Source organism: Eumetopias jubatus, unplaced genomic scaffold (genome assembly GCF_037043125.1).
Source record: "Eumetopias jubatus isolate StellerSeaLion01/CBP00866 unplaced genomic scaffold, mEumJub1_p1.0 scaffold_5, whole genome shotgun sequence".
Classification (NCBI taxonomy): domain Eukaryota; kingdom Metazoa; phylum Chordata; class Mammalia; order Carnivora; family Otariidae; genus Eumetopias; species Eumetopias jubatus.
In genome coordinates this window covers 3,633,588-3,694,535 of record NW_028274811.1, presented here as the reverse complement: position 1 = coordinate 3,694,535, position 60,948 = coordinate 3,633,588, and the positions used below count along the sequence as shown (strand labels likewise).

The following is a 60,948-nucleotide window of genomic DNA, read 5'->3' as shown; positions in this document are numbered from 1 at the left end:
ATGAGCACAACATTACCATTATACTAAAATCAGACAGGGATGTCAAGAAAGAAGAAAATTAGAGGCCAATATCCTTGATGAATACATAGATGTAAAAACCCTCAAAAATTGTCAAAATAAATTGAACAATACCTAAAGATGATTATACATCATGATCAAGTTGGGTTTATTTCAGGGATTCAATGATGGCTCAACATAGACAAATCAAACAAGGTAATACCCCATGTTAATAAATTAATGATAACAATCATATGAAAATCTTATTGGGTGAAAAAAAACATATTTGGCAAAATTCAGCATTCTTTCATGATAGAAAATCTCAATAAAGCATGTATAGAGGAAATGTACCTGAACATCATAAAGTCCATTTATGAAAACTCCACAGCTAACATTATATTTAAGTGTGAAAAGCTACAAAATTTTCCTCTAAGATAAGAAAATGAGCATATTGCCCACTCATGCTACTTTTATTCAACATTTTATTAGAATGTTTTATTCAAAGAACTGAGCATGAAAAAGAAAGAAAAAAAGGCATCCATATTAGAAAAGATAATGAAAAACTGTTCACTATTTGCAGATGACATGGTATTATATATAAAATCCTTCAAGATGTCACCAAGAAGCTATTAGAACTAATGCATAAACAGTAAATTTTCAGGATACAAAATTTTCTGCATAATGCTGGTGTGTTTTTAATAATGATAATGAGCCCTCAGAAGAAAAACAAACAAACAAAGAACAATTGCATTTACAATTGCTTCAAAAAAGTAAAACACCTAGGGGTAAATTTAACAAAGAAGGTAAAAGACCTGTACTTCAGGTGTTACAAAATGATAAATGGAATTGAACACACAAATGAAGGGAAAAGTATACCATGCTCATGGATTAGAACAATTAACATTTTTAAAATATCCATACTACTGAAAGCAATCTACAGAGTCAATGCAATCTTTATCAAAATTTCAGTGGTATTTTTCCCAGATATAGGAAAAAAGAATCCTAAAATTTGTATGGAACCACAAAATACTCTGAATAACCAAAATCATCACAATAAAAAAAAAAGCTGAGATATTATCTTTCCCAATTTCCAATTTATTACAAAGCTATATTAATTTTAAAAGCTTGATATTGGCTTGTAAACAGGTACAAAGTCAATGGAATAGGAGACAGAGCCCAGATATAAACCCATGCATATATAGTGAAGACTTTTTTTTTAAAGATTTCATTTATTTATTTGACAGAGAGAGAACACAAGCAGAGAGAGAGGCAGGCAGAGGGAGAGGGAGAAGCAGGCCTCCTGCTGAGCAGGGAGCCCAACTTGGGGCTCAGTCCCAGGACCCTGGGATCATGACCTGAGCTGAAGGCAGTTGCTTAACAAACTGAGCCACCCAGGTGCCCTGAGGACAACATTTTCAATAAATGGTGTTTGAAATACTGAACACCCACATTAAAAGAATAAATGTGGATCACTATTTTATACCATATGCAAAAATTAACTCAAAAAAGGCTTAAAGACTTGAATGTAAGAGCAGAAACAATAAAACTCCAAAAGAAAACATAGGTCATAAGCTCCTTGACATTGGACTTGGCAACGATTTTTTTATTTGACATCAAAAACAAGATAACAAAAGCAAAAATAAATAAGTGGAGCTGTATTAAACTGAAACGTTCTGTACAAAAAAGGAAATCATCAAGAAAAATGAAAAAGTAATGTACCAAATAGGAGACAATATTTTCAAATTGCATATCTGTTAAGGGGCTGATATCCAAAATATATGTATATATAAAAACACAAAACATTCAATGCTCCCCCCCAAAAAAATCCAATTAAAAAATGGGCAGAAGAAGAATAGACATTTTTCCACAGAAAACACAGGTGGTCAACAGGTACATAAAACTATGGTTAACATTGCTAATCAGCAGGGAAATGCAAATCAAAACCACAATGAGACATTACCTCACACCTGTTAAAATAGCTATTATAAAAAAAAAAGAAGAAAGAAAGAAAGAAAGAAAGAAAGAAAGAAAGAAAGAAAGAAAGAAAGAAAGAAAAAGAAAGAAAGAAAGAAAGAAAGAAAGAAAGAAAGAAAGAAAGAAAGAAAGAAAGAAAGAAAGAAAAAGGAAGGAAGGAAGGAAGGAAGGAAGGAAGAAAGAAAGAAAGAAAGAAAGAAAGAGAAAGAAAGAAAGAAAGAAAGAAAGAAAGAAAGAAAGAAAGAAAGAAAGAAAGAACGAACAAGTGTTGATGAGGATGAGGAGAAAAGGACACCTTTGCACAATATTAGTGGGAATGTAAATTGGTGTAGCCATTATGGAAAACAATATAGATTCCACCAAAAAAAAAAAAAGAGTACCCTATGATCCAGCAATTCTACTTATGTGTATTTATCCAAAAGAAATTAAAACACTAACTCAAAATGATATATGCACTCCCATGCTGCAGTGTTTTTTGCAGCATTATTTACAGTATCCAAGACATAAGCAACTCAGTTGTCTATTGATAGATAAATGGTCAAAGAAAATGTGTTATATATAAACAGTGGAATATTATTCAGTTGTAAAGGAAATCTTGCCATTTGTAACAACATGGATGGAACTCAGAGCATTATGCCCAGTGAAATAAATCAGAAACAAATAGCATATGATGTCACTTATGAATGAAATCTAAACAAACAAACAAAAAGACCTATGAACTTGTAAATATAGAGAACAAATTGGTGGTCACTAGAGGTGGAACTGGGGTGGTGGCTGAAATGGGTGACTATGATCAAAAGGTACACACTTCTAGTTAAAACATAAATAAGTTCTGGGGATATAATGTACAACATAGGGATCATAGTTAATAATGTATTATGACTGAATGTTGTTAAGTGTGTACATTTTGAAAATTCTCATCAAAAGAAAAAATTGTAATTATGTGTGCTGATGGATATTAACTAAACTTATTGTGGTGGTCAATTTGCTATCTATATACCAAAATATTATGTTGCACACCTGAAACTTATGTCATAATATGTCAATTATTATCAATTAAAGACAGTAATTTATAACATCTTCATATTGTTTACATTTTACAAATAATTTTTTTCTAATTGAATTATTTTATCATCACAAAGATTTTGAGAAATTAGGGATCATGTACTTTAGGAGAAGATGGCTGAGTTCCAGACATTTTTGGATATTACATAAACACAAATCAAAATTAAAATAAAAAGGGAAACATATTCAGAAAGGCAGAGATAAAATGACACATAAAATGAGAACAATCCTCATGTTTTCTGGTCCAGGAAATGGGAAAAGAGCTGAAGCCCTGGAACACTCTGTGGAATAAAATGATTACTGAGCTAGGCTCCAGTGTAAAGGCAAGCATGGCTGTTCCTCCTTCCCACTCACCTGCAACTCTCCAGGGAAGGGGGACTGAGAGCTGAAGGGTGCTGATGCCCAAGCACAAGGGCTGCACTCCAGGCCATGTTCTCAGGGGTGTAGGGTTAGACCTCTCTGCCCTGATGCTCATGGGCCACAATCTTGTTGCCAGAAATGCTGTTAAAATTATTGTTCAGTAGAAACTGGCTCACCAGTTTTCAGCTCCCAGCATCTCAAGAATGAAAGTGAGGAGCAAGTGGACTATGCAAACTGACCTATTCTTTTATGTAACAAATTTCCAAATAAAGAAGAAAGAAACATAAAACACAGTTACAGATCATAGAATGAAGCAAACATCTCATATAACAAAGAACACTGTGTTAGTAAACTCTTTTTCAAACTTGACTCTCTGATTCAGGGTTTCATTTTCTTTCTTAATTATGTTAAGAATTGTAACTAAGAATGGTGGACAGAATGAGGGGAATAATTTCTCAGTGGATGATTTATTGTCCTGAGAAAAGGACATTTATACACATGAACACCATTTTGTCCTAAGAGAGGTTTGGATGGATAGTAATTATTAGATAAATTCATTTTTTAGCATATTTCTATATTAAACTCTTCCTGGAACAAATGGTAAAAGTATGTTGACATACGCTACCTTTGATGTATGTACCCATATGTAACTACCCAGGTAGTTAAGATCTGGGACTAGAGGGTGTCTCAGTTCTCACAGGCTATTGGTCTAAAAGATTTTATGAAAAACAAAATGAGACAGCACCATGAAAAATGAGAAGGAAGTATTTTCCTTTTTCTGATTCACAGTTGATATAACTCTTAAGAAAGGTGATTTTTTTTTAATTAAGTGAAAGTGTTGAACTTTAAGTACCTTTAGCATATTTGGGCAGCCCCTAGTAAAAATATATGTTTTAAAAAAGTAAAAACTAAAAGTCTACTTTATTGTTGTGGGTTAAGAATCATTTATATATCTGATACAAGGGTGATAGAGCTGGAGTTCTGGAAAATATCTAATCAGATATCCACAAGAATCAGAAACAAAGGGTACATATGGTATGAATCCATATAAAAATGACATTTTGGAAAAGCTATTCTTGTCCATAGGAAAGGTAGCAGAGAAGTCAGAACAGTGGTTGGAGGGAGTCACAAGGGAGGGGATTGACTACAGAGGAGCAGGGAACATCTGTGAATCAAATTATTATATTTTTCAGGAAAAGAAGAGACAAATACTCATTTGGTCAATGAGAATTATAGCACATGTAACTGAGAATAGGTTATTATCCAAATAATGAGGTTTTCAAATCCCTACAAATAAAGAAAAATGCAAGCAGGCTAATAGAAAAATTATCAGAAGGCATAAAAAAACACAACATAAAAGGACACCCAAATATTAAAGAGGACAATCACACTGGTAAATAGGAAAATGTGCTATCACTTTGTAGGCACAAGTTTGACACTCTCTTCCAAAACTGAACCACAAACAAACCACAAACAAACATAAAAAATTGCAAGGTTGTGATGCAATTGTCACATTTCTAGACTGATGAGGAGAGTATAGAATAATGAGGGGGCTCTGGAAAGTCTTAGTGCAGCTTTAAGCTTACTAACTTTAAAAGTATATGTGACATAAACTAAGGAAATGTTTTGAAATCATAAAAATTATAATTATTTAAGTTTTGAATAATTATTTAATCTTGTGAATTTTGAATAATTTTTTTAACATTTTGTATTTATGTATTTTTCAAAAATCTGTCCATGAAGAAGGAGCCAGGTATTAGTTTCTTATAGGGGGAACATTCTCATGGAGATACTGAAAGGCCAAGTCGGTCCACTTCATTTCTTGTTCTTTAACAGATTCTGTCGTGCCACCGTTGTCCTGTTCAGGTTCAGGAAGCTCATTCTTTAACCCACCATCCTTGGCACATATTACAGTTTACCTGTGGTATTGCAACATCCTCATAGGGCAGCTTGTCTTCTCACCAAGCATCGTCAATCAAGTCCAAGATCCTTCCATCTCTCTGTACCTCACTGTCCATTCTCCTGCAGCTTTGATCTTGTCAGATCCGGGCCGGACCCAGGGCTGCACCCGCCTCCACAAGGCTCCCTCTCAGCATCACGTGACCCTTGAATAACTTTTTGATTTGTTTTTGTTTTAATCCCCCTGGTTGCAGATGGCGAAAATACTTTGCAATGGTAATATGTAAGGAGAAGATTAGCATAGTGATCAAGATGGCAGATACCTCTCAGGAAGGAGAAAATTGTTCAGGACAGAAGAGGGGTACAATAGTATTCATTGTATTGATATCTGTATATATCTTAATCACGTTTACAAGCTGTCTTTTAAAATTACTAAAAAATACAGTTAAAAAAAAAAGAACTGTCAGTGTTGGTGAAAAACGTTGCCATGACTGCAGCTGAAAGTGACACATAAAGAGGAACATTTTAGGTATTGGGGAGAATTTGGTGGTAAGATTATTTCCCAACCTTAATGTCTGGGAAAACCTTTAATACATAATCACATGAGCTGTGTGGGTGGGCTTTGTCATTATTGTTTCAGTATTCAGCAACTGTCCAGTAATATTCTGGATGAAATGGCAACTAACTGTGTCTTGAGATCATTATTCTTGCTTTTAATCTCCTCCTCACAGCCCTAGGCAAATTGAAAGCTGCTGTAGATAAGGAACTTTCTGGAATCTCCCATAGAAAAGGAAACGGAGTAGAATAAACCTCTCAGTTTAACCAACTGTGAATTATTTTTAATTACTTAAGTAATCTGACAGGCACAGATAGGTCAAATGCCATTAGTCAATGTGAATATTTGTGAGAATTCATCATAATGAGCCTGTTCTATAGTTGAAAATAAAAATCATATGCAATATAGGCTTAAGTCTTTAATCAGTTAGCTTTAAATTTTCAAACATAATTAACATACAGTGTTATATTAGTTTCAGATGTCTTATCAGTTTTGAAAATGACTGAAAAATTAAAAACAATAAGAATGTGTAAAATAGGTATCAAAAGAAGAAATATTCATTGGAAGGAAATATATTGTGTTTACTTAATGAAAAGAGATGAAAGTCATAGTATCAGCTATAATGCAAGCAGCTAAAAATATATTAAGCACTACTATCATATGTTAATTGAAAAGGGATTTGTATTCCAAAATGTCTTCACAGGTATATGCTAATTTCCTAATCCCTAAATCAGCAAAGTCAAACTCTCACTCTTTGCAGATGATATGATAATTTATGTAGAAAAGCCAAAAGACTCCAAAACTGCCAGAACTCATACAGAAATTCAGTAAAGTGGCAGAATATAAAACCAATGCACAGAAATCAGTGGTATTCCCATACAGCAACAACAAGACAGAAGAGAGACAAATTAAGGAGTTGATCCCATTTACAACTGCACCCAAAACTATAAGATACCTAGGAATAAATCTAACCAAAGAGGCAAAGAATCTGTACTCAGAAAACTATAAACTATAAAATACTCATGAAAGAAATTGAGGAAGACACAAAGAAATGGAAAAATGTTCCATGCTCATGGATTGGACGAACAAATATTGTGAAGATGTCAATGCTACCTAGAGCAATCTACACATTTAATGCAATCCTTATCAAAATACCATCAACTTTTTTCAAAGAAATGTAGCAAATAATCCTAAAATTTGAATGGAACCAGAAAAGACCCCAAATAGCCAGAGGAATCTTGAAAAAGAAAAGCAAAGCTGGTGGCATCACAATTCCGGACTTCAAGCTCTATTACAAAGCTGTCATCATCAAGACAGTATGGTACTGGCACAAAAACAGACACATAGATCAATGGAACAGAATAGAGAGCCCAGAAATGGACCCTCAATTCTATGGTCAACTAATCTTTGACAAACAGGAAAGAATTCCAATGGAAAAAAGTATCTTCAACAAATGGTGTTGGGAAAATTGGACAGCCACGTGCAGAAGAATGAAACCTGACCATTTCCTTATACTACACATAAAAATAGACTCAAAATGGTTTGAATACCTAAATGTGAGACAGGAGTCCATCAAAATCCTAGAGGAGAACACAGGCAGTAACCTCTTCGACCTCAACCACAGGAACTTCTTCCTAGAGACATCACCAAAGGCAAGGGAAGCAAGGGCAAAATTGAACTATTGGGACTTCATCAAGATAAAAAGCTTTTGCATAGCAAAGGAAACAGTCCACAAAACCAAAAGACAACCGACAGAATGGGAGAAGATATTTGCAAATGACATATCAGATAAAGGGCTAGTATCCAAAATCTATAAAGAACTTATCAAACTCAACACCCAAAGAACAAATGATCCAATCAAGAAATGGGCAGAAGACATGAACAGACATTTTTTCCAAAGAAGACATCCAAATGGCCAACAGGCAAATGAAAAAGTGCTCAACATCCCTTGGCATCAGGGAAATCCAAATCAAAACCTCAATGAGATATCACCTCACACTAGTCAGCATGGCTACAATGAACAAGTCAGGAAATGACAGATGTTGGCGGGGATGTGGAGAAAGGGGAACCCTCCTACACTGTTGGTGGGAATGCAAGCTGGTGCAGCCACTCTGGAAAACAGTATGGAGGTTCCTCAGAAATTTGAAAATAGAGCTACCATATGATCCAGCAATTGCACTACTGGGTATTTACCCCAAAGATACAAATGTAGTGATCTGAAGGGGTATGTGCACCCCAATGTTTATAGCAGCAATGTCCACAATAGCCAAACCGTGGAAAGAGCCAAGATGTTCATCAACAGATGAATGGATAAAGAAGATGTGGTGTATATATATATACAACAGAATATTATGCCGCCATCAAAAAAAAACAAAACAAAAAAAAACAAAACCGAAATCTTGCATTTGCAATGACGTGGATGGAACTAGAGGGTATTATGCTAAGCGAAATAAGTCAATCAGAGAAAGACAAGTATCATTTGATCTCACTGATATGAAGAATTCTTAATCTCAGGAAACAAACTGAGGGTTGCTGGAGTTGTGGGGGGGTGGGAGGGATGGGATGGTTGGGTGATAGACACTGGGGAGGGTATGTGCTATGGCGAGTGTTAATGAAGGGGGAGAATCGGAGGGGGAGATGAACCATGAGACTATGGACTCTGAGAAACAAACAGGGTTTTAGAGAGGAAGGAGGGGGGAATGGGTTAGCCCAGTGATGGGTATTAAGGAGGGCATGTATTGCATGGAGCACTGGGTGTTATAGGCAAACAATGAATCACGGAACACTACATTAAAAATAATAATAATTAATTAATTAATTAAAAAAAAACTCCAAGCAATAAAAAAAAAAACCAAAACAAAACAAAAATGCAACAACAAAAAAACATTTAATATTTTTAAAATAACCCTATATGCCCAGGGTTAATTACAAAATCATGAATAAAAATTCCTAGACCAGGCGCCTGAGTGGCTCAGTCAGTTGGGTGTCAGGCTTTGTCTCGGGTCATGATCTCAGGGTTGTGGGATTGAGTCCCGTGTGAGGCTCCCTGTTCAGTGGGTAGCCTGTTTCTCCCTCTGCCAGCCACTCCCTCTGCTGTGCTCTCTATCTTGCTATCTCTCTCTGTGTGTCAAATAAATTGATATAATTTTATCTATTCCTTGACCTTTTTCTTAAATTTTCAAATACTTTTATTATAAGCATTCCTGACTTTTAAAATCATAAAAACATAAAATTTCCTTTAAAAAGGAAAGAAAACTCATGACATAATTTTTTGTTGATTAATACAGTTCAAAGATTAAGATATTAAAATAAAAACATTTTCCTTAACAAATCAAACTTTTGCATGAATGATAATGAGACTGTTCTATAGGTTGAAAAAAAAAGTATTCAAAGTGAGCATAAGACTTTAACCAATGAGTTAATTTAAAAATTTTGAAAAACAAAACATTAATTAATAATTATCAAAAAAGATATATTCACTGGGACTCAATGTGATCATTCAATTGATTAGTTCAGAAAAACAGCTGGAGGGCATGATATTCTGTATTAATGCAGGCAAGTACAAATATATTTTCCTTTGGGATCATCTTTTTAATCAAAAGTTTTCATGTTCTAAAAAATTTTCAGCTGGTATCTTCATTATTTTCCTAACCCGAAAAAACTTAACAATTTAAAAATAAGCCTATATGCTCAAAGAAAATTGCAAAACCACTTATAAAGAACAACAAAATAATTGGTTGCTAAATCAAAAATTTAGAAAATTAAGACACGGAAAATTTCCTCAACTAATCGAACTATTCTATCAATTGAATATAAGAATTGCGATGATTAGGTCTCTGCCTTATTCTATTCTTACATGATGGTACTGCCTCCCTGCCACCAACTCAGGTGATGATTTTTAAAGCTGCATGGAAATATACCACACAGATATTCAACAATGGCTAGTTGGGTCATTATTTATCGATGAGGATAAACCTAATTTTTGTAATAGGCTGAATCTTATTTAATTTTTCTGAAACAATGCCTGTGGTACCATATATATATATGATTCCTTGTTCCCCACACAAAGTTCCTAAAAACTGAAATTTACTGAGTTATAGTAGTGTTTTATTCATTTATTTTCTTTTGTTGTTGTTATTTCTAATGAGCCCCTTTTGCCTCTTCTGAGTTCATGTTATTGAGGTGACTCAAGATGGGGCCCATGAAACTTCAGGATGAAGGCTAATCTCCAGAGGAATGATCCACAAGATTAGAGGGTTACAAAATTAGAATTACGTGCACCAATCTATTGTCTCTGGGGACAGAGGGCTGAAAATTTTCAGTCATCAGTGGCCAATAATTAAAACAATAATGCCTATCCACTAAAACTTCCATAAACAACTCCAAAACAAGGAGGCTAAGAGAGTTTCTAGGTTGGTGACCATACAGATATGCTATGAGGGTGGTGCAAGCTGAGATTGAAAGTACTTCTAGCTTAGATATATGATGAGTATTATGATGTATAAAATTACTGTACCTACTTCACAAGGGCCAGGACCTCTACCCCATTCATTCATACTAGATCTAGAGGCTGACAAATGATATTGTTATTGGTTACCAAATATATTGGCTCCCTCAAAATGGAAAGAAGTCCCAATTTTTGTGGCATTAATTCCATTCACCAGCACCTGTTGTAGCTTAGGTTGCAATAGGGAAGTGAAAGGAGGTCAACATCCCTTCTCACTTAGAAAAAAGGTGTCAGAGTGGTCAAGAGAGGTACCTCCCACCTCTCTAAATCCCAGGAAACTTCAGCAATATTCTTGAGGTGATGCTATTTGGAAACTGAGGGGGATTTTGGTAATGGTTGTGTACTTTCCTCATTTTGTAGGGATTGACTATGGGATCAACTTTCTCAGTCCCAAAGGATTCCCTTTTGATTTGCCTGCTAACACATTGGAGTCAATTTGGACAGCAGGATTTAAAGAAGCACCTCATCTTTTCTGTAATAATGCCTGGCCTCAATGTTCTCTGGAGGATGATGAAAAATGGCTCATTAACAGGTCCTTAAACATCAATACTGTTTATAAATTAGACTATTTTTGTAAGTGTTAGGGAAAATGGACCAAAATCCCATATGGTCAGGCCCTTACGGTCCAGTGTCAAAACGCTGATCAGTCCATCCTCCTTTAGGTGGCCTAAGGACACCCCTCTCCTTACCATCTACCCCTCAATCCGTCATCACTTCAGCAGCATCGACCCTTCTACTTCTGTTAATCCACCAAGTCACCTGTGATCTGTCATGTTTTCTCTGTGCCCCCACCTTGCCTCTCTCGTAAACTGGTTGCTGCCAAGATCCTGTACATGTCTCCCTCTATTTTCCTGAGTCACTCATCTCCTCTTTTTTTTTGCTTCTTCTTTAGTGTGTCAGATATAGAATATGTTTTAAGAGAACTGGATGAATGTTTCCTGACACTTGTTGTGTATGGGTTTTTCTCCCTCATTCACTTCTAGGTTAATGGCTATGATAATTGGAGCCAGTTATCTGGTGTATCTACCTCAAGATAGGGACTTTAAGGACTATTCCCAAGCAGCTGCTGAAACTCCTTTTGTTTTGGGGAGGTTCCCAGTCTTCTCCAGCCCAACATGGGTTGCCTATGTTCACTTTTTGTTGGTGTATAGAAAATATGTGTTTATTCCCCCATCCAAGCTGACCAGCTTTAGGACTGGGAGTCCACTTTCTTTGCCCCCAGGAACTTTTATCTTCTTCCAACCTTGCTGGTGGCACTTTACCTCTTTTGCCTCCAAATTCCCCTCCTCTTGCTTCTGCCCCACTATGGGTGCAGCTTGCATAACTCACTCCTATATCATCTTCCATGCCTCTAGTGCCATTGGCTGATGCTCCTCCTATTGGTATCAAGGAGTAAAGAGCACCCCAAGCTGTTGCACCACCGCCTTATTAGCTTCAACCTGGAGGACATACTTAATCAAGATGCAGAGTCCCAAGGGTTCCTTTAGACTTAAACTGTCACTTCCTTTTCCTATAGGTGCCCCAGGTAAAAACTGATAGTGGAGAACAAATTGATTGACTTTTAAGTGGACCCAGATTTAAGATTTAATTTAAGATTGTTAGTTTAATTAAGGTAGACATGTCTTTAGAGTTATCAGCATTAAATACAAATCTTTTATTCTACCAAGGCTTACTAAAAGTCAAATAAGCTCATGGGATTTCTGTTGCAATTTTTCATCAAGATAATGAATTAAAATGACGGTTAATTTTGTCTGTGTCAAAATTTTCATGGGTAATAGTTTAAAAACAAGTAGGTTAAATAAATGAAAACATTTATATATAAAACTTTTAATAGCTTTCAAAATATTTGGTATCCTGACTCCTTGAAGTTTTGCTAAGTTAAATGATAAATTGGATTGAATTCATTGGGTAATAAAGTCTTTTCCAAATAAGATAAAAAAGTAAAGCACTGATTACTGAAGATAGTTTTATCATTTTTGGCTTCTAATTGCAGGAATTTGAATATACTTGGATCTGCTGGTAAACATGTTTTTTTGAAATACTGTACTAGGGAAAAACGTAAGTTTTTAGAATTATAAAATATATTTATGAATTTCAGACCTAAATAATTCTGGGTAGGTGGCAGTTCACAATTGGCGACTACTTAATTTTCACTAGAAGCCAAAGTTTCTGAGAGTTTAAATTCTACTAAATGTAATTAAGACTGATGGAAATAAGGAAAGAGAACTCTGTATTCAAGAAAACATGGTTTTCAGGAAAGGAAGAATGAAGGGGGGAATCAGAGGAGGAGAAGAACTATGAAAGACAATGGACTCTGAGAAACAAACTGAGGGTTCTAGAAGGGAGGGGGTGGGGGGATGGATTAGCATGGTGATGGGTATTAAAGAGGACACATACTGCATGGAGCACTGGGTGTTATACGCAAAAATGAATCATGGAACACTACATCAAAAACTAATGATGTAATATATCGTGATTAACATAACATAACATAATAATAAAACATAAAAAATGGCAAAAAAAAAAAGAAAACATGCTTTTACATGTGGGAATACAAAGAGTGGGAATACATATTTTGAGGGGAAAAAAGGTAATTTTATCCTAAATGAGACTGGTTGTTTGGTGAGAAAAGGCTTAGGATAAATTCTGAATGAAAAGGAAATCTGTACGCAACTAATGAATCATTGAACACTACATCAAAAAAAAAGTTTCAACCCTTATTGAAAACTTTCAAAAAAATATTCTACATCAGCACTCCAAAAAAAAAAAAAAAAGAAAGAAAGAAAAAGAAAAAAAATAAAGAAATCTGTAGAAGGTTTGTGAAGGGAAATCTTTAGAAAATTTGTGGTATGTGATCAGGAGTAGGGTAAAATGAATGGATTTAAAGTACAGTGGTACAAAATTGAAATTCTGCCTTTCTCTTTGTTAAAAAGGAAAAATTTCCTTGGATTGTTATTCTGCTCTAGGTAAGAACAGGTAAAGAAAGTTTTTTTCTTTCTCTTTTTTCTGCCCAGAAAACAAGGTTTTGTTTTGTTTTATTTTATTTTCCTTTATCTACCCAAAAAACCAAAGCTTCTATGTTTTGTCTTTATCAGGTATTTCATTGCTTAAGAAAGTTAAAAATTATCAGACTTGAATTATTAAAAGATTGTGTATCACAGAAATAACTATATTTCATCTTCAATTGCATTATAATAAACTCTCATATCACATCTTTAACCATGTCCATTTCTGAATTATTATTTTTTTGTCATTTATTGTTATTTTTCTGATGCTTTTGCAAAAGGCGTTTTGCCTTCAGGGAAATTCATAGAAAGGAATTTTGACAAATATAGGTGTTTGATACACTTAAAATCATAAAACTGACCTGAGTAAGAATTTCCAGAACTAATGGGAAAGCTGTATATCAATATCATGTCTTTTACATAAGCCAACTGTTAACCAAAATAAAGTCATATTGATAACAATACGTTAATTGTAGGAGACCTCAATACGCCACTCTCAGCAATGGACAGATCATCTAAGCAGAAAATCAACGAGGAAACAAGAGCTTTGAATGATACACTGGACCAGATGGACCTCATAGATATTTACAGAACATTCCACCCTAAAACAACAGAATATGAATTCTTCTCGAGCGCACGTGGAACTTTCTCCATAATAGACCACATACTGGGTCACAAATTAGGTCTCAACTGATACCAAAAGATTGAAATTATTCCCTACATATTCTCAGACCACAATGCTTTAAAACTGGAACTCAATCACAAGAAAAAATTTGGCAGAAATTCCAACACTTGGAAGCTAAAGACCACTCTGCTCAAGAATGTTTGGGTCAACAAGGAAATCAAAGAAGAACTTAAACAATTCATGGAAATCAATGAGAACGAAAACACATTGGTCCAAAACCTATGAGATACTGCAAAGGCGGTCCTAAAGGGGAAATACATAACCATCCAAGCCTCACAAAAAAAATAGAAAAATCTCGAATTCACCAACTAACTATACACCTTAAAGAACTAGAGAAAAAGCAACAAATGGTGCCTAAGCCATGCATTAGAATAGAAATAATTAAAATTAGAGCAGAGACCAATGAATTAGAAACCAGAAACACAGTAGATCAAATCAACAAAACTAGAAGTTGGTTCTTTGAAAGAATTAATAAGATCGATAAACCACTGGCCAAACTTATCGAAAAGAAAACAGAAAGGGCCCAAATTAATAAAATTATGAATGGAAGGGGAGAGATCATGACTAACACCAAGGAAATAAAAACAATTATTAGAAATTTTTATCAACAACCATATGTCAATAAACTGAGCAATCTGGATGAAATGGAGGCCTTCCGCGAAACCTATAACCTGCCAAGTCTGAAACAGGAAGAAATTGACAAACTGAATAGGCCAATAACCAGTAATGAGATTGAAGCAGTGATCAAAAACATCCCAAAAAACAAGAGTCCAGGGCCTGATGGATTCCCTGGGGGAATTCTACCAAACATTCAAGGAAAAAATAATATCTATTCTATTGAAGCTGTTTCAAAAAATAGAAACAGAAGGAAAACTTCCAAACTCATTCTATGAGGCCAGCATTACCTTAATCCCCAAACCAGGCAAAGATCTCATCAAAAAGGAGAATTTCAGACCGATGTCCCTGATGAATATGGATTCCAAAATCCTCAACAAAATCCTAGCTAATAGGATCCAACAATACATTAAAAGGATCATCCACCACGACCAAGTGGGATTTATCCCCGGGATGCAAGGGTGGTTCAACATCGCAAATCAACCAATGTGATAGAACACATTAATAAGAGGAGGGAGAAGAATCATACGGTCTTCTCAATTGATGCAGAAAAAGCATTTGACAAGACACAACATCCTTTCCTGATTAAAACTCTTCAGAGTATAGGGATCGAGGGAAAATTCCTCAAATTCATAAAATCCATCTATGAAAAACCCACAGCAAATATCATCCTCAATGGGGAAAAGCTGACAGCCTTTCCCTTAAGATCAGGAACATGTCAAATAATGCAATATATGTTAAGAAAAAAAAGAAGAAGATAGCAGGAGGGGAAGAATGAAGGGGAGTAAGTCGGAGGGGGAAACGAACTATTAGAGACGATGGACTCCGAAAAACAAACTGAGGGTTCTAGAGGGGAGGGGGCTGGGGGGATGGGTTAGCCTGGTGATGGGTATTAAAGAGGGCATATTCTGCGTGGATCACTGGGTGTTATGCACAAACAGTGAATATGGAACACTGCATCAAAAACTAATGATGTAATGTATGGTGATTACCATAACAATAAAAAATTATTTAAAAAAAAGATCAGGAACACATCAAGGATGCCCACTTTCAGGGTGCCTGGGTGGCTCAGTTGGTTAAGCGACTGCTTTCGGCTCAGGTCATGAACCTGGAGTCCCGGGATCGAGTCCCACATCGGGCTCCCTGCTCAGCAGGGAGTCTGCTTCTCCCTCTGACCCTCTTCCCTCTCGTGCTCTCTATCTCTCATTCTCTCTCCCTCTCTCTCAAATAAATAAATAAAATCTTTAAAAAAATAAAAAAATAAAAAAAGATGCCCACTCTCACCACTATTGTTCAACATAGTACTAGTGTTCCTAGCAACAGCAATCAGACAACAAAAAGAAATAAAAGGTATTCAAATTGGCAAAGAAGAAGTCAAACCCTCTCTTTTTGCAGATGACATGATACTTTATGTGGAAAACCCAAAAGACTCCACCCCCAAATTACTAGAACTCATACAGCAATTCAGTAATGTGGCAGGATACAAAATCAATGCACAGAAATGAGTTGCTTACTTATACACTAACAACACAACTGTAGAAAGAGAAATAAGAGAAACAATTCCATTTACAATAGCACCAAAAATGATAAGATACCTTGGAATAAACCTAACGAAAGAGATAAAGGAGCTATACTCTAGGAACCACAGAACACTCATGAAAGAAACTGAAGACACAAAAAATGGAAAAATATTCCATGCTCAGGTATCAGAAGAATAAATATTGTTAAAATGCCTATGCTAGGGGCACCTAGGTTGCTCAGTTGTTAAGCGTCTGCCTGCGGCTCAGGTCATGATCCCAGAGTTCTGGGATCGAGCCCCGCATCATGCTCCCTGCTCCACCGGAAGCCTGCTTCTCCCTCTCCCACTCCCCCTGCTTGTGTTCCCTCTCTCGCTGTGTCTCTCTCTGTCAAATAAACAAAATCTTAAAAATAAATAAATAAAATGCCTATGCTACCCAGAGCAATCTATACCTTCAATGCCATCCCAATCAAAATTCCAATGACATTTTTCAAAGTGCTGGAACAAACAATCCTAAAATTTGTATGGAATCAGAAAAGACCCCGAATCTCCAAGGAAATGTTGAAAAAGAAAAACAAAGCTGGGGCATCACGTTGCCTGAATTCAAGCTATATTACAAAACTGTGATCACCAAGACAGCATGGTACTGGCACAAAAACAGACATATAGACCAATGGAACAGAATAGAGAACCCAGATATGGACCCTCAACTCTATGGTCAAATAATCTTTGACAAAGCAGGAAAAATCATGCAATGGAAAAAAGGCTGTCTCTTCAACAAACGGTGCTGGGAAAATTGGACAGCCACGTGCAGAAGAATGAAACTCGACCATTCTCTAACACCATTCACAAAGACAAACTCAAAATGGATGAAAGACCTCAATGTGAGACAGGAATCCATCAAAATCCTAGCAGAGAACATAGGTTACTACCTCTTTGACATTGCCCACAGCAACTTCTTTCAAGATACATCTCCACAAACTAGTGAAAGAAAAGCAAAATGAACTTTTGGGATTTCATCAAGATAAAAAGCTTCTGCACAGCAAAGGAAACAGTCAACAAAACAAAGAGGTGACCCACAGAATGGGAGAAGATATTTGCAAAGGACACTACAGATAAAGGGCTGGTATCCAAGATCTATAAAGAACTTCTCAAACTCAACATCCAAAAAAACAAATAATCAAGTCAAAAAGTGGGCAGAAGATATGAAAAGACACTTCTCTGAAGAAGACATACAAATGGCTAACAGACACATGAAAAAATGTTCATCATCATTAGCCATCAGGGAAATTCAAATCAAAACCACATTAGGTACCACCTTACACCAGTTAGAATGGCAAAAATAGACAGGGAAAGAAACAACCAATGTTGGAGAGGTTGTGGAGAAAGGGGAACCCTCTTACGCTGTTGGTGGGAATGCAAGTTGGTACAGCCACTTTGGAAAACAATGTGGAGGTTCCTCAAAAAATTAAAAATAGAGCTACCCTATGACCCGGCAATTGCACTCCTGGGTATTTACCCCAAAGACACAGATGTAGTGAAAAGAAGGGCCATATGCACCCCAATGTTCATAGCAGCAATGTCCACAATAGCCAAACTGTGGAAGAAGTTGAGATGCCCTTCAACAGATGAATGGATAAAGAAGACGTGGTTCATATATATAATGGAATATTACTCAGCCATCAGAAAGGATGAATACCCACCATTTGTACTGACATGGATGGAACTGGAGGGGATTATGCTAAGTGAAATAAGTCAAACAGAGAGAATTATCATATGGTTTCACTAATATGTGGAACTTAAGGAATAGCGTGGAGGACCAAGGGAAGGGATGGAAAACTGAATGGAGAGACATCAGAGAGGGAGACAAATCATGAGAGACTTTGTACTCTGGGAAACATACTGATGGTTACAGAAAGGAGGTCGGTGGTGGGGGATTGGGGGGACCAGGTGATGGGTATTAAGGTGGGCACTTGTTGTGATGGGCCCTGGGTGTTATAATCAACTAATGAATTTTTGAACCCTTATCAAAAACTAATGACATACTATATGATGGCTGACTGAACATAATAATATATACATATATTTAAAATTTTAAGTCAAATTTATTTAGAATAAATAAATTTAAATAAAATAAATTTTATTTAAATGAATTTAAATAAAAATTTAAAAGTATATAAAACAAATGACGCTTTTATAAAAATAAATATATAAATATATAAAACTGAATAAATATGAAAACATAGGACTGAATCAATTAAAGAAAATGATAAAATATTCCTTTGTGAACAAAGTGAAGCATTTATCTTTTCTCCCTACCTGAACTCTCCAGAATTCAGACACTCTCAGGGAGGATTCTTTCTTCCATGGCAATAATAATCATTCTCATAAATCCCATGAGAATCTGTTCTCCTGGCAACAGGACACCACTGGAAACACTTGTTATATTACCAAGGCTTTGACTGGAATGTCATATGAAAGAGACCTGCATAGACTTGGATAGGGCCAGAGAGCTTTAAAGACTAAAGGTCGAACTTTTGAAGCCAATAAAGCCCCTTGAGAATTTGGCCTGATACTTCTTTTGGAATTCCAAGGAGTCTGAACAGGTGAGTAAAGAATGTCATTTCCTGGCAGGTGCAGGATATATTGGCGACCTCTAGAGGAGGAATACACCTTCTACAGATATTGCAGGCATGTCTGATGACAAATATTTGGCTTGGCTCTGGCCTCAAGAGGTTATTAAAAGTTCAGTCTAGAGATTCCTTATGAAAAGTTCCAGCAAAGCAGATTTTAAAGGATCCATATAATCAATCAATATTCTCGCTGAGCTTATGTAAACAATTCAGCTAATTTTGTTAAAACTGGACTTGTTTTATAAACAAATTAGTTCAGATTTGGCTATCTCTGGAAATGAGGGTAAATGAGGAGAGAAAAAATGTGTTTCAATAAAGTATCTGTGTAGATGATAGATTCTAGCTTAGATTGTCTTTAAATGCTTATTATTGGGGGCCTGGATAGCTCAGTCAGTTAAGTGTCTGCCTTTGGCTCATGTCATGATCCCAGAATCCTGGGATCGAGTCCCACATTGGGCTCCCTGCTCAGTGGGGAGTCTGCTTCTCCTTCTGCCTGCCGTTCCCCCTCCTTGTGCTCTCTCTCTGTCAAATAAATAAATAAAATCTTTAAAAAATAAATAAATGCTTATTATTTGCCTAGGTTAGACAGCTTGAGGTTAACTTCAGAGGATTGCCATAATAGCTCACATATAGACATTCTTCTTGTTTGTTACTCTGTGGGAATAATAAAAGGGACCCCATGGGCATATGATTATTTAAACAGCTGGACAACAGGATGGACTCCACAACAATTATGTAACTCAGCTGTCCCCTTGATCAATTCTATGTGGCTGGGATAACAAAATTGTTCCTTCAAAGTCAGAGTGTACTCCATTCCTTGAGGTTAACTATAGATTTGTGCAGATAATGATGACACCACCTTCCATATAATAGAACTGAAGAATGCACTTGGGGATGTCCTTATCTCCTGGAACAAATCATTTTGTATTTTCCAGTGATTCCTCATAATTAAGATATAGTTAAGTCTAGATATGAGGTTTCATAATGATTTTATCTCTTAGCCATATGGGTACTGGGAGGCATCTCTATTGATATAAATTACAAGTAGAGGATTTAGCCAAACACACAGTGACCACCTTAAACTAAGCCCAATAAAGTCACCCCAATACTAGCACATATAAGGATATCTCTATTACTAGAAAGAATGCTTCTTGCTGTCTTATGCTAAATGTTAGATGCAACACTCTAGGCCATAGGAGGCCTTTCTATTTTCCTCAAATTATCACAATTTTAACTGAATATGCCAACCACTAGATAGGGTGTGATGACAAATTTCTTAACTGCATAGTCCCTATTATCAACACTCAGGAAGGATTATATCAAATTTAGGGTGGATATATGTGGCTTACTCCCACAATTGGAAAATTAAGCCAAAAGCCCTTCTAATGAACAGAACAGAAAAAAACATATACTTGATTTATGATCCAATAGCACTCACCAAATGGGATGGCTCACCCCAGAAACCTGTGACCATACCATTAATTTACAGGCAACTTATTGGCTTGCTACTGACTGGAAAAGAACATCACGCCTCAGACGGCTAACATCCAATGGGACACCATGATTATGTGGGGCAAATTCTTGTCCCTGGTTTCGACCAGTCTGGACTAGAAATTGTTACATAGGTTATGCTTGGATGCAAGGTTGTAGCACTGACTATTACAAGTCCAGCTAATCTTCCATATCTAAAACAATGTTGGACAAGATCCATGTTTCATTGGTATGACCATCTGACACCTATTTTTCTTCCAACAGTAGGTTTAGAAGATGTCATATAGCACATACAGGCCTTTGGTAAATATACAATTAAAGTGTTCAATGACTCTCAAAACGGCATTCCATTTTTAAACACTAATGTAACTCAAATGCATAAACCAATTCTACAAGGTAGAATGGCATTAGACATCTTAACAGCAACACAAGGAGGAAAATGTGCCATTATTAAAGCAGAATGTTGCATCTACATTCCAGATTATAACAAATATATCAGGATTACTTACTGATATAAATAACCATATCACTGATCTTAAAGACCTTACATTGTCACTTAATGAGTGGTTAAGCTTCTGGTCAGGAAGCTTAACACTAAAAAGTCTCCAATCACACTTTTAAAAAATATTCATTTGTTTTAGAGAGACAGAGATGGGGAGTAACAGTGGAATGAGGGGCACAGGAAGAGGGAAAGAGCGAATCCTCAATCAATATCCCTGCTGAGCACAGAGCCTGACTCAGGCTGGATCCCAGGACGCTGAGATTATCACCCAAGTCAAAATCAAGAGTCAGCGGCTTAATTAACTGAGCCACCCAGGTGCCCCTGCTTATCACACTTCTTATTTTTATTATAATTTTAATCCCAATATGTTGTCTCACTTGGTTCTCTCCTATTGTTGAGATACATGCAAGTAGTTCCCTGAGTTCTTCACCCCGTCAACAGATGATCCTTACTACTTCAAACAAATTAACCCTGATGTCCACTCTGGATTCTAAACCAATGACCTTGTGTAATAGTTACTTGTAGAGACAGATAATAAACAATTTCAGTCCATATGTAGGGACATCTCTACAACCCCTATGGGTTGAACAGTCAAGGAATATAAGCACTTTGCCCTGAAACAACTTTAAAGATTCTAAGACCAAAAATTGTTCAGGAGGGAAAAGATGACAGATAGAAGTAGAAAAACTTTCATTTTTAGCCCAGAACTCTCTCCAATAGTTTGCATAATTTTATTGATTGATTGATTGATTGATTGAAGAGAAAGAGCACAAGAGGGGGGAGGAACAGAGGGAGAAGCAGACTCCTCCCTGAGCAGGCAGCCCAACTAGGGGCTTGATCCCAGCACTCCAGCGTCACTAAGCATGTAACAATCAGCTTCATGCAGCAAAGGTAACCCTCTTTCTGCCCATGGGTACTGTCCTCATGCTCCTTAAATAAACTTACTAAGTTGCACCATTAAAGGTCTCAAGAATTCTATTGTTTTAAAGATTTAGTTACTTGTTTTTGAGAGAGAAGAAGAGAGAGCACGTGGGTCAGGGGCAGAGGGAGAGAATCTTCGAGCAGACTCCCCGCTGAACATGGAGCCCGACACAGGGCTTGATCTCATAAACCATGACTTTTTCTGAAACCAAGAGTCAGAAGCTCAACCGACTGAGCCACCCAGGCCCCCAAAATTCTTTCTTGACTGTCATGCTCAATGATCCTGAAACATTATTAACATGAAAGCATTAACAAAACCTAGATCCCATTTAACCTTTATTTTCAAGTGAACAGAACTTCATAGTTGGCAAGATTGATAAGTTCTAGAGATCTGATACAGCACTGGACCTATACTTAAAAATAGTGTATTGTTGGGGCGCCTGGGTGACTCAGCTGTTAAGGGTCTGCCTTCGGCTCCGGTCATGATCCCGGGGTCCTGGGATCGAGCCCCACATCAGGCTCCCTGCTCCACGAGAAGCCTGCTTCTCCCTCTCCCCCTCCCCTGCTTGTGTTCCCTCTCTCGCTGTGTCTCTCTCTGTCAAACAAATAAATAAAATCTAAAAAAAAATATATTGTATTGTGCACTTAAGAAATTAAGAGGGTAGAACTCATCTTCAATATTCTTACCACATATGCACACATTAAAACAAACAGTAAAGTGAATAATCCTTTTAATGTACAGTTGGATCCTATTAGCTAGTATCTTGCTGAAAGGATCTGTACTCGGAAAACTATCACTTATGAAAGAAATTGAAGACACAAAAAAAATGGAAAAAAAATTCCATGCACATGGATTAGAAGGACGAATATTGTTAAAATATCTATGCTGCCCAAAACAATCTAAATATCCAATGCAATCTCTATGAAAATAACATCAGCATTTTTCATGGAGCTGGAACAAACAATCCTAGATTTTATATGGAACCAGAAAAGACCCTGAATAGCCAAAGTAATGTTGAAAAAGAAAACCAAAGCTGGAGGCAACAAGATTCCCGACTTCGAACTGTATTACAAAGTTGTGATCATCAAAACAGCATGGTACTGGCACAAAAACAGACAACTAAATCAATGGAACAGGAGAAAAAACCCAGAAATGAACCCTCAACGCTGTGGTCAACTAATCTTTGACAAAGCAGGAAAGAATATCAAAAGGAAACAAAATAGTCTCTTTAACAAATGCTGTTGGGAATATTGGACAGCCACATGCAGAAGAATGAAACTGGACCACTTTCTTACATCATACATGCAAATAAACTCAAAACGGATGAAACACCTAAATGCGAGACAGGAATCCATACAGTCCTAGAGAACAGAGAGAGCAATGTCTTTGATGTCAGCTGCAGCAACTTCTTTCAAGTCATGTCTCCAAGGCAAGGGAAACAAAAGCAAAAATGAACTATTCGGATTTCATCAAGATAAAAAGTTTTGCACAGCAAAGGAAACCGTCAACACACTAAAAAGCTACCTATGGAATGGGAGAGGATATTCGCAAAAGATATATCAGATAAAGGACTAGTATGCAAAATCTGTAAATAATTTACCAAATTCAAAATGCAAAAAAAAAATCAGTCATGAAATGGGCAGAAGACATGAACAGACATTTCTCCAAAGAAGACATACAAATTGGCAACCGACATGGAAAAATGCTCACATAAGGGAAATGCAAATTAGAGTCCAAATGATATGCTGTCTCACACCAATCAGAATGGCTAAAATTTACAACTCAGGAAACAACAGATATTGGTGAGGATGTGGAGAAAGGGGAACCATCGTAACCTATTGGTAGGAATCCAACTGGTACAGTCATTCTTGGAAAGTGTATGGAGGTTCCTCCAAAAGTTAAAAATAGAGTCACCCTAAAACCCAGCAATTCCACTATTAGGTGTTTATAGAAAGGATACAAACACAGTGGTTTGAAGGGACACAAGCTGCCCAATGTTTATAGCAGCAATGTCCACAATAGCCAAAGAATGAATGAGCCCAGATGTCCATAGACAGATGAATGGATAAAGAAGTTATGGTATAATATTACTCAGCATCCAAAAGAATGAAATCTTGCCATTGGGCACAAAGTAGACGGATCTAGAAGGTAGTATACTAAGCAAAATAAGTCAGTCAGAAAAAGAGAACTACCATATGATTTCTCTCATATGTGGAATTTAAGAAACAAAACAGACGAACATAGGGGAAGGGAAGGAAAAATAAAATGAGATAAAAACAGAGGAGGGAGCCAAACCATAAGAGACTCTTAACTGTGGGGAACAAACGAAGGGTAGCTGGAGGGAAGGTGGGTGGGTGGATGGGGTAAATGGGTGATGGGCATTAAGGAGGGCACTTGATATAATGAGCACTGGGTGTTATAGCAACTGATGAATCAGTAAATTCTACCCCTGAAACTAATAATACGCTGTATGTTAGCTAAATTGAATTTAAATAAAGAATTTAAAAAAATAAATTAATTAAATAGCATAACAGGAGGAAACTTATTGAAGGCACAGATATGTTGATTAACTGGATTGTGGTGATTGTTAAACAGGTATTTTCATTTGTATTGTAAATTTTTATGTTTCACTTTTTCCTGCTAACTCGACATGTTCGCAAACAGGATTGTGAGCCTTTTGCCCAGGTGACCACATGCACCACTGTGATAAGGCTGGACTTTGCCACAAGTTTCCCTTCTTCTTGCCCTCCTCATGTGAGTACCTAGTGATATTTAAAGGCAGAAATGTATTTGTACCTTTTATTTATGTGTCCCACCTTCACCCCAATAAAGATATTTGCCCATGAGCCTTCCCCCTCTTTATGCTCCCAAACTGCTTAGCTGACCCCCTCTCATGGCACTTCCTCTGCCTTTATCCATGTAACTCCCTGTATGCAATATGACAGTTTCTCTAGAACACGTGGGAAAATAAACTTTGTTTCCCTGAGTGACTCTTGTATCTCCCCTGTTGTGGATGCACCTCATTGATCACATTATGAAAGAAAAAAATCAAATGTCCAAAATCAAAACTGTATATATTAAATACGTGCATTTTTGTATATCAACTATCCATCAATAAAGCAAATTTAGAAAAGAAAGAAAACTTCCAAGATATAGTAATGTTTTTTAGTTTTGTCACAAATTTATTATTTTGTTGGTTTGTTTGTTTAGTAAAATTTATTTTCTTATGTAATAACTGCTTTCCTGTGTCTTAATAGATGATATTTCTGAGGCCGTGGACTGAGACACAATTTCAGATTTTAAGATTATCTCCTTTATTTGTTGGCAAATTATTTATATTTATCTCGCTGTTCAATAGCATGTGTTTCATTAAAATCAACATGAATGTTTTCTATCAAAATGTGTTATTTCAGTCTTTACTTTTTTTTTAAGATTTAATTTATTTATTTGACAGAGAAAGACACAGCAAGAGAGGAAACACAAGCAGGGGGAGTGAGAGAGGGAGAGCAGGCTTCCCACCGAGCAGGGAGCCCGATGCAGGGCTGATCTCAGGACCTTGGGACCATGACCTGAGCCGAAGGCAGACGCTTAATGACTGAGCCACCCAGGCACCCCCCAGTCTTTACTTTTGCAATGCAATAGAATATTTCGTACTTCTTTCAACTAACCTATTGTTTGGCAAGAGCATGTCTTCTCAGTTGGACCAATTTTCTCACAACCCCATGTATATTATAACATTCCCATACTGGAAGTGATACTCATTCTCAGTTCAAATGTACTCATGTAATCATAAGGGCATTTATTAAAGCCAAAGTATTCAATACCCTGCCAAGGGTCATGCAGCTTGATGGGTGCAACATGACCATGGGATCCCAAAGTTTCTGACTCTAGGCTCTGACAGCAGTAGGCAGAAAGCATTCCCCAGGGAAGCAAATTGACTATTCTTTCTAGGCTCAGCTTAGAAATTGTATTTCCATCAACAGGATTGAATTAGGAACAGAGTGTTTTGAGATATTCCTCTTATGTTATTTACAGTTTTCAAATCACCTTTGCATAATTGTATAATTTTACCTTAAAAAGCATAGAAAAGGAAAGGGACACAGGAAGACAAGGGAAAAAAAATAAGACTGAAAGGAGAACAATTCTGAGGTCAGCAGGCCCAAGTAACAGGAAAAGAGCAGAGCCCTGGCACTGTGCTATGGAACAAAATGTCTTCTGAGCTAAGTTCCAGGGTAAAGAAAAGACCCAGCTGTCCCTCCATCTTACTCACCTGCACCTGGCCAGGGAAGTAGAACCAAGAGAAGAAGGGTCCTGAGGTTCACACGTAAAGGCTGAATCCCAGCTGGTGGTCCCAGGGCCGGAAGGTCAGACTTCCGCCCCCCCATGAGATATCGCGGGTCCCAGTCCTGAGGTCTGGTTCACTTACATTCACACTGTTCCTAAAACACAGTGAACATGATTCCCAAACAGAAAACTGGCTTGTTAGGCCACTCACATATGGGAAAGTGAAAGCAGGAAGTGGACTCTGAACAAAATGACTCATGCTTTTATACATTTAAGGGCCCAATAAAGGAGCTCCTGGGTGGCTCAGAGGGTTGGGCATCTGCCTTCGGCTCAGGTCATGATCCCAAGGTCCTGGGATCAATCCCTGCATTGGGCACACTGCTCGGCAGGAAGTCTTCTTCTCCCTCTCCCTCTCCCCCTCTCCCTGCTTGTGTTCCCTCTCTTGCTATGTCTCTCCCTGTTAAATAAATAAAATCTTTAAAAAAAATAAATAAAAGGCCCAATAAGGAAGTATGTTAAAGCAGGGTTATGGATCACAGGATAAAACAAACACCTTGCAGAATGAAGAAAACTTTGACCGTATCTTCTGTTTAGTATCATGATTGGTTTTCTGAATTAGAATTGAAAACTACTCTTTTACTCTTTCAAGACAAATGAAATTAGTAACAATCAAATGTTCTTATCTGGCAAAGTCAAACAGGAGCAATGTCACATAATGCAGACAGAAACTCCTGTGCAGATGTACAAAGATTGGGAAGAGTGCCTAGACTCCACATCCCAGGAGAGGTTGTTTCAGTGATGTGTTTTATTAGAGGGAGTCCTCTCCCTTGATCCTATATTTTGGGAGCAGCTGTGCTGCATATTTATCTGTAATACATAACCAAACATCACAAATGGAAGAGTAAAATGAAAAAAAAAAAACTAATTATAAAAATGGGCCAAACAACATAAATAGACATCATTTATGGTTACTGTATGTTATCCATAGGTATTAAATACTTATATGAAAATATGTACAACATCCTTAGCCATAAACTGAAATAAAAACATAATGAAATATCACTAAACATGTGCTGTAATAAATACAACTTATAGTTATTTTTCCTAAGTTACAATGCTAATATTGGGAAAGATAGAGGTAAACTGGATCAATTATCCATTGCTTATAAGAATGTAAAATGGCACAGACACTCTGGGAAAAAAAAAAGAAACTTTTGTATTTTCTAATAAAAGTAAATATCCAAATGCCACATGACACTAAAATTGCAATGGTTGGCAATAGTCACAGAGAAATAAAACTATGTCCACATTAAATGTGTACACAAGTGTTCATAAAACCTTAAGTTGTAATAGTCAAAATTTTTAGGGAATCCAAGTGTCCTCCAATGGGTGAGTAGTTAAACCATGGCATATTTGTAATATGGTACACTGCTCATCAATAAAAAAAGAAACTGTTGGTAACATAACAATAAAAAAACAAAAACAAAAACAAAAAAGAAACTGTTGGTACACAAATCAACTTGTATGGATCTCAGTGGAATTACACTGTGAAAAAACAATGACAAAGATTACGTACTGCATGAGTCTATCCATAAAATGTTCTTTAGAAATGTACAAAATTACAATAGATTAGTGGTTCACAGGGTTTAGGGACCGGGAATGGGGTCGAGGTGTGAGGTGGATGCAGATGTTACTAAAAAGGGTTAACACAAGAGATCTTTGTGGTGATTTTACTTATTTCTTGGTTGAGGTTGTTACCTACATTTTCACATGGGTTAAAATTGCATAAACTCCTCTCCTCCCCCACACACAAATACACACTCAATGAGAACATTTAAAGGAGTAACATCTTAACAATTTCTGTGGATTGTAGTCAATTAAATTTCCTGGTTGTGACATTATGTTGGGGTTATACAAAATATTACCACTGAAAGAAATGGAGGAACAGATTTCCCTATACCAATTTTGCTACTTTTCACGTCTATAATAATTTCATACTAAAAAAAAAATCAAAAATGTAAAGTACGGGTGTCTGGATGGCTCAGTCAGTTAAGTGTCAGCCTTCAGCTCAGGTCATGATCTTAAGGTCCAGGGATTGAGCCCTGTGTCAGGCTCCCTGCTCAGTGGGGAGTCTGCTTCTTCCTCTCCCTCTGCCTCTCGCCCCCTGCCCATGATTTCTCTCCATATTTTTCTCTTGTTTAACAAATAAATGAAATAATTAAATAAATGTAATTTTAAGAAAATCAAAGTCATAGATAAATCAGTGACACTAAATGATAATAGGTTGATTTTACATGTAGAAAAGAATTGTTAAAAGTTTGTATTCAGTGTAATGTATGGTGTGAAACAATGAATTAGTTTTTTTTAAATTTGAATTATTTAAAATAGTAAGAACAAAATAGAAATTATCAATTAAAAGTTATCAATAAAATAAGAAATGTACACTGAAAATTAAACACATAAATATTTAAGACAGAGAAGGACAGTATAAGCAGATTTCAAAGAAAAATCACATATATTAATATGGGTAGGTGTAAACATAGTAAGCATTAATATATTCAGGTTTAAAAAAGAGTGTTTTCACATTTCTAAAAACCCTATGTTGTTGAAGACTTTTTGTAAATTAGAAGACACTCTTGATTTATTAATTGAACATTATAGTTAGTATGTTCATTCATTTCTAAATCTTTAAGGCAAACTGATATTTAAAATAAATAAACCTACAGTCAATCTGGTTTCCAGTCTGACATGTAAGGAACTTGGAAGGTTCTCAGTCCCATTCTCACAACAGGAAAGAAAGAAAACAGAAAAAGCAATGAAGAAACTGAAAATGAAGAACTCTTCTTAGGTCCATCAGGAAGTTGATTTCACAGGGAAAACAGCTGCCTCCAAATTAGAGAGACCAACAGGCAGATACAGAGAAACACAGTGTACCCCATAGTAGGAACCACCCATGGAACTAAGGGAAAAACAAAAACTGTAATAGATGAATGCTGGATGCTTGGGATGCATAATCTTGAGAGTTAAAATCTAAAAAGGGAGTCTTTCTTAGGGGGATGCATCCAATACCTGAACTTTACCTCCCGGAGCTCTTCTAGATTCCCATAATGAAGGTTGAAGAAAAATCTCCTCAAACAAGCAGCAGAAAGAGGAGAAAAGTACTCATTTTAAAATACTCCAGAACATCCTGTTCCCAGATGGCTTGTCCTCAAAACTTTCACAGACAAACCATAATTGAGAGTTTCTTGCAAGAAATGGTAAAAAAAAAAAAAAATCCAGAAAGAAGAAAATTTCCATAGGTCAAAACGTGTAAATTAATAAAGACAGGAAGAACATTAGAAATGGTAGGAATGAGGGGGGAGGAGCAAGAGTAGGAGACCTAAACTTTGGTCCCAGAAATTCAGCTAGATAGAGAGCAAACCATTTTGAAAACCTACGAAAGCAACAGGAGATCGAAGAAAAGAATAGTAGCAACTCTCTGAACAGAAAATCAACCACTTTCTGGAAGGTAGGACGTGTCCAGAAGTGAATCCGAGGTGATATTTGGGAAGATAGACGGCACCGGGGGGTGTCCATCAGCTACTACTGGCAAGTGATAGAGGAGCAGAGCAGAAAATCAGAACTTTTAGAAGTTGGCTCTGCTGAGGGAAGTCGCTCCGGCGGAACCCTCGCTGGGAGAGTAAGGTCTCAGGACCCTTGGGGCCACAGAAAGAGCTCCCAGGTATCTGAGCAGGGAAGCCAGCTGCAGAGATGGAGCCGAGGAGTGAACTCTCAACTCGGGGTAGCCACAGACCATGATCCGCGGTGCACTCCGGCCACTGCTCTTCCAGCAGAGACCCAACAAGCAGCAGATCCAGGAAGACTCCCCTTCCTCCCCTGGAAGGAGCGGTGCAGGAGTGTCCTGCAGGAATCTGCTGGGTTTGGAGACTCCACATGTGGTCATGTGCCAGAGATAGAAACACTTGGGTATAGGCAAGGTGAGCATGGAGTGCAGATGGAGACCAGAGAGACAGGAGTGATTGACTCCTTTTCTCTGGGGGCTCACTGAGGTGTGGGGCCCCTAGTTCTTGGCTCCTCTGGGGCGGAGATTGGGAGGCCACCATTTTCACTCTCATCCTCCAAAGCGGTATGGGAAGCTTGCAGGGAACAGAAGCTCCCGAGGGCAAACCCAAGCAGATTACTTAGCCTGGCCCAGGCAAGGGTGGGGCAATTCCACCTCGGGCAAAGATATCTGAGAACCGCTGCAACAGGCCCCGCCCCCAGAAGATCGGCAAGAACAGACAGTCAAGACCAAGACTACCAATCAATGAGAAAAGCAGAACTTCAGCGCTAAGGGAATACTGCACATAAAATTCATGGCTTTTTCTCCATGATTCTTTAGTCTTTCAAAGTTTTTTTAACGTTCTTTTTTTTTTTTGAATTTTCCTTTTTCCCTTTTTCATCCAACACCTTAGCAATCCATTTTTTTAAATCTTTTTTTTTATTTTTAAAGTCATATTTCATCCCTTCATAATAGTTAACCTTACTTTTGTATAAATATATAATTTTGTTCTCTCTTTAAAATTTAGTGATACAGGGAGCCTGGGTGGTGCAGTTGGTTAAGTGACTGCCTTCGGCTCAGGTCATGATCCTGGAGTCCCAGGATCGAGTCCCACATTGGGATCTTTGCTCAGCAGGGAGTCTGCTTCTCCCTCTGACCCTCTTCTCTCGCGTGCTCTCTATCTCTCATTTTCTCTCTCTCTCTCAAATAAATAAATAAAACCTTTAAAAAATAAAAAATAAATAAATAATAAAATTTAGTGATACACTTTCTTCTAACAGACCAAAATATACCCTAAATCTCTAGTGCATGGGTTTGTTCTAGTCTCCTGCCTGATCACATTCTCTTCTTCTTCTTCTCCGTCTTTTAATCATCTTCTTCCTTTTTCAACCACTTCTTATCTTATCAATTCCTCTCATAAAATCTTTTATAATTTTCATTTTACAGTAATTATCCATCCCTTCGTCGTGTTACCCTTAATTTTTTACATATATAAGTGTTTCTTTCTTTAAAATTCTAGGAGGCACTTTTTTCTAAAAGACCAAAATATGCCCAAAATCTAGTGTGTGGCACTGATCTACACACCAGCCTGATCATATTTGACCATATTCTGTTGTGGTTTTTTTTTCCTTTTTTCTTTCTTACCCTTTCTTTTCCCCCAGTTTAGGGTCACTTCTGATTTCTTTAGTGTATATTTATCTGGGGTCGTTGTTACCCTGCTAGCATTTTGTTCTCTCATTCAACTATATCCCTCTGGACAAAATGACAAGACAGACAAACTCAAAAAAAAAAAAAAAGAAAAGAAAAGAAAAAGAGGCAGTACCAACCACCAGGGAATTAATCAATAAGTACATTAGTAAGATGTTGGAACTAGAGTTCAGAATGACGATTTTTAAGATACTAGCCAGGCTTGAAAAAAGCATGGAAGATATTAGAGAAACACTTTCTGGAGAAATAAAAGAACTAAAATCTAACAAAGTCGAAATCAAAACTCTATTAATGAGGTGCAATAAAAAATGGAGGCTCGAACTGCAGGATAAAAGAGGCAGAAGAGAGAATTAGTGATATAGAAGACCAAATGGTGGAAAATAAAGAAGCTGAGAAAAAGAGAGATAAACAACTACTGGATCACGAGGGCAGAATTAGAGAGATAAGAGATACAATAAGACAAAACCATATTAGAATAATTGGCATGCAAGAAGAAGAAGATAGTGAGGTAGGTATATTGGAGCAAATTATATTAGAGAACATCCCTAATTTGGGGAAGGAAACATGCATCAAAATCCAGGAGGCACAGAGAACTCCCCTTAAAATCAATAAAAATAGCTCAACATCCCGACATCTAATAGTAAAACTTAGGAGTCTGAGAGACAAAGAGAAAATCCTGAAAGCAGCTCGGGACAAGAGATCTGTAACCTACAATGGTAGAAACATTAGATTGGCAACAGACTTATCCATAGAGACCTGGCAGGCCAGAAAGGACTGGCATGATATATTCAGAGCACTAAATGAGAAAAATATGCAGCCAAGAATACTCTATCCAGCTAGGCTGTCATTGAAAATAGAAGGAGAGATAAAAAGCTTCCAGGACAAACAAACAAACAAACAAACAAAGGAATTTGCAAACATGAAACCAGCACTACAAGAAATATTAAAAGGGGTCCTCTAAGCAAAGAGAGAGCCTAAAAGTAACATAGACCAGAAAGGAACACAGAGAATATACAGTAACCGTCACCTTATACACAATAAAATGGCACTGGATTCATATCTTTCAGAGTTACCCTGAATGTAAATGGGCTAAACGCCACAATTAAAAGACACGGGGTATCAGTTTGCATAAAAAAAATGCTAATCGATATGCTATCGGCAAGAGACTCATTTTAGACCCAAAGACACCCCCATATTGGAAGTGAGGGAGTGGAAAACGATTAACCATACTAATGGACACCAAAAGAAAGTTGGGGTGGCAATCCTTATATCAGACAAATTACATTTTAAACCAATGAGTATAATAAGAAGTGAGGAAGGACACTATATTCTACTTAAAGTGTCTATCCTAAAAGAAATCTAACAATTGTAAATATCTATGCCCCTAACATGGGAGCAGCCAATTATATAAGCCTATTAATAACAAAAGCAAAGAAACACATCGACAACAATACAAAAATAGTGGTCCTTTAACACCCCCTTCACTGAAATGGACAGATCATCTAAGCAAAAGATCAGCAAGGAAATAAAGACTTGAAATGACACACTGGACCAATTGGACTTCGAAGACATAGTCAGAACATCCCACCCCAAACAACAGAATACATATTTTTCTCTAGTGCCCATGGAACATTCTCTAGAATAGATCAAACCCTAGGTCACAAATGAGGTCTCAACCAGTACCAAAAGATTGGGATCATTCCCTGCATATATTCAGACCACAGTGCTTTGAAACTAGAAATCAAGCACGAGAGGAAACTCGGGAAGAACACAAATACATGGAGACTAAAGAGCATCCTACTAAAGAATGAATGGGTCAACCAGGAAATTAAAGAAGAATTAAAAAAATCATGGAAACAAATGAAAATGAAAACAGAACTGTTCAAATCTTAGGGATGCAGCAAAGGCAGTCCTAAGGGGAATGTATGTAGCAATACAAGCCTTTCTCAAGAAATAAGAAGGGTCTCAAAAATACAACGTAACCCTACACCTAAAGGAGCTGGAGAAAAAAACAGCAAAGAAAGCCTAAACCCAGCAGGAGAAGAGAAAACATAAATATCAGAGCAGAAGTCAATGAAACAGAAACCAAAAGAACAGTAGAACAGATCAAAGAAAGTAGAAGCTGGTTCTTCAAAAGAATTAACAAGATTGATAAAACTCTGGCCAGACTTATCAAAAAGAAAAAAAAGAAATGACCCAAATAAATAAAATCATGAATGAAAAAGGGGAGATCACAACCAACACCAAAGAAATACAAACAATTATAAGACATAATATGAGCAACCCTAGGCCAGTAAATCAGATAATCTGGAAGAAATGGATGCATTCCTAAAGATGTATCAACTACCAAAACTGAACCAGGAAGAAATAGAAAACCTGAGCAGACCTATAACCACTAAGGAAATTGAAGCAGTCATCAAAAATCTCCCAACAAACAAGAGCCCAGGGCCAGACGGCTCCCCAGGGGAATTCTACCAAACATTTCAAGAAGAATTAATACCTCTTCTTCTGAAACTGTTCCAAAAAATAGAAATGGAAGGAAAACTTGACAACTCATTAGTGCAAACTAACACTAACGCTAACAACTAAGCAATTGGAAAATTAAGCCAAAGGCCCTTTTAATGAAGGAAATAGAAAAGACATATACTTGATTTATGATCCAATAGCACTCGCCAAATGGGATGGCTCACCCCAGAAACCTGTGACCATACCATTAATTTACAGGCAACTTATTGGCTTGCTACTGACTGGACAAGACCATCATGCCTCAGACGGCTAACATCCAATGGGACACCATGATTATGTGGGGCAAATTTGTGTCCCTGGTTTCGACCGGTCTGGACTAGAAGTTGTTATATAGGTTTTGCTTGGATGCAAGGTTGTAGCACTGACTATTACAAGTCCAGCTAATCTTCCATATCTAAAACAATGTTGGACAAGATCCATGTTTCATTGGTATGACCATCTGACACCTATTTTTCTTCCAACAGTAGGTTTAGAAGATGTCATATAGCACATACAGGCCTTTGGTAAATATACAATTAAAGTGTTAAATGACTCTCAAAACGGCATTCCACTTTTAAACACTAATGTAATTCAAATGCATAAACCAATTCTAAAGATAGAATGACATTAGATGTCTTAACAGCAGCACAAGGAGGAAAATGTGCCATTATTAAAGCAGAATGTTGCATCTACATTCCAGATTATAACAAATATATCAGGATTACTTACTGACATAAATAACTATATCACTGATCTTAAAGACCATACATTGTCATTTAATGAGTAGTTAAGCTTCTGGTCAGGAAGCTTAACACTAAAAAGTCTCCAATCACACTTTAAAAAAAAATATTCATTTGTTTTAGAGAGACAGAGATGGGGAGTAACAGTGGGATGAGGGGCACAGGAAGAGGGAGAGAGCGAATCCTCAAACAATATCCCTGCTGAGCACAGAGCCTGACTCAGGCTGGATCCCAGGACGCTGAGATTATCACCCAAGTCAAAATCAAGAGTCAGCGGCTTAATTAACTGAGCCACCCAGGTGCCCCTGCTTATCACACTTCTTATTTTTATTATAATATTAATCCTAATATGTTGTCTCACTTGGTTCTCTCCTATTGTTGAGATATATGGAAGTAGTTCCTGAGTTCTCTGGATCCTTACTAAGTGATTCTTAGTAAGTGATCCTTACTACTCGAAACAAATTAACCCTGATGTCCACTCTGGATTCTAAACCAATGACCTTCTGTAATAGTTACTTGTAGGGACAGATAATAACCAATTTCAGTCCATATGTAGGGACATCTCTACAACCCCTATGGGTTGAACAATCAAGGAATATAAGCACTTTGCCCTGAAACAACTTTAAAGATTCCAAGACCAAAAATTGTTCAGGAGGGAAAAGATGAGAGATAGAAGTAGAAAAACATTCATTTTTAGCCCAGAACTCTCTCCAATAGCTTGCACAATTTTATGGATTGGTTGATTGAAGAGAAAGAGCACAAGAGGGGGGAGGGTCAGAGGGAGAAGCAGACTCCTCCCTGAGCAGGCAGCCCAACTAGGGGCTTGATCCCAGCACTCCAGCGTCACTACCTGAGCCGAAGGCAGATGTTTAACCAACTGAGCCACCCAGGTGTTCCAAGCTCGCAGAAATTTTTTTTATTATGTTATGGTAATCACCATACATTACATCATCAGTTATTGATGTAGTGTTCCATGATTCATTGTTTGTGCATAACACCCAGTGCTCCATTCAGTACGTGCCCTCGTTAATACCCATCACCAGGCTAACCCATCCGCCCACCCCCCTCCCCTCTAGAACCCTCAGGTTGTTTCTCAGAGTCCATTGTCTCTCATGGTTCGTCTCCCCCTTCGATTCGTCCCCCTTCATTTTTCCCTCCCTGCTATATTTTTCTTCTTTTGTTTTTCTTTTTCTTTTTTAACATATAATGTATTATTTGTTTCAGAGGTTCAGGTCTGTGAGTCAACAGTCTTACAGTATTTTAAAAAGGATCAAACACATATTGCTTGCTACATTCTTAAGGGGTCTCAAGACTACCTGGATAGCATGAAATATTTAATATACAGCTGGAGGATGTAAGCTCCAGAGAAATCTTGCAAAAGTAGTTTTATGATTAGAAATTGGAAGAAAACCCTTCTGCCCTAATAGACCCTGCACGCCCCCTCCTGTTTGAGCACTAAGCATATAACAATCAGCTTCATGCAGCAAAGGTGACCCTCTTTCTGCCCATGGGTACTGTCCTCATGCTCCTTAAATAAACTTACTAAGTTGCACCATTAAAGGTCTCAAGAATTCTATTGTTTTAAAGATTTAGTTATTTGTTTTTGAGCGAGAAGAAGAGAGAGCACGTGGGTCAGGGGCAGAGGGAGAGAATCTTCGAGTAGACTCCCCGCTGAACATGGAGCCCGACACAGGGCTTGATCTCATAAACCATGACTTTTTCTGAAACCAAGAGTCAGAAGTTCAACCGACTGAGCCACCCAGGCCCCCAAAATTCTTTCTTGACTGTCATGCTCAATGATCCTGAAACATTATTAACATGAAAGCATTAACAAAACCTAGATCCCATTTAACCTTTATTTTCAAGTGAAGAGAACTTCATAGTTGGCAAGATTGATAAGTTCTAGAGATCTGATACAGCACTGGACCTATACTTAAAAATAGTGTATTGTTGGGGCGCCTGGGTGACTCAGCTGTTAAGGGTCTGCCTTCGGCTCCGGTCATGATCCCGGGGTCCTGGGATCGAGCCCCACATCAGGCTCCCTGCTCCACGGGAAGCCTGCTTCTCCCTCTCCCCCTCCCCCTGCTTGTGTTCCCTCTCTCGCTGTGTCTCTCTCTGTCAAACAAATAAATAAAATCTAAAAAAAAATATATTGTATTGTGCACTTAAGAAATTAAGAGGGTAGAACTCATCTTCAATATTCTTACCACATATGCACACATTAAAACAAACAGTAAAGTGAATAATCCTTTTAATGTACGGTTGGATCCTATTAGCTAGTACCTTGCTGAAAGGATCTGTACTCTGAAAACTATCACTTATGAAAGAAATTGAAGTCACAAAAAAAATGAAAAAAATTCCATGCACATGGATTAGAAGGACGAATATTGTTAAAATATGTATGCTGCCCAAAACAATCTAAATATCCAATGCAATCTCTATCAAAATAACACCAGCATTTTTCACAGAGCTGGAACAAACAATCCTAGATTTTATATGGAAGCCAAAAAGACCCTGAATAGCCAAAGTAATGCTGAAAAAGAAAACCAAACTGGCAGCAACAAGATTACAGATTTCAAACTGTATTACAAAGTTGTGATCATCAAGACAGCATGGTACTGGCACAAAAACAGACAACTAAATCAATGGAACAGGAGAAAAAACCCAGAAATGAACCCTCAACGCTGTGGTCAACTAATCTTTGACAAAGCAGGAAAGAATATCAAAAGGAAACAAAATAGTCTCTTTAACAAATGCTGTTGGGAATATTGGACAGCCACATGCAGAAGAATGAAACTGGACCACTTTCTTACATCATACATGCAAATAAACTCAAAACGGATGAAACACCTAAATGTGAGACAGGAATCCATACAGTTCTAGAGAACAGAGGGAGCAATGTCTTTGATGTCAGCTGCAGCAACGTCTTTCAAGACCTGTCTCCAAAGACAAGGGAAACAAAAGCAAAAAACTATTAGGACTTCATCAAGATAAAAACTTTTGCATAGCAAAGGAAACAGTCAACACACTAAAAAGCTACCTATGGAATGGAAGAGGATATTCACAAATGACCTATCAGAGAAAGGACTAGTATGCAAAATCTGTAAATAATTTACCAAATTCAAAATGCAAAAAAAAAAAAATCAGTCATGAAATGGGCAGAAGATATGAACAGATATTTCTCCAAAGAAGACATACAAATTGGCAACCGACATGGAAAAATGCTCACATAAGGGAAATGCAAATTAGAGTCCAAATGATATGCTATCTCACACCAAACAGAATGGCTAAAATTTACAACTCAGGAAACAACAGATATTGGCGAGGATGTGGAGAAAGGGGAACCATCGTAACCTATTGGTAGGAATCCAACTGGTACAGTCATTTTTGGAGAGAGTTTGGAGGGTCCCCCAAAAGTTAAAAATAGAGTCACCCTAAAACCCAGCAATTCCACTATTAGGTGTTTATGGAAAGGATACAAACACGGTGATTTGAGTTTATAGCAGCAATGTCCACAATAGCCAAAGAATGAATGAGCCCAGATGTCCACAGACAGATGATTGGATAAAGAAGTTATGGTATAATATTACTCAGCATCCAAAAGAATGAAATCTTGCCATTGGGCACAAAGTAGACGGATCTAGAAGGTAGTATACTAAGCAAAATAAGTCAGTCAGAAAAAGAGAACTACCATATGATTTCTCTCATATGTGGAATTTAAGAAACAAAACAGACGAACATAGGGGAAGGGAAGGAAAAATAAAATGAGATAAAAACAGAGGAGGGAGCCAAACCATAAGAGACTCTTAACTGTGGGGAACAAACGAAGGGTAGCTGGAGGGAAGGTGGGTGGGTGGATGGGGTAACTGGGTGATGGGCATTAAGGAGGGCACTTGATATAATGAGCACTGGGTGTTATCCAACTGATGAATCAATAAATTCTACCCTGAAACTAATAATACACTGAATGTTAGCTAAATTGAATTTAAATAAAGAATTTTTAAAAATAAATTAAAAAATAGCATAACAGGAGGAAACTGATTGAGGGCACAGATATGTTGATTAACTGGATTGTGGTGATTGTTAAACAGGTATTTTCATTGTATTGTAAATGTTTTTTGCTTCACTTTTTCCTGCTAACTCAACATGTTCGCAAACAGGACTGTGAGCCTTTTGCCCAGGTGACCACATGCACCACTGTGATAAGGCTGGACTTTGCCACAAGTTTCCCTTCTTGCCCTCCCCATGTGAGTACCTAGTGATATTTAAAGGCAGAAATTTATTTGTGCCTTTTATTTATGTGTCCCACCTTCACCCCAATAAAGATATTTGCCCATGAGCCTTCCCCCTCTTTATGCTCCCAAACTGCTTAGCTGACCCCCTCTCTTGGTACTTCTTCTGCCTTTATCCATGAAACTCCCTGTATGCAATATGGCAATTTGCCTAGAAAATGTGAGAAAATAAACTCTGTTTCCCTGAGTGATTCTTGTATCCCCCCTGTTCTGGATGCACTTCATTGATCATATTATGAAAGAAAAAAAATCAAATGTCCAAAATCAAAACTGTATATATTAAATATGTGCATTTTTGTATATCAACTATCCCTCAATAAAGCTAATTTTAAAAAAAAGAAAACTTCCAAGATATAGTACATTTTTTTTTGTTTTGTGACAAATTTATTTATTTATTTATTTAGTAAAATTAATTTTCTAATGTAATAACTGCTTTCCTGTGCCTTAATAGATGATATTTCTGAGGACGTGGACTGAGATACAATTTTAGATTTTAAGAATATCTCTTTTATTTGTTGGCAAATTATTTATATTTATCTCGCTGTTCAATAGCATGTGTTTCATTAAAATCAACATGAATGTTCTCTATCAAAATGTGTTATTTCAGTCTTTACTTTTTTTTAAGATTTAATTTGTTTTTTGGCAGAGAGAGACACAGCAAGAGAAGAAACACAAGCAGGGGGAGTGGGAGAGGGAGAGCAGACTTCCCACCGAGCAGGGAGCCCAATGCAGGGCTTGATTCCAGGACCTTGGGACCATGACCTGAGCTGAAGGCAGATGCTTAATGACTGAGCCTCCCAGGCACCCCTCAGTCTTTACTTTTGGAATGCAATAGAATATTTCATACTTCTTTCAACTAACCTATTGTTTGGCAAGAGCATGTCTTCTCAGTTGGACCAATTTTCTCACAACCCCATGTAAATATAACATTCCCATACTGGAAGTGATATTCATTCTCAGTTCAAATGTACTCATGTAATCATAAGGGCATTTATTAAAGCCAAAGTATTCAATATCCTGCCAAGGGTCATGCAGCTTGATGGGTGCAACATGACCATGGATCCCAAAGTTTCTGACTCTAGGCTCTGACAGCAGTAGGCAGAAAGCATTCCCCAGGGAAGCAAATTGACTATTCTTTCTAGGCTCAGCTTAGAAATTATGTTTCCATCAACAGGATTGAATTAAGAACAGAGTCTTTTGAGATATTCCTCTTATATAATTTAGTTTTCAAATCACCTTTGCATAATTGTATAATTTTACCTTAAAAAGCATAGAAAAGGAAAGGGACACAGGAAGACAAGGGAAAAAAAAAAGATTGAAAGGAGAATAATTCTGAGGTCAACATGTCCAAGTAATAGGAAAAGAGCAGAGCCCTGACACTGTGCTAAGGAATACACCAAAAACTAAGCTATAACCTCGTCTTAAAAAATAAATAAAAATTCTTAAAAAAAATAAAAATTAAAAATAAGTCCTTAATGGATTCTTATGTTTTAATCACAATGCAAATTTTCAAGTTCTATTAGCATGTGGATCTTCAGGGCATATTCTTTTCCTTTTCCTTCCTGTTTCCTAAAATGCTGTATCCATTCTAGTTAGGTCGGACTGTTCTTTCTCAAAAAATGCCCTCAATTCTTGGCCATTTCTTTTTTATAAATATCACTTTTCCTTTTTATTTGTGTAAATCCAATATCTGGTCCATGGAGGGCATTCACTAAATAACAGACAAATGTATAATATGTCACATTTTTCCTTAGTCTCCACTCATGTTACTCCATCTTCCAAAATGACCCTTCTGTTTGTTTGTTTCTTTGTTTGTTTGTTTTTAAGATTTTATTTGTTTGTGAGGGAGACAGAAAGACAGAGAGAGATAGCATGAACATTGGGAGGGGCAGAGGGAAAGGGAGAAGCACGTTCTCCACTGAGGAGGAAGCCCAATGCAGAGCTCATCACAGGATCCCGGGATCATGACCTGAGCTGAAGCCAAAAGCAGACACTTAACCAGCTGAGCCATCAAGGTGCCCCTGAACATGACCTTTTTATTTCTCAGTGTCTTCCCAAATGCTCTAAATCCTTCAGAGGGCAATTTTGTCCAATTACTGGATGAATCCCACTGCTATGTCTTCTAGTCTGTTTATATTTTTGGTTTTCTTTTCTTTCTTTCTTTCTTTTCTTTTTTTCTGCTGTTAAATCCCTCTAGTGAATTTTTCTTTTTTTTCAATTCAGTTATGTATTCTTCAGCTCTGTGAGTTCAGTTTAGTATTTTTATATTTTCCAACTTTTTGTTGAAATTCTCACTTTCTTCCTGCACTGTTTTTGATCTCTGAAGGTTCTTGTGACCATTACTTTGAATTTTTTTTGGAACTCTTTATTAAGTAAATCAGTAATCTCAATTTCATTGAATGTTGTTTCTGAAACTTTATCTTGTTCTTTTATGTTGGACATATTCCTGTTTCTTTATTTCTGTGACTTGCTGTGTTAGTTTCTGTGTAGTACATAAAAAAAGTCACCTTCCCAGTCTTAACAGAGTGATACCATGTAGGGAATGAACCTTGTAATTCATCTTGTCCCTAATCCTTGTTTGTCTTCAAAATTTTTGTCATTGTTCAAGATGCCTAATTCATTTTATTGGCTCCTAGTAATTGAAGATGTGCCAAGATGTGAAAGTGTCCGAAGGAGGAGGCTCTCAGTCAATACCTAGGTACAGTCTAATAGGGAGTGAGACATTAAGGTAGCGGGGTTTAAAGTTTGAAAATAGGCTGCTTTCAGGGAAAGAATGGGTAACTAGACTTTCTATCTGTTCACTCTTCACTGAGCCCTGAATGTATAGATAAATAAGAACTTTTTTTTTTGGCTCTAATCGTTTGGAAATGTAACCCTGTGGGCCACCAGAGCTATAAATCAAAAAGTGTGTCCCTTGAGTGGCAACTACAATAGCTGACATGCCTGAGAATACACAAAATGTTCACAGGGAGGTGCCAGAAACCTGGATCATGGCAAATAGATAACACATTTGCTGCACAAACCAGAATCCCCAGTTTCCAGAAATTTGACTAAGCTCCTGGATGTGTGTTATATTAGAGGTTAGGACTTCAGGCTCTAGCTTTTAATATATGCAAATCAGCCTCTCTCAGGAATACTGGGAGATGGGCACTTTCCATCCTGGAATAGCGCACAGAGAGAATGCAAAGATGACATCCTCCAGCCTCACCATCCCTCCACCCCGCTCCACCCAGACCTTTAGAGAGAATTCTTGCTGACTTCTAGATTTTTGTTAAATTTGGTGTCTGACTCTTGGGCTGCATCTCTTAAGATACACCGTAGGCTGAGGGCGATTTGTAAAGTCTTCCTCAAGAATCCTCCCCTTCCCACCCAGTTCTGGGTGAAACCACTATTTTTAAATCCTATGATTGTGTTCTCTCAGTCACTAGTAAGTTAATGTTCTTTCTCCTTCATCTGGTCATACTCATTATTTTCCACATTCCTTTGGGAAGCAAGAGCCCTGATTCTAATTATGTGTGTTTCATAACATGTAAAATTTAGGTGTTTTTATTTGACTATGCTTTAGGCTTTTTTACACATTATATAAATACCATAAATACTGAGCCTTTACTCTTATCACAAATCTTAAAAACATTCTTCAATATCAATTGCAATTTCTCACTGTGTTTGACTTCAGAAAATAATGTAATTCTAATACTGAAGGAGGTTCTACCAGTACAGTTTTTGGACTCTGATTATGTTAAAAACCCTATCTATTCTAAATCTATCGAAAGCTAATAACACTTTCTGAAAATTGTGTTCTCCCCATAAGGTGAACTAACAGCAACTAAAGGTCCTAATTCCATTGACATCCAATCTCCAGTCCCTGCACACTTTTAACTCGAAATTTAGATTATTATAAAATATTTGTACCCCTACGATTTGAAGATTATTTTGAATAAATCAATCACCACTCATATCGAAAAAGAAAACCAGAAAGTGGAGGTAATATTTGCTGTCTTGTTAATTCTTAGTGAATAGGGATTGAATCTCACTTGAGTATATCTGTCTCTGTAATGTTTCTCAGAGGCCCCTGTTAATGAAAATGAATGAAATTGCATGGAAATGAAACTAAATTGCCCTAATCAACCTATTCAGTGGAATTTACCCCCTGCAATCAGTATTGCAGAAAAGGTTGTAAAGGTTCTTTATAATAATTAATAGACAAGAATGGGGTCAATACCCACTTGTAATTGTCCACACTCATACATGGAAAACTTGATCAGCAGGTTCTGAACAGAAGGTACATTGAGCTTGGCACTAAGAATCACTATTTGTGAGTGTAAAGTTTATTAAAAAGTAATTTTAACCCAAATAGAATAATAACCAAGAGAAAAAGGTGAATGGAAACAATGCATGGGGACATCAACCAGAATGATTCTTTATTCTGCAGGGAAATATAAAGTCTAGCCTATAGTACTCTGCAGTAAATAAACATGGAATATAGAGTCAGAACATGAGTCAAAATCTGTGAGGTATTTGGAATCCATATGACAAAGGAGAATGTGATTGTTTTCAATTTCCTCATGTGTTGCATTGACAATGCATACTTAATGCAGTTGTTTTAAGAACAAGGAACTACTAAGAATTACTTCAGTAAGCAGGGTGCCTGGGTGGCTCAGTTGGTTAAGCGACTGCCTTCGGCTCAGGTCATGATCCTGGAGTCCCGAGATCGAGTCCCACATCAGCTCCCTGTTCAGCGAGGAGCCTGCTTCTCCCTCTAACCCTCCCCACTCTCATGTACTCTCTCTCTCTCTCTCTCATTCTTGCTCTCTCAAATAAATAAAAAATAAAAAATAATTAAAAACATTACTCAGTAAGCAGGTAATAGGAATATGTAATGGGTAAATACAGGTTTCCCACTAAAATCGGGTGCAACACAATATTACCACTTTTCAAGCTTTTGATGTATTTAATATTGTTCTCAGGTAAATTCCCAAACTTAAGACATAGTAACATGCCATATAATTATTGAAAACAAGAGATAAACGAGGTGGTAGTTTTAGCTGATAGTATTTTTCCCCATTTTTAAATTTATTTTTTATTTCATTTTAGGTAAATTGCAGCATAGTTAACATACAATGTCGTATTAGTTTCAGGTGTACGATATAGTGATTCAACAATTTTATATATTAGCCGGTTCTTATCAAGATAAGTGTATCCTTAATCCCCTTCAACTATTTCACCCTTCCTCCCACCAACCTCCCCTCTGGTAACCACCAGTTTCTTCTTTATAGGTGAGTGTCTGTTTTATGGTATGACCCTTCCCCCCCACCCCGTATTTGTTGTTTTGTTTCTGAAATTCAAAAATGAGTGAAATCATATGCTAGTTGTCTTTCTCTGACTGGCTTGTTTCACTTAGCATTATACTCTCTAGATCCATTCATGTTATAAAAGACAAGCTTTTGCTGTTTTCATGACTGAATAATATTTCATTGAATACACATACCATTTCCTCACTATCTATTCATCTATCGATGAACTTTGGGAGGCTTCCATAATTTAGCCATTATAATTAATTCTAAAATAAACAAAGGGGTGCATATATCCTTCTGAATTAGTCATTTTGTACTCTCTGAGTAAATACCCATTAGTGCAATTACTGCATAACTTTTCATTTTTTGAAGAACGTCCATACTGTCTTCCACACTGGCAGTACCGGTTTGCATCCCCACCAGAACTAACACGAGGGCTCCTTTTCTTCCACATCCTCACCACTTGTTGTATATATATTTTTTTCCATTTTAGCCATTCTCACAGATGTGAGGTGATACCTCATTTGGGTTTTGATTTGCATTTCTGTGTTGATGAGTGATGTTAGGCATCTTTTTATGTGTCTGTTGGCCACTTGGATGTATTCTTTGAAGAAATGTCTCTTCATGTTCCCTGCCCATTTTTTTAAATTGGATTATTTGTTTTTATGTTGTTGAGTTGTATAAGTTCTTTTTATATTTTAGAAAATTGCATTTTATCAGATATGGAATTTGCAAATATCTCTTCCCATTCAGTAAGTTCCCTTTAAGTTTTGTTGGTTGTTTCTTTTGTTATGCAGAAACTTTTTATTTTGATCTATTCCCAATAGTTTATTTTTGCTTTGTTTCCCTTGCCTCAGGAGTCAAACCTAGAAAGGTTTTGTTACAGCCAATGACAAAGACATTATCTCCTATGCTCCCATTCAGGATTTTTATGGTTTCCGTTATGATATGTATTTCCTTAGTACATTTTAAATTTATTTTTGAGTATGGTTTTAAAAAGTATCCAGTTTCATTCCTTTGCATGTAGCTTTCCAGTTTTTCCAAGATCATTTATTAAAGGAACTCTCTTTTCCTAATGCATAATTTTGCCTCCTTCACTGAAGATTAATTAACCATATAATCATGGGCTTATTTCTGGGCTTTCTATACTGTTCTATTGATCTATGTGTCTATTTTCTTGTGCCAGTATCATACTGTGTTGATTAGTACAGCTTTGTAATATAACTTGACATCTCCAATTGTGATACCTCCAGCATTATTTATTTATTTTTTTCAAGATCACTTTTTGTATTCAGGGTATCTTGTGGTTCCATACAAATATTAGGATTGTTTGTTCTAGTTCTGTGAAATGTTGTTGGTATATTGATGAGGATTCCATTAAATCTGTAGATTGCTTTGAGTAGTGTGAGCATTTGAATATTTGTTATTTGTTAAAATTTGTTATTTCAATCCATGAGAATGGAATGTCCTTCCATTTCTTGCTCATTCTTCAATTTTTTTCCCAATGTTTTATTGTTTTCATAGTACAGTCCCTTCACCTCCTTGTTTCAGTTCATTCGTAGGTATATTATTATTTTTTGGTGCAATTGCAAATGGGATTTTTTTCAATTTAAACTTTTGCTGCTTCATTATTAGTATATAGAAATGCTACATATTTCTGTACTTGATTTTACATCCTGTGACTTTACTGAATTGATTTGTCAGTTCTAGTAGTTTTTTGCTGTAGGTCCTAAGGTTTTCTATATATAGTTTCATGTCATCTGCAAATAGTGAACATTCTACTTCTTTACCAATTTGGATGCCTTTTACTTTTTTTTTCCTTGTCTGGTTGCTGCGGCTAGGACTTTAAGTACCATGCTGAATAAAAGTGCTGAGGGTGGACATCCTTCTCTTGTTCCTGACCTGAGGGGAAAACCTCTCTTTTTCACCATTGAGTAAAAAACATTAGCGGTAGGTTTTTCATATATGGCCTTTATTATGTTAAGGTATGCTCCCTCTAAACTTAGTTTGTTGAGAATTTTTATCATGAGTAGTTGCTGTACATTAGAAAATGATTTTTCTGCATCTATTGAGATAATTATACAGTTTTTGTTCTTTCTCTAATTAATGTTATGTAATACAATGACTGATTAGTGAATATTGAGTCACACTTGCATCCCAAGAACAAATCTCACTTGCTAATGTTGAATATATTTTTTAATGTATTGTTGAATTTAGTTTACTGATATTTTGTTGAGAATTTTTGCCTCTATATTCATCAGAGATATTGGCCTGTAGTTTTCTTTTTTTTATAGTGTTTTTATTTGGTTTTAGCTACCAGGTAAGGCTGGCATCATAGAATGAATTTGGCTGTTTTCCTTCCTCTTCTATTTTTTTGCAATAGTTTGAGAAGAATAGGTATTATCTCAACTTTAAATGTTTGGTAGAATTCATCATGAAGCTGACTGTTCCTAGATTTTGTTTCTTGTGTGTGTGTGTGTGTGTGTGTGTGTGTGTGTTTTGTGATTACTGATTCAAGTTTTTTTGCTGGTAATCAATCTGCTCAAATTTGCTACTCTTACCTGATTCATTCATGAGAGTTTATAGATTTCTAGGAATTTATCTATTTCTTCTTGGTTGTCATAAAATTATCCATAATATTATCTGACAATCCTTTGTATTTCTGTGGTGTCTGTTATTATTTCTCCTCTTTCATTTCTGGTCTAGTTTATTTGAGTCCTCTCTCTTTTCTTTTTGTGATGAGTCTAGCCAGAAGTGTATCAATTTTGTTGATCTTTTCAAAGAAGCAGCTCTGGGTTTCAATGTTATATTCTGTTGTTTTTGTTTTATTTTTTGTTTTTGTTTTTTACTTCCTATATCATTTATTTATTCTCTAATCCTTATTATTTGCTTCCTTCTACTGGTTTTGGGATTTGTTTTTCCTTCTTTTTCTAGCCCCTCTGTATTAGGGTTTCGTTTTTATTTGGGATTTTTCTTGCTTCTTAATGTCTTCATGTATTGCTATAAACTTTCCTTTTAGAACAGTTTTTGCTGCATCCCAAAGATTTTGGACCATTCTGTTTTCATTTTCATTTGTCTCTATGAACTTTTGGATTTCCTCTGTGATCCCTTGGTTAACTTGGTCACTGCTTTTTTTTTTAAGATTTCATTTATTTATTTGAGAGAGAGAGAGAGAATGAGAGACAGAGAGCATGAGAGGGAAGAGGGTCAGAGGTAGAAGCAGACTCCCTGCTGAGCAGGGAGTCCGATGTGGGACTCGATCCTGGGACTCCAGGATCATGCCCTGAGCTGAAGGCAGTCACTTAACCAACTGAGCCACCCAGGCGCCCACCTTAGTCACTGCTTAGCAGCATGTTATTTAATTTGCATATATTGCTTCTCTTTCCAGATTCTTTTTCTGTTTGATTTCTAATATCATATTGTCAGAAAAGATACATGGTAGGACTTCGGTCATTTCTAATTTGTTGAGACTTTCTTTGTGGCCTACTCTGTGGTCTATTCTAGAAAATATTCTGTGTGCACTTGAAAAGATGTGTGTTCTGCTCTTTTATATTAGAATATTCTGAATATATCTGTTAAGTCCACCTGGTCCAATGTGTCATTGAAAGTTACTGTTTCCTTGTTGGTGTTCAGTGTGGATAATCTGTCCATTGATGTCAGTGGGATAGTAAAGTCCCCTACTATTTTGTATTACTGTCAATTAGAGTCTTTATGTTTGCTTTAGACTGTATTATGTATTTGGGTGCTCCCATGTTGGGTGCATAAATATTTATAACTGTTAGATCTTGTTGGATTATCCCTTTTATGATTATATAGTGTCCTTCTTGTCTATTGTTACGGTCTTTGTCTTAAAGTCTATTTTGTCTGATATAAGTATTCCTACCCCAGCTTTCTTTACAAATCCACTTGCATGATAAATATTTCTCCATCTTTTCACTTTCAAACTGCAGGTGTTTTTAGGTCTAAAATTAGATGGATTTTTTTTAATCCATTTTGTCACCCTGTGTGTTTTGATCAGTGTTTTTAGTCCATTTACATTGAAAGTAATTATTGATTTCTATGTATTTATTGCCATCAGGTTAGTTGTGTTTTGGTTGTATTTTTAGTTGGTCTCTTCTTTTCTTCCCTTGCTCTCCTCTCATACTTAGTTGGCTTTCTTTAATGAAATTGGATTCTTTTTTTTTTTTTTACTATTACAGATTTTTGATTTGTGGATTCCATGACATTTGTATATAACATCTTCTGCATATAGTAGTCCATATGAAGTTGACGGTCATTTGTGTTTTATTCATTCGTACTCTTCACCCTCCACGTTTTAGGTATATGGTGTCATATTTTACATCCATTCATTTTGTGAGTCCCTTGTCTGATATTTACTGATATATTCATTGTTACTCCTTTTTTGCTTCCTACATTTTTCACTCTTACTAATGGTCTTTCCTTTCCCCTCAAAAAGTCCCCTTTTAACATTTCTTATAGGGCCGGTTTAGTGGCCATGAATTCCTTTAACTTCTATTTGTCTGGGACACTATGTCTCCTATTCTGAAATATAGTCTTGGTGGATAGAGTACTCTGGCTTGCAGATGTTTTGTTTTCAGCCCTCTGAATATATCATCTCATTTTCTTCTGTCTTGCAAAGTTTCTGCTGAAAAATTCACTGATATACTTAAGGGGTTTCCCTTGTCTGTATCTCTTTTATTTTCTCTTGCTGTTTCAAAATTCACTCTTTATTACTACCTTTTGACATTTTAATTACTATGTGTCTTGGTGTGGACCTCTTTGGATTCATTTTGTTGGGACTTTCTGTTTCTCCTGGATCTGAATTTCTGTTTCCTTCCTCAAAATCTGATAGTTTTCAACTATTATTTCTTCAAGTACAATTTCTCCTCCTTTTCTCTCCCTTCTCTTTTGGAATCCTGTAATACAAATGTTATTATGTGTGATCACGTCACTGAATCCCTTAAGTCTACGGCCATTTTATTTATTTTTATCTCTCACTTGCTGAGCTTGATTACTTTTCTTCACTCTATCCTCCAAGTAGTTGATTAATTCTTCTGCTTTCTCTAGTCTGGTTATTCTATTTAGTGTACTTTTTATTTCTTTTATTCTGTTATTCATCCATGATTGGTTCATTTTATGTCTTTGTTGAGGATCTCACTGATGTGCCCCAACGTTTTCTCAAGACCAATGAGTATCTTTATAATCATTACTTTAAGAACTCTATAACTTATATTACTTATCTCCATTTCACTTAGGTGTCTTGCTGTCATTTGTTCTGTTCTTTCATTTGGGACATATCCCCCTGTCCCATTTTGTCTAACTTTTTGCATTTGCTTCATTTATTTTTTTTTTAAGTAACATATAATGTACTATTTGTTTCAGGGGTACAGGTCTTTGATTCACCAGTCTTACATAATTCACAGCACTCACCATAACACATAACCTCCCCGGTGTACATCACCCACCCATCCCATCTCTTCCACCCCCCTCCCTTCCAGCAACACTTTTTATCTTGATGAAGTCCCAATAGTTCATTTTTGCCTTTGCTTCCCTTTCCTTTGGCAATGTTTCTAGGAAGAAGTGGCTGCGGCTGAGGTCCAAGAGGTGGCTATGTGTGTTCTGCTCCAGGATTTTGATGGAGTCCTACCTCACATTTAGGTCTTTCATCCATTTTGAGTCTATTTTTCTGTGTGGTGTAAGGAAGTAGTCGAGTTTCATTATTCTGTATGTGGCTTTCCAATTTTCCCAACACCGTTTGTTGAACAGACTGTCTTTTCTCCATTGGATATTTTTTCCTGATTTCTTGAAGGTTAGTTGATCATAGAGTTGAGGGTCCATTTCTGGCCTCTCTATTCTGTTCCATTGATCTATGTGTCTGTTTTTTTGCCAGTACTATACCTTCTTGATGATTACAGCTTTGTAATAGAGCTTGAAGTCTGGAATTCTGATGGCATCAGCTTTGCTTTTCTTTGTCAATATTCCTTTGGCTATTCATGGTCTTTTCTGGTGCTATATAAATTTTAAGATTACTTGTTCCATTTATTGGAAAAAGTTTATGGTATTTTGATAGGGATCAGATTAAATGTGTAGATTGCTCTAGGTAACATAGACATTTTCACAATATTTGTTCTTCAAATCCATGAGCATGGAAAGTTTTTCCATTTCTTTGTGTCTTCCTCAATTTCTATCGTAAGTATTCTATAGTTTTGTGAGTACAGTTTCTTTTCCTCTTTGGTTAAATTTATTCCTAGGTATCTTATGGTTTTGGCTGCAATTGTAAATGGGATCGACTCCTTAATTTCTTTTTCTTCTGTCTTGTTGTTGGTATATAGAAATGCAAATGCTTTCTGTGCATTGATTTTATATCCTGCCACTTTACCGAATTCCTGCATCAGTTCTAGCAGTTTAAGTGTGGAGTCTTTTGGGTTTCTCACATAAAGTATCATATCATCTGCCGAGAGAGAGTTTGAATCCTTCTTTGCCAATTCAGATGCCTTTTATTTCTTTTTGCTGTCTGTTTGATGAGGCTAGGACTTCTAGTACTATGTTGAATAGCAGTGGTGATAGTGGACATCCCTGCTGTGTTCCTGACCTTGGGGGAAAAGCTCCCAGTTTGTCCCCATTGAGAATGATGTACATCAAAAGAAAGCTGGGGTGGCGACCCTTATGTCAGACAAATTAGATTTTAAATCAAAGACTGTAATAAGTGATGAGGAAGGTATTTCATACTTGAAGGGTCTATCCAACAAGAAGATCTAACAATTTTAAATATATATGTCCCTAACATGGGAGCAACCAATTATATAAGGCAATTAATAACAAAAGCAAAGAAACACATCAACAACAATACAATAATAGTGGGGGACTTTAACAACCACCCCTCAGTGAAATGGACAGATGATCTAAGCAAAAGATCAACAAGGAAATAAAGACTTTAAATGACACACTGGACCAAATGGACTTCACGGATATATTCAGAACATTCCATCCCAAAGCAACAGAATACACATTCTTCTCTAGTGCCCATGGAATATTCTGAGAATAGATCACATCCTAGGTCACAAATCAGGTCTCAACCAGTACCAAAAGATTGGGATCATTCTCTGCATACTTTCAGGCCACAGTGCTTTGAAACTAGAACTCAAGCACAAGAGGAAACTCGGAAAGAACTCAAATACATGGAAGTTAAAGAGCATCCTACTAAAGAATGAATGGGTCAACCAGGAAATTAAAGAAGAATTTAAAAAATTCATGGAAACCAATGAAAATGAAAACACAACTGTTCAAAATCTTTGGGATGCCTCAAAGGCAGTCCTACGATGAAAGTATATAACAATACAAGACTTTCTCAAGAAACAAGAAAGGTCTCAAAAACACAACCTAACCTTACACCTAAAGGAGCTGGGAAAAGAAGAGCAAATAAAGCCTAAACCTAGCAGGAGAAGAGAAATAATAAAGAGCAGAGCAGAAATCAATGAAGTTGAAACCATAAGAGCAATACAACAGATCAATGAAACTAGGAGCTGATTCTTTGAAAGAATTAATAAGATTGAAAAACCCCTGGCCAGGCTTATCACAAAAAAAGAGAGAAAGCACCCAAATAAATAAAATCATGAATGAAAGAAAAGAGATCACAACAAATACCTATGAAATACAAACAATTATAAGAGCATACTATGAGCAAATATATGCCAGCAAATTAGACAATCTGGAAGAAATGGACGCATTCCTAGAGATGTAAAACTGCCAAAACTGAACCAGGAAGAAAGAGAAAACCTAAACAGACCCATAACTACTAAGTAAATTGAAGCAGTCATCAAAAATCTCGCAAGAAACAAGAGCCCAGGGCCTATGGCTTCCCAGGAGAATTCTACCAAACATTTAAAGAAGAATTAATACCTATTCCTCTGAAACTGTTCCAAAAAATAGAAATGGAAGGAAGACTTGCAAACTCATTTTATGAGGCCACCATTACCTTGATCCCCAAACCAGACAAAGACAACATCAGAAAGGAGAATTACAGACCAATATCTTTGATGAACATGGGTGCAATAATTCTTACCAAAATACTAGCCAATAGGATCCAACAGTACATTAAAAAGATTATTGACCACGACCTAGTGGGATTTATGCCTCGGCTGCAAGGTTGGTTCAACATCCACAAATCAAACAATGTGATACAATACATTAATAAAAGAAAGAACAAAAACCATATGATCCTCTCAGTAGATGTAGAAAAAGCATTTGACAAAGTACAGCATCCTTTCTTGTTCAAAACTCTTCAGAGTATATGCATAGAGTGTACATATGTCAATATTATAAAAGCCATCTATGAAAAACCCACAGCGTATATCATTCTCAATGGGGAAAAGCTGAGAGCTTTCCTCCTAAGGTCAGGAACACGGCAGGGATGTCCACTATCACCACTGCTATTCAAGATAGTATTGGAAGTCCTAGCCACAGCAATCAGACATCAGAAAGAAATAAAATGCGTCTGAAAAGGCAAAGAAGAAGTCAAACTCTCAGTGTTTGCACATGATATGATAATTTTTGTTGAAAACCCAAGACTCGCCCCCAAAACTGCTAGAACTCATACAGGAATTCAATAAAGTGGCAGGATATAAAATCAATGCACAAAAATCAGTGGCATTCCTATACACCAACAACAAGACAGAAGAAAGAGAAATTAAGGAGTGGATCCCAATTACAATTGCACCCAAAACCATAAGATACCTAGGAATAAAGCTAACCAAAGAGGCAAAGGATCTGTACTCAGAAAACTATAAAATACTCATGAAAGAAATTGAGGAAGACACAAAGAAATGGAAAAACGTTTCATGCTCATGGATTGGAAGAACAAACATTGTGAAGATGTCAATGCTACCTAGAACAATCTACACATTTAATGCAATCTCTGTCCAAATACCATCCCCTTTTTTCAAAGAAATGGAGCAAATAATCCTAAAATTTGTGTGGAACCAGAAAAGACCCCAATAGCCAGAGGACTGTTGATAAAGAAAACCAAAGCTGGTGGCTTCACATTTCCGGACTTCAAGCTCTATTATAAAGCTGTCATCATCAAGACAGTATGGTACTGGCACAAAAATGGACACATAGATCAATGGAACAGAATCGAGAGCCCAGAAATGGACCCTCAACTCTATGGTCAACTCATCTTGGACAAAGCTGGAAAGAATGTCTAATTGAAAAAAGACAGTCTCTTCAACAAATGGTGTTGGGAAAATTGGACAGCCACATGCAGAAGAATGAAACTGGACCATTTCCTTACACCACACACAAAAACAGACTCAAAAAGGTTGAAAGATCTATATGTGAGACAGGAATCCATCAAAATCCTATAGGAGAACACAGGAAGCAACATCTTTGACCTCAGCTGCAGCAACTTCTTCCTAGAAACATCACCAAAGGCAAGGGAAGTAAGGGCAAAAATGAACTATTTGGAATTCATCAAGAGAAAATGCTTTTGCACAGCAAAAGAAATAGTCAACAAAACCAAAAGACAACCAACAGAATGGGAGAAGATATTTGCAAATGAAATAGATAAAGGGCTAATGTTCAAAGTCTATAAAAAACTTATGAAATTCAACACCCAGAGAACAAATGATCCAATCAAGAAATGGGCAGAAGACATGAACAGACATTTTTCCAAAGAAGACATCCAAATGGCCAACAGACACATGAAAAAGTACTCAACATCACTCGGCATCAGGGAAATCCAAATTAAAGCCTCAATGAGATAGCACCTCACACCAGTCAGAATGGCTACAATGAACAAATCAGGAAGTGACAGATGTTGGCGGGGGTGCAGAGAAAGAGGAACCCTCCTACACTGTTGGTGGGAATGCAAGCTGGTACAGCCACTCTGGAAAACATTATGGAGTTTCCTCAAAAAGTTGAACACAGAGCTATCCTACGACCCAGCAGCTGCACTACTTGGTATCTACCCCAAATATACAAATGTAGTTATCCCAAGGGGTACGAGCACCCCGATGTTCATAGCAGCAATGTCCACAATTGCCAAACTATGGAAAAAGGCAGGATGTCCATGGACAGATGAATGGATAAAGAAGATATGGTATATATACCATGGAATATTATGCAGCCATCAAATGGAATGAAATCTTGCCATTTGCAATGACATGGATGGAACTGGAGGGTATTATGCTGAGCGAAATAAGTCAATCAGAGAAAGACATGTATCATATGAACTCACTGATATGAGGAATTCTTAATATCAGGAAATAAACTGAGAGTTGCTGGAGTGGTGGGGGGTGGGAGGGATGGGGCAGCTGGGTGATAGATATTGGGGAAGGTATGTGCTATGATGAGTGCTGTGAATTGTGTAAGACTGTTGAATCACAGACCTCTACCTCTAAAAAAAATAATTATACATTAAAAAGAAGAAGAAGAAGAAGAAGAAGAAGAAGAAGAAGGAGGAGGAGGAGGAGGAGGAGGAGGAGGAGGAGGAGGAGGAAGAAGAAGATAGCAGGAAGGAAAAAAGAATTGGGGAAAATCGGAGGGAGAGAGGAACCATGAGAGACGATGGACTCTGAGAAACAAACTGAGGGTTCTAGAGGGAAGGGGGTTGCGGAGATGGGTTAGCCTGGTGATGGGTATTTACGAGGGCACATACTGAATGGAACACTGGGTGTTATATGCAAACAGTGAATCATGGAACGCTACATCAAAAACTAATGATTTAATGTTTGGTGATTACCACATCATAATAAAATAAAATAAATAATTTGTAATAATTGTTTCTATTTCCTTGGTGTTAGTCGTGATCTCTCCCCTTTCATTCATATTTTTATTAATTTGAGTCCTTTCTCTTTTCTTTTGGATAAGTCTGGCCAGTGGTTTATCAATCTTATTAATTCTTTCAGTGAACCAGCTTTTAGTTTCACTGATCTGATCTACTGTGTTTCTGTTTTCTAATTCATTGATCTCTGCTCTAATCTTAATTATTTCTCTTCTAATGTGTGGCTTAGGCATCCTTTGTTGCTCTTTCTCTAGTTCTTGAGGGTGTAGAATTAGTTGGTAAATTCGGGATTTTTCTAGTTTTTCAGTGAGACTTGGATGGCTATGTATTTCTCCCTTAGGACTGCCTTTGCAGTATCCCATACATTTTGGACCAACGTGTTTTCGTTCTCATTGGTTTCCATGAATTATTTAAATTCTTCATTCATATCCTGGTTGAGCCAAACATTCTTGGGCAGTGTGGTCTCTAGTTTCCAAGTGTTTGAATTTCTTCCAACTTTTTTTCTTGTGATTGAGTTCCAGTTTTAAAACATTGTGGTCTGAGAATATGCAGGGAATAATCTCAATCTTTTGGTATCAGTTGAGACCTGATTTGTGATCCAGTATGTGGTCTATTTTGAAAAAAGTTCCATGTGTGCTCGAGAAGTATGAATATTCTATTGTTTAAGGGTGGAATGTTCTGTATATATCTATGAGGTCCATCTGGTCCAGTGTGTCATTCAAAGCTCTTGTCTCTTCGTTGATTTTCTGCTTAGATGATCTGCTGAATATGGAGTATTGAGATCTCCTACAATTAGCATCTTATTATAAATATGGCTCTTTATTTTGGCTAAGAGCTGGCTTATATAGTTGCCTGCCCCCATGTTGGGGGTGTAGAAATATTTACAGTTGTTAGATCTTCTTGTTGGATAGACCCTTTAAGAATGATATAGTGTCCTTCTGTGTCTCTAACTGCAGTCTTTAGCTTAAAATCTAATTTCTCTCATATAAGAATTGCTACCCCATCTTTCTTTTGAGGTCTGCTGATATGGAAAATGGATCTCCACCCCTTTACTTTTAGTCCGGATGTATCTTTAAGTTCAAAATGTGTCTCTTGCAGAAAGCATCTGTATGGATCATGTCTTTTTATCCAATCTGCAACAAGGTGCCATTTTATGGGAGCATTTACGCCATTCACGTTGAGAGTGATTATTGAAAGATATGACTTTATTGTCATCATTTTGCCTTTGAAGTCCTTGATTCTATAGATTGTCTCCTTATATTTCCGTTGTATATTACTCTTGGGGTCTTTCTCCTTTTATAGAATCCCCCTTCATATTTCTTGCAGGTCCGGCTTAGTGGTCACATATTCTTTCAGTTTCTGCCAGTCTTGGAAGCTCTGCATCTCTCCATCCACTGTAAATGACAGCCTTGCCGGATAAAGTATTCTTGGCTGCATGTTCTTCTCATTTAGTACCCTGAATATGTCTTGCCAGGCCTTTCTGGCTTGCCAGGTCTCTGTGGGTAGGTCTGACGTTATTCTGATGTTCCTCCCTCTATACGTCAAGAATCCCTTCCCCCAACTGCCCTTAAGATGGTTTCCTTGGTTCTAAGATTTGCAAGTTTTACTATTACATGCTGGGGCATTGGCCTGTTTTCCTTGATCTTGGGAGGGGTCCTCTCTGCCTCTAGGACAGGAATGTTTGTTTCATTCCCCAGATTAGGGAAGTGCTCATTTATAATTTACTCAAATATATCTTTTAGTCTTCTCTCTCTCTACACCCCCTCAGGGATCCCAATAATTCTGACTTTGGAATGTCTCATGGCATCATTTATTTCTCTATTTCTGTTTTATCACAGGCCCCCTCTTTTTCTTTCTTGTCTATTAACTGGTCTTCTAGATCACTCATTCGTTCTTCTGCCTAGCTCTCAGATTATCTAGATTAGATTGGATCTTATTGATAGCATTTTAAATTCAGCTAGTTTAACTCATTTCTGCCCTTAGAGATTCTCTGTTGCCATTAATCGATTTCTCCATTCTAGCTATTGTCTTCACAATTGCTAGCTTGAATTCCATCTCTGACATCTTGGTTTTATCTGCATCCATTTATAAATATGCAGCATAAATCATAATCTCTGAGTCTTTTCTACTTTGGGGGTTCCTCCTCCTAGTCATGGTTGAGGGAATGTATAGAGTCCAAATTATTGACCAAAACCCAAGCAACATATACCTGTTTTCTAGGAACCTTAGGGTTGCTGGCCTCCTGTTTTCCCAGCCTGTCTTCTGGGGGAGGGGCCTGCTGTACTGTTACTCAGGCTACCCTGTTTGGGCAGAGTTGCCCTGCCCCCTGTGGTGGGGAATGGCCTCAGTGTAAACCAGTTTTGGGGGGCTTTTGGTCTCTGGTGGCTTTCCCTGGTGGCTTTCTACATCTCTTCTGAGAGTCAGAGCAGAAGAGATCATTTCCATCCCTTTGCCTCAGATCAGAGAGACTGCAGTCTTTTCTTCAGTGAGCTATCCAGGACACGGTATTTCCATTTCTTTTTGTGCTGCTATAAACTGCAGTGTCCTGGGTTGTGGGCCCCTCAACAGGGCTCCCAGTCCTTGTCTCTAGGTCAGGGCACGGGGACACTTCTCTACCCTTCATGCTTCTAAAACCACCAGCCACCCCCAGTTCGCACGGGCAGTACTCCTACTCCATGTTTCAGTCTGGGGACTGCCGTAAAGTCCTTTCCCTGCCGCTATTGGTCTGTGAGGCTTTGCCCTGTCCCCAACGTAAGAGGCTATCACTCACTGGTGGTGTAGGATCCCCATGTCTCCCTCCCCCTTCTGTTTATCTTTGGATATGTGCCCACAGAATCACGGCACCCTGCTTCATACCTTGAAACCAACAGCCTGCAATACTCTGTTTGTAGGGATCCAGATATATCTTCTTACATCTCAGGTTGATTTCATGGGTGTTCAGAATGGTCTGGTAGATCTCCAGTTCCATTCCAGGGAATGGGTTGGAATAGGGTCCCCTACTCCTTCACCATTTTTTTCTCAATCTGCTAATAAAGCCATTAGAGAAGTGTTTTGAAGTCCTTGAACAGAGAATACTCTTCGATGATTGCATGAAATACTGCCACAATTACATTGATTTCTGGATGCCACTATGCTACAAATCTGCTATTATATCACCAGATTATTATAAAACGACATAATTCTGGAACAGCCAGATGGAAGCGATGCATAAAGCAAGGCAGTGGGAAAAGGTGGGAAGCTTCCAGGCCCTCTCCAGGTGTGCCATATTCCACATATTTATTTATTTATTTTTTAATTTTCATATAGAATTTTATTAGGTAGTGTTATCAGGTCAGGGTAGATGGCAGAATAGGAGGACTCTAAGCTCACTTTGCCCCATGAGTACAACTAGCTAACACTCACTTCAATGTAAATATCTCAGAAAACAATGTGATGACAGGCAGAATAAACTCCACAGTTAGATGTAGAGAAGAGGCCACATCAAAGACTCTAAGTAGGGTGAGACATGCTGAGGAGGTAAACAGAACGATGGGGAACGTCAACCTGAAGGAGGGACCCACAGATATGGAAAAGAGAGAGAAACAATCTTTCACACTGGGGACCCTGAATGGGGAAAAAATCCCCACAACATTTAGCTTTTAAAACCAGAGGAGCCAAATCTTTTGAGACCTTATACCCAGTGGGATCTAACATTTGGAATTAAAAAAAAAAAAAATCAGTGGGGTCAGCTCTGGGAAAGTCAGGAGGGTGAGAGGAAAATGAGTTCCTGCCCTCAAAATGACAGTACAACAAAATGCCCACAGACAGACAGCATAGAAACAACACTTTGAAAGACACCACAAACATAGGGGATGGAGATTCATTTACACTAATCTCAGATCATATCCAGGAGGAGCGGGAATCTTGGGGAGACTCTTGTAGGAAAAATGTAGCTTCTGCATACCATTATCCTCTTTGACCACCTAGCCAAAACACGCAGCTACTAGTGGGAAACAGGGGGTACTGACACTACCTTACTTGCTAACACTGTGCAACTTGCCCCCACCTCCCAGGATTCGGTGGATCTGCTGCCTCCAGCCAGGCTGTGCTCAGTCCCAGCACTGCAAGTCCATTCTCCTAGAGGACCATAGCATAGACCTTGTTAACACTGTGTGTCCTACCCCATGTGTGTTTGGATATGTCCCTTCCAATAAGCTCTTGGTCAGAGCCCTTCCAGACTGGGACCACAAGCCTAGCAGTGTGCAAGAAGCACTGACAGGAGCCACACCACCCCAAAGTGACTCTTGCACTAGGGAAAGGGAATGATAAGCAAACACATCAGTCAGAATGCAGCCCCAGCAGTGAGCTGGGGGCAGAAGGCTGGTGGATTACGGGTCTCACACATCACTGAAAACTTCTCAGAGAACAACAGAGGAAAGTATCATGCCAATTGGTGCTACTTCATCTTTGGCAAAGGCCCAGTCTGATTCAAATCCAGCCACAAAAAGTTTCGCTAACACCAAAGGACCAAACACTGCCATTAGCAGGCCAAGAGAGCCACTGCAGATTACTGTATAAGAGGACAAAAAAAAAGTGACTCAACATACATGCACATCACACACAACAGACACTTCTCAAATGGAAGATTCCTCTGTGCTTACAATGTGACACGGTGGATACCACACTGTAGGGCCTACAGGACCACTTCTCCATAAGGTCACCACTTTCAAAGGGAGATGCAGCTCACTCTACTAACACAGAAAAGCATATGCAGTGGGTTTTGCATAGATGGCTTTTAAGATAGATATGCACCATCTATTCCTACACTTTGAAGAGTTTTAATCAAGAAATGATGCTGTACATTGTCAAATGCTTTTTCTGCATCAATTGAGGAGGTCATATGGTTCTTCTCCTTTCCTTTATTAATGTATTGTATCACATTGTTTGATTTGTGGATGTTGAACCAACCTTGCAGCCCAGGGAAAAATACCACTTGGTTGTGGTGAATAATTTTTTAATGTACTGTTGGATCCTATTGGCTAGTATTTTGGTGAGAATTTTTGCAACCATGTTCATCAAGGATATGGGTCTGTAATTCTCCTTTCTGATGTTGTCTTTGTCTGGTTTTGGGATCAAGGTAATGGTGGCCTCAAAAAACGAGTTTGCAAGTCTTCCTTCCATCTCTATTTTTTGGAACAGTTTCAGAGGAATAGGTATTAATTCTTCTTTAAATATTTGGTAGAATTCTCCTGGGAAGATATCCGGCCCTGGGCTCCTGTTTCTTGCGAGATTTTTGATGACTGCTTCAATTTCCTCAGTGGTTATAGGTCTGTTCAGGTTTTCTGTTTCTTCCTGGTTCAGTTTTGGCAGGTTATACATCTCTAGGAATGCATCCATTTCTTCCAGATTGTCTAATTTGCTGGCATATAGTTGCTCATAATATGTTCTAATAATTGTTTGTATTTCATTGGTGTTTGTTGTGACCTCTTCTCTTTCATTCATGATTTTATTTATTTGGGTGCTTTCTCTTTTCTTCGTGATAAGCCTGGCCAGGGGTTTTTCAATCTTATTAATTCTTTCAAAGAATCAGCTCCTAGTTTCATTGATCTGTTGTATTGCTCTTATGGTTTCAACTTCATTGATTTCTGCTCTGCTCTTTATTATTTCTCTTCTCCTGCTAGGTTTAGGCTTTATTTGCTCTTCTTTTCCCAGCTCCTTTAGGTGTAAGGTTAGGTTGTGTTTTTGAGACATTTCTTGTTTCTTGAGAAAGTCTTGTATTGTTATATACTTTCATCGTAGGACTGCCTTTGAGGCATCCCAAAGATTTTGAACAGTTGTGTTTTCATTTTCATTGGTTTCCATGAATTTTTTAAATTCTTCTTTAATTTCCTGGTTGACCCATTCATTCTTTAGTAGGATGCTCTTTAACTTCCATGTATTTGAGTTCTTTCCGAGTTTCCTCTTGTGCTTGAGTTCTAGTTTCAAAGCACTGTGGCCTGAAAGTATGCAGAGAATGATCCCAATCTTTTGGTACTGGTTGAGACCTGATTTGTGACCTAGGATGTGATCTATTCTCAGAATATTCCATGGGCACTA

The 60,948-nt window shown here is 37.3% G+C and overlaps 1 pseudogene; it reads right to left on the bottom strand.

The window, feature by feature from the left end:
- Window positions 1-5,152: 5,152 nt before the first annotated feature.
- On the bottom strand, window positions 5,153-5,424 carry LOC114202993 (anaphase-promoting complex subunit 13-like; annotated as a pseudogene).
- Window positions 5,425-60,948: the final 55,524 nt, after the last annotated feature.